The sequence below is a fragment of the Lactuca virosa genome, chromosome 4 (genome assembly GCF_052849685.1).
Source record: "Lactuca virosa cultivar CGN04683 chromosome 4, Lactuca_virosa_CGN04683_v6, whole genome shotgun sequence".
In the NCBI taxonomy this organism is placed as follows: Eukaryota; Viridiplantae; Streptophyta; class Magnoliopsida; order Asterales; family Asteraceae; genus Lactuca; species Lactuca virosa.
This window is the reverse complement of record NC_136429.1, coordinates 234,982,690-235,054,778: the sequence shown is the minus strand read 5'-3', so window position 1 is coordinate 235,054,778 and position 72,089 is coordinate 234,982,690. Positions and strand designations below refer to the sequence as shown.

The 72,089-nt window shown below is 35.0% G+C and overlaps 2 protein-coding genes and 1 long non-coding RNA gene across 7 annotated transcripts; 2 read left to right on the top strand and 1 right to left on the bottom strand.

Annotated features, from left to right (window-relative positions):
* Positions 1-4,386: 4,386 nt before the first annotated feature.
* On the bottom strand, positions 4,387-6,417 carry LOC145168762 (uncharacterized). 4 transcript variants are annotated; one of them, XR_013742067.1, is made up of 6 exons: positions 6,327-6,417; positions 5,846-5,928; positions 5,676-5,747; positions 5,369-5,534; positions 5,065-5,135; positions 4,387-4,967 (listed from the first exon to the last, which is right to left on the bottom strand). It is a non-coding gene; the product is annotated as an uncharacterized LOC145168762 (long non-coding RNA). The 4 variants fall into 4 exon arrangements; XR_013742070.1 differs by having other exon boundaries at positions 5,846-5,917; XR_013742069.1 differs by lacking the exon at positions 6,327-6,417 and adding an exon at positions 6,009-6,295 and having other exon boundaries at positions 5,672-5,747.
* Positions 6,418-28,746: 22,329 nt separating this feature from the next.
* On the top strand, positions 28,747-30,637 carry LOC145168761 (conserved oligomeric Golgi complex subunit 2-like). 2 transcript variants are annotated; one of them, XR_013742066.1, is made up of 5 exons: positions 28,747-29,022; positions 29,473-29,643; positions 29,771-29,932; positions 30,080-30,171; positions 30,270-30,637. XR_013742066.1 is itself a non-coding variant. In XM_079087471.1 (4 exons), exons 1-3 carry the CDS (start codon positions 29,328-29,330, stop codon positions 30,103-30,105), a joined length of 504 nt encoding a protein of 167 aa, XP_078943597.1. In that variant the 5' UTR covers positions 29,045-29,327; the 3' UTR covers positions 30,106-30,171; positions 30,270-30,637. The 2 variants fall into 2 exon arrangements, 1 of the variants encoding a protein (XP_078943597.1); XM_079087471.1 differs by lacking the exon at positions 28,747-29,022 and having other exon boundaries at positions 29,045-29,643.
* A 10,024-nt stretch (positions 30,638-40,661) lies between these two features.
* Positions 40,662-47,928, top strand: AAE13 (AMP-dependent synthetase and ligase family protein). The gene is made up of 17 exons (XM_079045069.1): positions 40,662-40,885; positions 40,975-41,109; positions 41,698-41,852; positions 41,958-42,122; positions 42,271-42,442; positions 42,515-42,603; positions 42,720-42,791; positions 42,888-42,938; positions 43,099-43,206; positions 43,459-43,557; positions 43,667-43,759; positions 44,284-44,361; positions 44,473-44,659; positions 44,770-44,843; positions 45,850-46,029; positions 47,376-47,429; positions 47,527-47,928. The coding sequence occupies exons 1-17, from the start codon at positions 40,858-40,860 to the stop codon at positions 47,572-47,574; spliced, it is 1,788 nt and encodes a 595-aa protein (XP_078901195.1). The 5' UTR covers positions 40,662-40,857; the 3' UTR covers positions 47,575-47,928.
* Positions 47,929-72,089: the final 24,161 nt, after the last annotated feature.

The window sequence follows — 72,089 nt, the reverse complement described above, 5'->3', positions numbered from 1 at the left end:
CATTCTCACTAATTAAATCATCTGTAAAGTTATTATAGATTTTTTATTATTATTCTCATTCTGTCATAATGTTTATTGAGTCGTATTCTGTCAGAATGAAAGTGAGTGAAAAACGATGTGTGAGAAAAATATGAATAAGAATTAGTGAGTATGCATGAAAATGATGATATTTATGTATGGTTGAACGTATTCGCATTACTAAACAACTTATTCTCTTAGTAATTATCATAGAATAGTACTGTCCTCACGTCCGCACAATAATTGTCCATCCACATTATAACGTAGCCCTATATATATATATATATATATATATATATATATATATATATATATATATGTATTCTTAATTCCAAGTAAATGTGTAATTTAATACTACAGGGGTAATATTTATCCAATTATAATTGGCTTAGTAATTCATAAATTATGCAACCGAAAAAGATATATGACACCATACATCTAAATGTATCATTTTACATTTGATACATTAGTTTATCAACTACTTTTACTAAACATACTCTATGAGATACCAACTAACTTATCACACAAAAACTAAATTTTAAGCTAAAAAAATTAACTTTTTCTATCAGCTACCAGCTAACTTATCAAACAAAAGCTAAATTTTCAGCTAAAAAAGTTAACTTTCAGCTGCTCAGCCAACCACATCCTTAGAGTTTCTCCTTAGAGTTAGAAACACTCTATTTTGTTTAGCTAAACATATCCTTCTACTAATAGGCCTATCCAACTCTATCTTTGAATTCTTCAACAATGGAGTTTTAACAATCGGATTAATTCTCAAAATCGATCAACGGAATATTGATCAAGGTTAAAATCCGTATAACCGTTTCTTTGAGTCTTATTTTTGTTGTGATCCATTTTATCGTCTGTAAATTCCATCCTTGTAGCTTCTATTGTTTTGGATCCAGAATTCTGTAAATTCGGATCACACATATTATTACTTCATAAACAAGGCACTTGGTACATGTTAGCATGTGTAGTTGGTTATAGGTGTTCACATATATGATCCAACGCACTTGGAACTGGACCACATCCTTAGAGTTTCTCCTTAGAGTTAGAAACACTCTATTTTGTTTAGCTAAACATATCCTTTTACTAATAGGCCTATCCAACTCTATCTTTGAATTCTTCAACAATGGAGTTTTAACAATCGGATTAATTCTCAAAATCGATCAACGAAATATTGATCAAGGTTAAAATTCGTATAACCGTTTCTTTGATTCTTATTTTTGTTGTGATCCATTTTTATCGTCTCTAAATTCCATCCCTGTAGCTTCTGTTGTTTTGGATCCAGAATTCTGTAAATTCGGATCACACATATTATTACTTCATAAACAAGGCACTTGGTACATGTTAGCATGTGTAGTTGGTTATAGGTGTTCACATATATGATCCAACGCACTTGGACCTGGACCAGAACCAGACCAGGTTTCAGGTTTAGTAATAATGTCCGGTTACCAGTTCTCCACTTTTATAAAAATTGGTTACAGTTCTAACACTGGTTTGGTTCTAAAAAACTTAAACCGAACGAAAATTTGTCCTGCTTATTGAAATGCACATAACTCACTCATATGAAGTCAGAATTACTTGATTTTTTTTCAACATGTAAGTTGGTGTTTGTACTTCACTTTAGATTGTAGAAATACATATTTTGGTTAGATATTGAATCAAATATAAGCCCCGAAAAACAGCATACCAATGTTGTGATTTTTCCGTTTCAGCAGTTTGTTTTTTTTAGAATTTGTCCGGCTTTTTAAAAAACGCATAACTCACTCATATGAAATCAGAATTACTTGATTTTTTTCTAGCATGTAATTTGGTATTTGTACTTCATTTTAGACTGTAGAAATACATATTTTGGCTAGATATCGAATAAACTATAGGCCCCGGAAAATAACATATCAATGTTGTGATTTTTCCGTTTCAGCATTTTGTTTTTTTAGAATCTGTCCGGCTTTTTAAAAAACGCATAACTCACTCATATGAAGTCGGAATTACTTGATTTTTTTTCTAGCATGTAATTTGGTGTTTGTACTTCATTTTAGACTGTAGAAATACATATTTTGGTTAGATATTGAATAACCTATAGGCCCCGGAAAACAACATATCAATGCTGTGATTTTTCCGTTTCAGCATTTTGTTTTTTTTAGAATCTGTCCGGCTTTTTAAAAAACGCATAACTCACTCATATGAAGTCGGAATTACTTGATTTTTTTTCTATCATGTAATTTGGTGTTTGTACTTCATTTTAGAATGTAGAAATACATATTTTGGTTAGATATTGAATCAACTATAGGCCCCAGAAAACAGCATATCATTGTTGTGATTTTTCCGTTTCAGCATTTTGTTTTCTTGGAATATGTCCCGCTTTTAGAATATGTCACTCATATGAAGTCGGAATTACTTGATTTTTTTTTCTAGCATTTAATTTGGTATTTGTACTTCATTTTAGACTGTAGAAGTACATATTTTAGTTAGATATTGAATTAACTATAGGCCCCGGAAGACAACATATCAATACTGTGATTTTTCCGTTTTAGCACTTTGTTTTTTTTAACATGTTTGCTTTTGTGCATAACTCACTCATATGAAGTCGGAATTACTTGATTTTTATCCTAACATGTAATTTGGTGTTTGTACTTCATTTTAGACTGTAGAAATACATATTTTGGTTAGATATTGAATTAACTATAGGCCCCGGAAGACAGCATATCACTGCTGTGATTTTTCCATTTCAGCATTTTGTTTTTTTTATGTCGCGCTTTTTAAAATATGCATAACTCACTCATATGAAGTAGGAATTACTTGATTTTTTTCCAACATGTAATTTAGTGTTTGTACATCATTTTAGAATGTACAAACATATTTTCATTAAATATTGGATCATATACATGTCTCGGAAGACATCATATCATCTACAACATATCAACCGATTCTAGTTTGAAAAGTAACCAAAAAACCGGGACCGGAATCGAAACCGGCATGGCACCTGCGGTCCGGTTCCCGGTTCCTATAATATAGCAAATCTGGTTTCGATTCCGAACCGGTCCGTTTCTAAAGTTCATCCCTAGTTTACATATGTTTTACACCAAAAATGGCGTTTACAACAGAGCGGTGTTGGATTGGAGATGCCCTCGGTGGCAATAAAGTCGAAAAATACAAAAAAAAGACATGTTTTATACCAAAAATGTTGTTCACAAAAAAAAGTTTGTTTGTTTGCTGAAAACTTTTGATTAAAACAAATAATTGAAAAGAGGAAGACATAAGAAAAGAAATTAATTCTTTTGTTTTTGCATTAAAAGACAACAAACACACGGAGAAAAAAGAGTTTATTGTAATGGAGTCATTGTAAGACCCACTAAAATAGCTTTTCAAAAAGCTATATGAAATAGCATATCGATAAGTTCATTAGACTTTTTCCACAAATTTTCCAAATACACTCTTCAAATTAAACCAATTGTTTTTCTTTAACATTTGAGTTTTTAAGGGCGATTCTAAGGGCGTGTTTGGCACGGAGCTTTTGGAAGCGTTTGAGAGCTTTTGGGAGCGTTTGGGAGCTTCTAGCTTTTAGTTTTTGACAAAACGCTCTAGTTTAAACAAAAAGCTTCGTTTGGCAGTACGAGTGTTTAGCTTTTAGTTTAAACAAAACGCTTCAATTCTAAAAGCTACTTCATGTAGGGCGTGTTCGGCACGATGCGTTTGGGAGCGTTTGAAAGCTTCTAGCTTCTAGCGTTTGACAAAACGCTCTGTTTTTAACAAAAAGTCTTGTTTGACACTACAAGCTTGTAGCGTTTAGTTTAAAAAAAACGCTCCAAATCCAAATGCTATTTCATGTAGCGTTAACAAAACGCTACAAGCTACAAGCTACCCGCTAACAGCTAATTTTGCCGAACACGCCTGTAGTGTTTAACAAAACACTACTGAGCTTTTGAAATCAATTTCCATAATTACTCTTAAAAATATATTTATATATTTATTTATTTTTAATCAATTGTCCTTTTATGTAATTTTATATTTTTCAAAAGCTTCCAACTACTTTTGTCAAACATTCATATAACAAATAAAAGCTACAACTTCCCGCTACCAGCTACCCGCTACACGCAACAGCTACCCGCTACCCGCTACCAGCTAACCGTTACCCGCTTCCAGCTAACAGCTACTTTTGCCAAACACGCCCTAAATATTTTTCATATTAAAGTCCAATAGCTTTGGATTCATTTTTCTATCATATTACCAAAAAGAAAAAAGATATGGTTGCATTATTTTCTTAATTCCATGTAAATATGTATTTTAATACTACAAGATGCAATTTTTGTATTGAATAACGAGGTAATAATTACACAATTATAATTGGCTCAATAATTCATAACATTATGCAAAAAAGGACATATGGCACAATATATTTAAATGTCCTGTTATATCATTTTACCTTTGACATAATAGTTTATCAGCTACTTTTACTAAACATTAACTAGCTTATCAGACAAAACCTAACTTTTGAGAAAAAAATTAACTTTCCAACCACATCCGCAAAGTTGAAAACACTCTGTTTCGTTTAGCTAAACATATCTTTTTACTAATAGGCCTATCCAACTCTATCTTTGAATTCTTCAACAATGGAGTTTTAACAATCGGATTAATCCGTCAAAATCTATCAATGAAATATTGGTTAAGGTTAAAATCCGTATAACCGTTTTCTTGAGTCTTATTTTTGTTATCATCCGTAAATTCCATCTCCTTAGCTTCTGTTGTTTTGGATCCGGAATACTGTCAGTCTGGATCACACATATTACTCCTTTATAAACAACCCACTTGGTGCATGTTAGCATGTGTAGTTAGTTATAGGTGTTCTCATGTATGATCCTAGCTGTCGTTATCTGATTGGTGATTCCTTGATACATAATCATCTGATTCCAGGAATTGTTCCAGTTGTATTACAGATACTCAACATCCTGCAATGTCCATGAAAGATCTTGAAGATAAAAGAACAAATCTTGAAATTTAAAGAATTTTTAAGTAGTATTTTAAATCCTAAATTTAATAACTTACAATTTTCCTCATCTGTCATGCTACTTAGGTTTGGAAACTGTGATCCGTTTCCACATAAATCACTGATTATTCTGCATATAGATTGTATAAAAATATTTAAAAGGATGTAGTTTTTGCAAATTGTTTAAGAGGGATAGACATAATATGCAATCTCATCGAGTTATTCTTCATAAATACAGATCAAGAAACTCATGATTTTGAGAAAGGAAAACAGAAGAAACATAGAAGTTGTTAATTATACATCCAAATTCAATACTTTTATGTACTTCCATGTTCATATTATCAAGATTGAAGTAGCACTTACACAAATATGACCAATGTTTTTAAGAATTCAGATTATTCATGTAGGTGTGATGAAACCTACAATCTGAAGCCCTGTTCCTCATTGAAATTGGAACTCAATCTTTTGTTCATCTTGAAGAAGGGTTCCAGTTTGTATATCATCTTCCAAATTGTTGACACTATGTTCTCTGTGAATGTGAATATAGAAAGAGAAAGAATATATATCAGGATAAATAAAGAACCACTAAAGATGCACATAAAGAAATGCTATATAGCCTAAAATAGGGTTCAATCAGTGAAGAAATGGAAGAGGAAGAACTATTACATACAGATGCCTCAATTTGGATATTTGTGATATAAAATCTGGAATTGTCCCAGTTGTATTACAGCTACTCAACAGCCTGCAATACCCATGAAAGATCTTGAAGATAAAAGAACCAATCTTGAAATTTAAAGAAGTTTTTTAGTAGTTTTTTAAATTCCAAAATTAATGACTTACAATTTTTCTTTGTTTGTCATGCTGCTTAGATTCGAAAACTGTGATCCGTTTCCATATAAATCACTGATTATTCTGCATAGAGACTGTATAAAAAATTTAGATTAGTACATAATTGTATGGATAAACACAAATGAATTTTCTAAAAGGGAAGTATCAAGCTTACAATTCTTCCAAAAGTTGCTGATTTTACATCCAAATTCAATACTTGTATATACTCCCATGCTCATATTATCAACAATTGTTTTCTCTGAAGTATCTGGTATTCAAACAGAAGGTGGAACACTTCTTCAAGATGAAGGCTATTCTTTTGATCTATGATAGAACAAAAGAATTGCCTTCATCTTGAAGAAAGGTTCCAGCTTGTGTTTGAATGCTAGCTACTTCAGAAAAAACAAGTGTAGAGACATGGGAGTAAACAAAAGTATTGGATTTGGATGAAAATCAGCAACATTCAATCTGATGTATTTATAATGTGATTTACCTTTGCTTGTTTCATTCACTGTGACATATCAGAGCGAAACTAGACAAGTCCACAGAATGGGAAACAGGAAAACGACGACTCGAGAGCTTATTCTAGCAACATAAAAAAACCTAACGAACGAGATATTGCAATGAAGATACGTGGAGATCATTAAATATAGATGATGTGACATACCGATAAAGCATGATGTGTGCGATCTCCCATGCCATTAAAAGATCATTCCATTTAATATATCATGCTTTGAGGGAAACAAGAGAAGAGGGTAGTAGGTAATAGGTAGTAATGTTTACAATGTGATTCCATGAAATCGAGTAAATGCGAAGTATGGACAAAGGTTGCGGCAGTTGAAAACCGATGAACAAGAAATTTCTGTGAAGATGCTTGGATAAACGAGGACAATGTCCTTTTCCTTTGCATTGTGCAATGTTTCGTTTTCCAGCCCATACTTCAAGGTTCTTTTTTTACTTTAATGCATATATATATATATATATATATATATATATATATATATATATATATATATATATATATATATATATATATATATATATGTTAGGGCCAGCCATATACATAAAAGAGGATAATACATTTTGGGCTTTTAGAAAAAAAATTTAAATAAATAAAAAACTTCATCTGATATTTTTTTGACAATTAGATTATTTTTTATACATCTTACTTTTTAAATTTGGATAATTTATAAAAGGTTCTTAAACTTCAAGTATGTTTTTCTCGTTCCTCCTATTTTTTTTTTCTTTTTTGTGATCTAAACTCTATATCTTAAGTTTTTTTTTAAATAAAAAAATCATATTTACCATAACATCATTTTTTGATACTTAAAAATGGAACTTTGCAAGTTTTTATTTTTATTTTTTCCCTTGTTATTTGTTATTATATGTTTTTAGATTAACATTAAATAAATTTTGCAAACAAAAAAACCTTATGTTTATAAATCTTTTATATTTTCACCGTAATATATAATTTTTGTTTTTTTTTCTATATTATATCTATTAATATAGTAAAACATATTTATACATGAAAAATGTTTAATTAAACATTGTACTTCAATTTTTTTAAATCTATTTTTTCGGGTTTTTTCTACCTACTTATATGGTTAAAAATGAATATATATATATATATATATATATATATATATATATATATATATATATATATATATATAGAGAGAGAGAGAGAGAGAGAAAGAGAGAGAGGAGTATAAATATGCTTTTTAGAATTAAGAATATGTTTTTTTTATGTATATAGAAATATAGATATATTTTCAAAGGTATAGATATATTTGTAATATATTAGTATGTTTTTAGAAGTATAAATATATGTATCTACGCATTTATTGTTATATCAAACAAAAGTGTGTTTACATGAAAAATATATATTTAATAAATGTATGTTTTTATATTTTAGATACGTAAAATATAGATGTAAACTTCTTAAACGTGTATTTTTAAAATATGTATTTACACTTTAAAAAAAATGTAATCATACTTCTAAAAAACATAAAAACAAGTTTTTATACTTCTAAATTAAATATGTATATATATTTCTAAAAATATATTTATATTTTTTAAAATATAAAGTACATATTTATACTTTCAGGAAACGTAATAATATTTCAAAATATGTATTTATACATCTTGATGTTCCTTCATGCTAGATCTAGTTATCCCTTGAGTTTTACGCATTTTGTCCCATAACCTTGGTCTTAATGGGCATGAGCTACTCCAGACCTTGTGAGTATCATTTTTAAACGTTTATGAGCTTGTGAAATCATAAAAATGGAGTTTGGTCACTCTCATCCATCCATGCATGAGTTCTTGAGCATTAGAATGTTTTATGGACTTAGGGTTTGGCCTTGTGCTCTTTTTAGCCATGCAAAGGTATAAAGTCAGAGACTTTACCCCTTACGATGTTCATTAGATTCAGATATGAGGATTGGATGTTTGGTCTTTGTGTATTAAAAAGCTTATTAATAAGTTTTGGTAAATTAGTGTATTACGTTGGGCGTAATCTTAGCTACGCTTAGCATAGCCTGAAATTCCCCTGTATTTCCATATGAGGCTCTACATTGAGCGTAGAGCATGGTGTTACGTTGGTCGTAGCACTAGAAGGTTGATTTTTTTTTACAAAATGGATTATTGGTCAAGTGGAGTGGGTTCTAGTCTTGGAAGCGTAAAATGATCTTTTATCCCAATGAGAGTAGCTATGAACCAAGACCCTTGAGTATCGATTATTACATTAATTTCTGATTAAGGTTTTATTATGTATATGATTAGTGTGAGGAGTTCTAGTATCAGCAGCTCAGGTGTGAGATTTGCCTGTCTTCAGATTGAAGAGAGTCTTCTCACTATACTGTTAGAATGATAGTTGTCTTTGTGGCTCTTGCATATATATGTTAGGTTGTGCCCATTTGTATGTTGGGTTGGGCCTATTAGTATGTATGTTGGGCTGATCCCATTTGCATGTTGGGCCCCTTATTTGTATATTGGGTTAGGCCCATTAGTATGTATGTTGGGTTAGGAGCATTTATATGGTTGGACCGGGCCTATTAGTATGTATGTTGGGTTGAGCCCATTTGCATGTTTGGTTGGCCCTTTTTGTATGTATGTTGGATTGGGCTCATTTGTATGTTGGTTGGGCCCATTTGTATGGTATGTGGTATTTTGCGGAACTCACTAAGAGGTCATTTGATAGTTACTAACTGGGTTAGAACTGACCGGGTTAGAAGCTGACTGAGTTACAAGTTTTGACTGAGTAAATTTCTTACTAAAAACTTGTTGTTTAATTTTGCATCTGACTGATAGTGCAAAATGACTATATTACCCTCAGATAATATCTTTTACAATAATTCCTTTGCATCAGCACATAAAGAAAACTACATATTTTTATTTATTTCTCTAATATCATTGTACTTTGAAATTTAATGGTAACATTCATAAAGTTCTTGAAAATTTAAACTTTTTAAAACAAACCACAACCACCATTGTTTACAAATTGTTTTCAAAATAAGTTCCATATCAGAAAAATCCCAAAATCGTAAAGAAAAACATGAGGAGGTGCACGATCACGCATTCGCCTTCCTGCGATCCTCTGAAGTACCTGAAACATAATCCAAAACTGTAAGCTCAAAGCTTAGCGAGTTTCCCCCAAAATACCAATACATAGCAAGTAGCATAGATATAATAACAGCATACTATGGGCCCAATCAACCATCGGGTTGGAATGCCAATATACTATGGGTCCGATCAACCATCAGGTTGGAATACCCCAGGCCCTCAACCATCGGATTGGAATGCCAACATATTATGGGTCCAATCATCCTCGGGATGGAATACCCCAGGCCCTCAACCATCCGGTTGGAATGCCGCAGCCTGTTGGCTTACGCACAAAGCAGTGAAGCCTCATCCACCAGCTAATCATGTGCACATAATACATATAACCATACTATTAACCAGCTAGCAAACAAATAAAACATATCTTACATATCACAAAGCATAGCATCATCCTAACTATCAGGATACTGATGTACCAGACCACTATAGCATAACATGCAAAACATGATTTCAATCCAAGGGACGACATTGGTGCCTACGACCCTCAAGTACAGTGAGAAAACTCACCTCACAAGCAGCTGAACTGATAATGCTCTAACTCCGGAACTCAGCTTCCGACCCGAATGCCTACAACCATCATGTGACCAATTCCATCAAAATCCTAAAATACCAAAAATGCCCTCAAAAGTAAAACTTCGTTAACCATGGTCAAAGTCAAAGGTCAAAGTTCAAGGTCAACAATCCATGTTGACCCAACTCGTCGAGTGCACCCACCAACTCGTCGAGTTCCTTCAGTACTCGGAAAGTCGGGAAAATCCTAGCCAACTCGCCGAGTTCCCCCCCCCCCTACTTAACACATTCGGATGATTCTTCGATTACAGGGACTCTAAGGCTCAGATCTGAACTCCAAATGTGTCTAAAAGGATAAAGTTTCCAACTTTATCCTTTGGAACCACCCCAAATGCTCAAAGGCTCTTATCCAAGGCTTGATCAAATGCTTAACCATTAAGCCCAAAACCCTAGAGATCTGGAACCCAAACTTTCCAGATGATATTCTAACCTCAAAAACGTCCCACAGGTTAATGCTTTATAGACATGCATGTCCAATGCATGTCTTGAAGCCAAAAAGGGCCAAAAAGAGGAAATATGCCCAAAAATCCATGCATGGCATCAAAGCTTGACAAAAATCTAGATCTAACCCACTATGAGGCCATCTTGCCCCGGAGATTCATAAAGTTTCAAACTATATGAACTTCATCCTTGCAACAACCAAGAATAAGGAGGAAAAAGGGGCAAAACTCAAGATCTAGCTACATATATAGATAAAAAACGGATCTTGAATACTTACAACAGTCCACAAGAATGCCAAAATGAATACTAAAGGCTTTGGTTTCTAGTTCCTTGCCTCCTTCTCACAATCTTCTCCTTCTTTTGCTCCAAAATGCCACGCTAACTCACAATATGAGAGGAAATGAAGATTAGGGCTCACAAGGTCGATATTAGGGTTTGGAGGCTGATAAAAGATCAGCCTCAAAGATTTAAGGAGGTTATATAGGGTGCAAACCCTAAAATTTAGGGCTTCTCATCCAGCCGCCAACTCGTCGAGTTTTTCCTTACCAACTCGTCGAGTTGGTCCAAAAAGATGTGCGACCAAAAACTTTCAAACACGTTGAGTTGAGGCCATCAAGTCGACGAGCTCCAAGGGGAAACTTGCCTCTTAAGGAATAAATTTCATACCTGGAAATCGGGATGTTACAACTCTCCCCCACTTGAACTAGACTTCGTCCTCGAAGCCTGTTGTTGTGAACAAATCTAGATAATGCTCCTGCATCTCAACCTCCGGGTCCCAGGTCCACTTAGATCCCCTCCGATGTTGCCATTGTACCTTTACCAAAGGTACTTCCTTACTACGCAGAACCTTTACCTTCCTTTCCAAAATAGATATCGACCTCTCGACATAGTTTAGGTGCTCATCAACCTGAATGTCATCCAATGCTACCACTGCATCCTCGCACAATACGCACTTCCACAACTGTGAAACGTGGAAAGTGCTATGAATCTGTCTGAGCTTCTCCGGAAGATCCAATCTATAGGTAATCTTGCCAACCCTGGAAACAATCCTGAATGGTCCGATATATCGGGGGGCCAACTTCGCCCTCTTCCTGAAGCGAATCACACCTTTCCAGATGGAGACCTTCAGCAACACCATGTCAAAGACCTGAAACTCCAACTCAGATCGTCGCCGGTCGGCATATCTCTTCTGCCGACTCTGAGCAGTATGCAACCTCTGTCTGATCTACTGAATCATCTCTGTAGTTTGCAGAACCACTTCAGTCCAACCCATGACCCTGTTACCAACCTCGCCCAACAGACTGGGGTACGCCACCTCCGCCCATACAACAGCTCAAAAGGCGGAACACCAATACTAGAGTGAAAACTGTTGTTGTAGGAGAACTGTGCAAGAGGTAGGTAGGAGTCCCAACTCCCACCAAAATCAATAACGCATGCTCGTAACAAATCCTCAGGAGTCTGAATGGTCCGCTCACTCTGGTTGTCGGTCTGCGGATGATAAGTTGTGCTAAAATGCAGCCTCGTGCCCAGTTCCTCATGGAACTTCTGCCAGAAACGGAAGGTGAACCGAGCATCACGGTCTGAGACAATAGAGACCGGAACCCCATGGCGAGCAACGATCTCGCGAATATACACATCGGCCAATTTCTCGGCCGACGAGCTCTCCCGAATTGCCAGAAAATGGGTACTCTTGGTCAATCAATGCACAATGACCCAAATAGCATCAAAACCCTTCGCCGTCATCGGCAACTTGGTGATGAAATCCATCTAAATCTGGTACCATTTCCACATGGGAACCTACAGAGGCTGCAACTTTCCATGCGACCTCTGATGCTAGGCTTTGACCATCCTGCAGGTCAAACACCTCTCGACGTACCAGACGATCTCCCTCTTCATGCTCGGCCACCAATAACTCAACCTCAGATCCCGATACATCTTGGTGGCCCCCGTATGGATAGAAAAACGAGACTTATGAGCCTCCTCCAGCACAATATGTCTGACCCCCACCAAATATAGGGACACAAACCCGACCACAACGGGTCAACAAACCACGACTGTCCGGAACAAATCTGGCAATCTCACCCCTGATCCTCTCAATCTTCCAATTCTCCTCTCGAACACCCTCAGCCTGAGCATCCCTAATCAAACCCACAAGTGGAGAATCCACAGATATCCTCATACATGTCACCAGAACAGAAGATCCAGCCAATTTGCGGCTCAGGGCATCCGCCACTACATTCGCTTTACCTGAATGGTAAAAGATCTCGCAGTCATAATCCTTGACTATGTCCAGCCACTTGTGTTGCCTCATGTTCAGGTTCGGATGATCCATAATATGCCTCAAACTCTTGTGATCCGTGTAGATGGTACAACGGACCCCATAAAGGTAATGCCTCAAAATCTTGAGGGCAAAAACCACCGCCCCCAACTCAAGATCATGTGTAGGATACCTCGCCTCATGCGGCTTCAGCTTCTGCGAATCATAAACTATCACTCGTCTTCTCTGCATGAAGACTGCCCCTAACCCGGTGATAGATGCATCAAAGAAAACCACAAAATCCTCGACTCCCTCAGGGAGGGTCAAAACTGGGGCCTCACAAAGTCTCTGCCGAAGGGTCAAAACTGGGGCCTTGCAAAGTCCCCACCGGAAATCTACCCCCTTCCTCGTTAGAGGAGTGAGGGGTACTGAAATCTTGGAGAAATCCTGAATAAATATCCGGTAGTACCCTGCCAAACCCAGAAAACTCCTCATATCCGAGGGAGATTTCAGAACCTACCAATGCATAACTACCTCAATCTTGGCCGGATCGACCAAAATCCCATCCTGGTTAATGAGGTATCCAAGGAACTGGACCTCTCGTAACCAAAACTCGCACTTCGAGAACTTGGCATAAATCCGTTCTCGCCTCAAAACCCCCAGAAGCTCTCGAAGAAGCTCTTCGTATTTCTCTCTGTTCTTGGAATACACCAAGATATCATCAATGAACACAATAACTCAGCGGTTGAGCATCGACCTGCATACAAGATTCATTATATCCATAGATATCATAGGCGTATTGGTGAGCCCGAATGGCATCACCGCAAACTCGTAATGCCCATAACGAGTACGAAACGCGATCTTCTCCACGTCCTCCTCCCTCACCTTGACATGATGGTACCCCGACCTCAGATCAATCTTGGAGAACCAAGATGTTCCCTGCAATTGATCAAAGAGATCATCAATCTGCGGAAGGGATAACGGTTCTTCACCGTTAACTTGTTTAGCTCCCTATAATCGATGCACATTCGGTGCGAACCATCATTCTTCCTGAAAAATAGAATCGGTGCTCCCCAGGGAGAACTGCTCCAACGGATGAACTGCTTGCCTAGCAACTCCTGCAGCTGAGATGACAGCTCCTGCATCTCAGGTGGTGCCAACCGGTACGAAGCCTTAGCAATAGGGGCCCCGCATGGCAAAAGGTCGATCCTGAACTCGACCTGCCTCTCAGGAGGCACAACGGGTAACTCCTCTGGGAACACATCAACAAACTCCCTAACAACCGGAATATCAGCAACTGACACCTGATTCCCAACCTACATATCCACTACATACGCCAAATAACCTGTACACCCGTGCTGAATATACTGTCAAGCCCTGCTTGCCGAATGAAATATTGAACCCAACCTGGTGCTCTCTCCATAAATAACTAGTTCTCCCCCACTTGGGGTTCGAACTACCACGCGCTAACCCTCGCAGTCGATCATGGCACCGAAACGGCTCAGCCAATCCATCCCCAGCAGAAATCCCCCATGGGGATAGGAATCAAGTCGATCGGAAAGGATACCCCGAAAATCTCCAAAACACAACCCTAATAAATCGAAGAAGCAGAAATCCCATGTTCATTGGCGATAGAAACTCGCAACGAACACTCCAAGTCCCCTAGAGGCAAAGCAAACTCCCTACTGAAAGATCAAGAAACAAAGGACCGACTCGCACCTGAGTCGAACAACACAAGAGCAGGCAAGGAGTTCACTAAGAACGTACCTAACAGAGGTACAAACATATAAGCATAAAACAAACACAATCAATAAGATAAGGGATAGAAACATACCAGTCACAGCATCTGGTGCTGTCCTGGCCTCCTCGGCAGTGAGCTGGAAAGCGCGACCTCGAGCCCTTGGGGGCTCCACCCTGCCCTGACTCCCGTCAGTGATCCTCAAAGTAGTCGGCGTTGGAGCCTGCGCCGGCTTGGCGACTAACAAGGGACAATGGGCCTTCATATGGCCCACTTGATCACAATGGTAACATAGTCTAATGCCCGAAGCTGGAGTCTGCTGCCCACAATCCCTCGTGGTCTGTTCGATTTTCAGCGGTTTGAGGTGAGTTTTCTCATTGTGCTTGGCGGGTCGAAGGCACTAATGTCGGCCTATGGTTTATTTGATTAGGATGCTAGTTTTATGTGTGACTCTTTCATGTATGTAATGAGATATGTATACCGGGTGGGGTCTGATGCCAGGTCGGGCCTGATGAGTGTATTTTATGCTAGTTATCTTAGTGATTCTTGCATGTGTTTTATGTTTATGTATGAATGTCAGGCGAGGCGTGATGAATGTGATGAGGCGGGGCCCATCTCATATTATTGACAGATCTGTTTCGAGCGGGGCTCGATGCCGGGCGAGGCTTGATAATTGTTGGGCATGGCCCATTATATGTTCGTTATGTATGGTATGGGGAATTTTGGGGAACTCACTAAGCTTCGTGCTTACGGTTTTCAGTTTATGTTTCAGGTACTTCCGGATCGAAGGGGTAGAGGTTGGGATGATCGCATCGCACACACCATATTGTTCCGCGTTTTATTTGACTCTTATGTATTTGGATGATTATTTATATACTCTGATTTCATTATGGTTTTATGAAAACGATTTGGATGATGGTTTTATTATTATAAAAATGAAATTTTTGGTCTTAAACTTTGGGATGTTTCTACCCGCTAGGCCAGACACCCTTTGTTCATTAACCCTAATTGTTGTGTATTTGCCTCATGTAACCAAGGGAGAATGAGACAAAGGGTAAGTCCACATATGTATATTCTTCATCACAATAACTCCTTCTCATCTTCATCATAGAAATCAACCCTAAACAATTTTGTCAAAGTATTGTTCCATCTAAACTTAGTTCCGTTTGGTTGGATAGAATGGAATGATTAGAGAATGAAATTAATCAATGTAACAACCCAAAAATCATAGAAATTTAAAATTTTTAAAAACAACCCATTTCATCCATAAAGTGTTTACAAAACCATTGTTTCAAAAGTATTATTCAAAATCAGAGTATCCCAAGATCCAATGTTATAAAAACAGGAAGATGTGCATGCTCATGCCTTTGCTTTCCCACGATCCTCTGAAGTACCTGAAACAATGAACTAAAATTGTAAGCCAAAGCTTAGTGGGTTTCTCCCAAAATACTACCACACAACATAACAAACAAAAGCATACAAACATGAGCCTTCAGCTTGACTGGATCGCCTCGCAGGGCCTACAGCCTATCTGGACCGCTCTACGGGCCTTCGGCCCGACTGGACCCCTTGCAGGGCCTACAGCCTATCCGGACCGCCCCAGGTGTCTTGGCCTTCTACACAAAGCAGTACCGCCTTAACCCAAACACAATATATCGACATATGTAACAGATAAACATAAACACATATCCAACAAATACAGATAATCATACGAATATACTAATCAACCATATACTAGCATATCACTATCCTATAACCAGGATACATAATCTACTAGGCCGGCATTGGTGCCTTCGACCCACGGGTACACTAAGGAAAACTCACCTCTCAATCAGAATAAATAGCTAAATAGGTCTCTGCTCCGAATATCAAATCTACCCGTCACCTATTTATCAAATAGTGACCAATCTCAAATAAAACTCAAAATGCCCAAAATACCCTTAGGGTAAACTTGGTCAAATTATGGTCAAATTCAAAAAGTCAAAAAATCAAACTTGGTTAACAGAGCTGAGTACGCCCATCATAATCAGCTGGTATGCATAGCGTACACGAGGCTTGACCAAAACGGGTTGGGTTGACCGCGTACGCCCAATATACCTGGGTTACGCCCATCGTACGTGATGGGGTCTTTTTTGTTCTTACTTAATCCATTAAGTCCAAGTTTCCAATCTTTAGATCTGAATCAAAATGATGTTTATATGGATAAAGTTCCCAGCTTTATCCATAATAAGGTCACACACTTTTAAGATCTGAACTTTATGCACTAAAGTGACCAAAAGCTCAAAACATCCAAACCTAGCTATATCTAACAAATACATCATAAAGATTCAAACTTTATACCTCTAGGAGAAAGATCAATGTGAACAAAGTCTGGATATACAAGCTCCAATGCAACCAACACTTCTCCAATTAGATCCTTCTTCTCCAAGATGCACCAAGAACACCCCAAAGCATTCAATAACACATTCTTTTTGCTCACAAGGCTCAAACTAGGGTTAGGGTTTTAAGGGAGGGTGTTGGAGAGGTGGAGGCTGAGACTGGAATGGGTTTGGGGAAGTTAAGGAGCTTAAATAGGGCTCAAACCACGAAAATAGGGTTTGGGCACTGAGCGCGTACGCCGAGCGTACTCCTGGTACGCCCAGCGTACTCAGGGATGCCCTCGTATGCCCATTGTACTTCCCAGTACGTTCAACGTACGCGGCTTAACCCAAAACTGTCCTAACTTCAAAGGGTCATAAATTCTTCATTCCAACTCTGTTTTCGACGATCTTTATATCCATAGAAAGGTATTGAAGAGCCCCATAATATTATCAAGATATCTTGAACTAAAAACTTCCCGAAAAAATCTATATTTCATGCAAGAAGTCTGAAACATCACTTTTCCCGTTTTTCCCCTTTGACTCCAACACAAACCAAGGGCTTCGATCGCATAACCAAAATTATTAACATCCAGTAGGGTCTAAACCTTATTCCCTTGAAGCCCAAATCCTTTATTTGATCCATTTATATCCCACAATCCCAAAATAACAAACTTCTTGAAACAGGATGTTACAACTCTCCCCCACTTAAACTAGATTTTGTCCTCGAAATCTGTCTCGGTTACGATTTCTAAAACAACACCAACATATTTCATAAACTCCTTCTAACCATTTCGAAATCAAGGCATCTTATAAATAAAAGTTGAGATACCACTCGGAAACCCCCAACTGCCAAAAAGCAATCCAATAACTTGAAAATGCTCAATCACAACAATTTTATTTCTCTCCCTAACTGTATGACCCAACATCCAGAGAAAACCACACAAACCGGGAACTCTCAAAACTAGAACCACAAACCAACTTCGTCACTATACTCCCCAAAACCGGAAACCCGTCAGTTTATACTTCAGAAACCTTACCCTAAGACTGATGATCATCCATTCGTCAAACCTACCCCTAGTCCCTGACTAGGGACACCACTAAAACGTGCTGAAAGGATACTCAAAACATACCGAACATGAATTCTGCCCAATCCCAAATCCGAAAATTATGCCCAAAACCTTACTCACTTGTCTTCCTGACAAGTCATCACCAACCCACTGCTCCCATAAGCATAATTATGGTAGGTCCATAGACTTCGCATTGCATCCATTTCCTTGATCAACTTAGGTGTACCTCCACCTGAAAAATCACTCGAGACATTCACAACGAACTTCTTGACTCAAGATTCCATAACCAATATCCAACCTTTGTAACCAAAATCCTAATAAACATCCCGCAAGAAATTTGGTTTCATAATGCAAACACTTCGCAAGGGACTTCTGACGCACAACTATTACTCCCAACAACCCTTAACTGCCAACATGATCTAAATCAGTTGGTCAGTGAGTCTCCCGACTCCAACAGTGCACTAAGACCTAAAGTACCACACGCGAAAAAAATAAACAATCATGATCACTGGGACCATAGCCTATGTCAGGAATACCCCTACAAGATCCTCAACATAAGTCTGGATTACCACCATGCACACCGATAAAGAAACTCATAACCAACCATGGATCTATTGCGTTCCATTTTTCTCACAACCTTACCCAAAGGTAGAGTACTAGTAGATCTAATAAAATGACGACCTCAATCATAAACATAAACATCCTCATGAACGACCGAAACATATCCCATCAATACGTAACTACTTGATAAAACTTTTAAAGTTAACCAGAAATATTTCTAAAACCATGGTCGGATCCATCTAATTATCAACCCTGCTAGCATGACATGCCAAAATTAGATTCTACGCAAATCTAATGTCCCGCCTGGAAAGTTGAACAACACTGTCCCAAATTCTAGTCTCCCAATAACCAAGGACATCTTCCAAACTCGAGCCAAACTTGACGACAGGCTGATGAATCCATTGAACTTCAACTGATACAGTTCAAAACTTCTGAAGAATCTCCGCTTTGATGATGAACGAAATGACCAATTATCGAGAATTCATTGACACCTAATCCAACAGACCAATACACTACTGAACCAAAACCCACGCGGAGCTGAAAATACCCATCTCTGAAACTGATTTACCGATCGAGAACTGCCCAATCCAGACTATAAATAGCAATACCTACAACGAGCTGAAAAATACCTCAACAAGCGATTCTCAACCTGGGCGAACCTAGCGCCTTCTGATGTATTCATTGGCATCTCGAAAGGAACCAATGGCTGCAACGAACTCCTAGGCCAACAACTTCCCGTCGCGAGACGACTCACGTATTTTCTGAGCACATACATTAATAATGACCTGCTCTACACCCCTAACTTGACCAAATCTTGAAACAAGGTCTCGCATACCCGAACCGCAGGTCCCTATGTACCATTCATCTGACACCATAGAGTCGAATAGATCAATGAACCTCCAAGAAGAATACCCAGTCCTCCCCCACTTAGGGTTCGAATTACCACCCACTGGTGTTGCAACCAAACCATATCTCAAACCGGATCAACCAGGTACAAAACATCTCTGACTCTTGGAATGTATAACATACACAAGATGATCTTCCAGATAAGGACCAAGCAAACCCTAAGAGATTCTGAATCTCAGATGAAGACCTTAGAAATTTCCAATCATAACCGCTTCTAAAATTGAGAACCCTACGCAGATGCGCAACCAATAATTCTGACAATCCATTCATAATAGCAACTCCATATCTAGAACAAACGGACTACCACACTCCTCGTATGCAAACGCCCAACCGTCAGATCATCGCGATAATCTTTCACAAATACAAAAGGCATTATCCTCATAGTCGGGATACATCAATGACAACAAAAGTTATCTCTCCCAATTCGCCCGAAATCATCAGCTAGCACCTGACCTGCCTATATCCCAAGAATCAGACCCTTGGTCTCATCTCAAGGCATCCATACCACAAAATCCTCTTGTGCATTCCCACACTGCCGTTCTACCACTCACTCAGCTTCTAGCTACAATCCTCGATTCGATCAAAACAATCGCTTCTTTATTGAGTCCTGCGACTCAACTGGCACTACCATCGAGCAAGGCCCTCGAGATCTCAAATCAAATAACTCACCTAGGTCTGTACCATTCAAATCCAAACTGACATTGCTACTAAGGCCCAAACAACCACCAGACCCATCTTCAGTCTAAACGCCTATAACCAAAAGATCGACAAATATCAAAATACTTGCCCTGGATCATGGAATCAAACCATGCTATCTTCCCTGACGAACTCCTTAGAATCCCTGGAATTTCCTCGATTCAAGTACGGATCCTGTGCTTCCAGTAGTATGGGCCCAATACTACCTTCCACACATATCCATACTTTCCTCAAGAATCATCCCGAGTCCTCTAAGTCATCTACTCATAATAATATCACCAAAACCCACTAAACAACACACCATGCATACTACAACACTTCCTAGGCTATCCTAGGATCCCCACCTCATCCTGCCATCAGCTGCTAGAAAACCCCTATTAATGTTAGCTAACCATTTCATGAATACAATTACATGCAACAAAACTTAAATAATCTTTCAACTAAAAGACCCAACCCTACAGCGGTTAGACTCAGACAAGAGCTGCGCAATAGGGTCGAATCAATCATTCTAAAATCATTTAACCTTTGCATCATGTAGCTTAACATATTCATTTAATAGTTAACTCACATCAATATGAGCTCTACAAAGCACAAAGCAAGCAACATTCGAGCAGTGAAACTGAGTGGCACTAAGACATAAAAAAATCAGGCATATCCTTACACAAAATTCCTGACTACTAGGCACAAGCATCTAGGATGCACATACATCCTATATCTACTCTCTCAATAGCGGCTAATCACTCTTCAACAGGCCCACTAAACGCATACTCACTAATGAAACTCCCACAAACCCTGCAACCACTCGTGCATGTTAATCATACATAACGTTGGATCATATAGACAGTCGAATACTTGACTACACCATAAGCCCTTAATTAGTCAAGAACGGGAAATAAGGCTAAATCAAACATACTCAGGCTATAAAATATTTGTTATGTACAATTATGATGTACACACTAAGCAACTACAATAATGATGTTAATTTTATCTACCATACAAGAAATTCTCCTAGCCTATCAGACATCATACATCAGGCAATTCTAGCATGCAATTCCTGAAGATCCCTAGCCTAATACTAGCATGCAGTTCTATCATAATCATCATAAGTAAATAACAGTGTAGGTATCTAGGGGTACACTTTCTTACTTCGGCCGATTATACACCTCTCATCCTTCTTTGGTTACCTTCATAAATAATTTGGAACACAATTTTGAAAACAATTTCGAAAACCTTTATATATCCTTAGCTTGAGATTGGATTCACACGAATGCTCATCCAATTCACTCAAACCAGGGCTTTGATACCAACTTGTAACAACCCAAAAATCATAGAAATTTAAAATTTTCAAAAACAACCCATTTCATCCACAAAGTGTTTACAAAACCATTGTTTCAAAAGTATCATTCAAAATCAGAGTATCCAAAGATCCAATGTTATAAAAATAGGAAGATATGCACGATCATGCATTCGCTTTTCCATAATCCTCTGAAGCACCTGAAACAATGAACTAAAACAGTAAGCCAAAGCTTAGTGAGTTTCGCCCAAAGTACCACCACACAATCTTTTACGGGCCTTCGACCTAACTGGACCACCTCGCAGGGCCTACAGCCTATCCGGACCGCCCCGGATGTCTTAGCCTTCAACACAAAGCAGGACTGCCTCAACCCAAACATAATATGTCGAGATATGTAACAGATAAACATAAACACAAATCCAACAAATACAGATAATCATACAGATCTACTAATCAACCATATACTAGCATATCACTATCCTATAACCAGGATACATAATCTAGTGGGCTGTTATTGGTATCTTCGACCCACGTATATAGTGAGGAAAACTCACCTTTCAGTCCGAACAAATAGTTGAATAGGTCGCTGCTCCGAGTATCAGCTCTACCCGTCACCTATTTATCAAATAGTAACCAATCTCAAATACAACTCAAAATACCCAAAATACCCTTAGGTCAAACTTGGTCAAATTCAAAAAGTCAAAAAGTCAAACTTGGTCAACAGAGCTGAGTACGTCCATCATACTCAGCTGGTATGCATACCGTACACGAGGCTTGACCAAAACGGGTTGGTTTGACCTCGTACGCCCAACGTACCTGGGTTACGCCCAACGTACGTGATGGGGTCTTTTTCTTCTTATTAAGAGCTTAATCCTTAAGCTCTTTTGCCCATATTCCAGATCTAGTCTTAAAATAACGTCCTTAGCCATAAAGTTTCCAACTTTATGGCCTTGTATGGCTATTAAGTTCCCAAACACAAAAACTCTAACTACTTAACCCATTAAGACAACCTAGATCATGCATGGAAGGAAACTAACACTCAAGACTACATTTTTATGCTTCCTAATAGCTCCATAAGGATAAAGTTTCCAACTTTATCCATTAGAATTGTCCAAACGACTAAGATCTAGTCTTTTAAGTTTCAAAGGGACCAAAAGTGCATCCTTCTTACTTAATCCATTAAGTTCAAGTTTCCAACCTTTAGATTTGAATCAAAATAATGTTTAGATGGATAAAGTTTCCAACTTTATCCATAACAAGGTCACAAATTTTCAAGATCTAAACTTTATGCACTAAAGTGAACAAAATCTCAAAACATCCAAAACTAGATAGATCTAACAAATACATTATCAAGATTCAAACTTTATACCTCTAGAAGAAAGATCAATGTGAGACTTAACAAAGTCTGGATCTACAAGCTCCAATGCAACTAACATTTCTCCAATGAGATCCTTCTTCTCCAAGATGCACCAAGAACACCCCAAAGCATTCAATAACACCTTCTTTTTGCTCACAAGGCTCAAACTAGGGTTAGGGTTTCAAGGGAGGGTGTTGGAGAGGTGGAGGCTGAGACTGGAATGAGTTTGGGGAAGTTAAGGAGCTTAAATATAGCTCAAACAACGGAAATAGGGTTTGGGCACTGATCGGCGTACGCCTAGTACGCCCAGCATACTCATGGGTGCCCCAGTACGCCCATCGTACTTCCCAATACGTTCAACGTACGCGGCTTAACCCAAAACCGTCCTAACTTCAAACGGTCATAACTTCTTCGTTCCAACTCCGTTTTCGACGAACTTTATATCCACGAAAAGGTATTGAAGAGCCCCACAATATTATCAAGATATATTGGACTAAAAACTTCCTAAACTAAAATCCATATTTCATGCAAAAAGTCTGAAACATCACTTTTCCCGTTTTGCCCCTTTCACTCCAACACATACCAAGGGCTTGGATCACATAACCAAAATTATCGACATCCAATAGGGTCTAAACCCTATTCTCTTGAAGTCCAAATCCTTTACTTGATCCATTTATTGTCCACAATCCCGAAATAAGAAACTTTTCAAAACAGGATGTTGCAATCAAGCAATGGAATGAACAAGGTAATAGAATGATCCATTATCATGTTTGGTTACTCTATTAGAATGTAATGAGTTATTAATCTAGATTGTTTGGTAGGTATGCAATAACAATGAATGAAATAAAATTAACTGGTAATGACAAAGATACCCTCCTAACACAAAATACATATATTTTATATTTTTTTACACGTTAGCAATCATAGTATATATTTTATGTCATATTAAATTGATATCGAATGAAAACAAAATTACATCGCATTAATATATATATATATATATATATATATATATATATATATATATCACTGTTGTAAAAATCTCGACAAGGTCCTGATTAATCTCCGATTAATCCCTAGGCGCTACTCGGCCGATTAGAGGGCGCCTAGCGATTAGTCCCTACATACATAATGACCGAAATAGTATAAAACGATGAAATTGTAACATTTTGAAGAAGTTTATCTCAATGGAAACTATTTGAGGCATGATTAGTGTTGTATTAATCATATTAACTTATTTTGTTATGATATTAGTGGTATTTATGAACTTTGATATGATATTAGTCATATTTAATTTTTTAAAATTCAGCAAATTAGCAATTAATGATTCCCGATTAATCCCCAGATTAATCTCCGCCTAGCCGATTAATCGCTTAACCCTAGTCCACCGACTAGCTAACGTCGAACGTTTTTTACAACCATGATATATATATATATATATATATATATATATATATATATATATATATATATATATATAAAAGCTATACAAAGATCAACCTTTTTAAAACAAACAATTCAACAATTTATCTTATATATATATATATATATATATATATATATATATGAGTAGGATCAAATGAGAACACTAAAAACCAAAAAGGTTGAGAACGCGAGAACAAAGTATATTCATTTGTGATTCTATGTATTCATTTGTGGAGAAATAATAAGTTTTTAATTGGGATAAAATTGTATTGCTTTTTCTCTTCAATTGAAATTAAAGGCGTAAAAATTTATCATTTCTCCACAAATGAATACATGGATACAAATGAATATACGTTGTTCTCGCGTTCTCAACCTTTTAGGTGTTCTCATTTGATATTTTCCATATATATATATATATATATATATATATATATATATATATATATATATATATATATATATATATATATATATATATATATATATATATATATATATAGTGGCGAAAGTATGTGATGGCTAGGGGGGGCCATGCCCCCCAGCTTTTTCCAAATATTACTAATGCCTCACCTCTACTAGTATTGAAATAAAACTAAACCTTTCCTACTTTTCAGTGCTAAAATGACAATTCTATCTTCATTGCCTTTCATATACACCTTAACTGTCATTTTATTTTTAGATTTATGATATCAGGTACAATTAAATATATGGATTAATAAATTATTTTGTCTTAATTTAAATTATAACTTATTAGTACGTCTCTATCTATCTTCTTAATTGGTCTTAAAGGTCATATTTTACAAGTATATTTCTATCTTTCTTATTTATTAAGTTTAAACTCATATTTTGATTTTTTTTAAATGAGATTTAAAGTATATTGTTATTTTTATATTAAAGTAACAAAAACATATCATCAAAAATAAAAGTGTTCAAATATTTTTTTCATTCAAAATAAAAAAAAATTATTGAAAGTGAAATAAAACCGAAATGTGTTGTTATTCAAACGAACTTCTTTGAAACATGAAATATAAAATTATACATTAGCATAATAAACTCTCATACAACGGAATTATTTGTTTCATTACTTGGTTGGATTCATTTATCAATTTTTTACCTCCAACTAAACAGACATTTAGTTTAGGAACAATTGTGCAAGTTAAAAAAATGTAAACTATCGAAAAGTGTCACTTTGACGAGCTATATAGAAATATGTAATATTAGAATTTTTGAAATTTTAGTTTCGGCCCCCCTAATTATCACACTTGTGTCCCCCCTATATATATATATATATATATATATATATATATATATATATATATATATATATATATATATATATATATATTGTGTCTTAATAAGAAAACAAAACATCCTTTAAATCATAATGTTTACAACTTAAAAAGATGTAGAATGAGGAAAAATTATCATGTCGAGTATGGAGCAAAGATAAATGGAAATGTTTTCATATTCCTACTTCTCTAATTATATCTTGAGACTGTGAACTGTGAAGCACTTTAATTATAACTGCCATTCCACAAACATGAGCCCTATGAGCATAGTATAATCTCTTTGCGTTACGAGGATCACTAAAGCTAAGCTTTCTTACCCATGCATGTGTGTGTCTGATCTACATCTTGAGTCTTGAGTACATACATAACCACAGTATCAGTGTTAGAAACATCATTAACCTTTTAGTTGTATCTTCAACCAATATAGATTTCCGTATACATAAAAGATGGGGGCAACGGTTGTTAATTTTTCTAACCAATTGGTATCATCAACCAAAAGAGATTTCCATAACAAGATGTTTCAAGACATGTGTATTAATACTAATTTTCCATTCTATTATATATGAAACACATCTACTTCTAAAAGCACACACAAAAGCATTCATTGGTTGTTCATTTTCCGAAACAATTTATTATTTTTTCAAGCATAAAAGGACTAAATCAATCAAACATTGAGTAGAACTATACATCATCCTTCAATCCCAAAAGGAATTCATAGTGGCATTTCATCAAACACCTAATAGGCTGTAAAACTCCCTATCAGAAACAGATCAGGGGCCAATTTAAAATAGTCAATTGTATGCAAAACAAACTCAAATTTATATATTGGAATGTGATGTACAGATAGAAGACAGACAGGAAGAAAAAAATACACTGTGATGCCAATCGGAAGTGTTAAACCATGAAGAGCGTATCAATAGGAAATTAAAAATAATGAAATCGATTCAGATGCTTTGGTTACTTTGCTTCTATTATTCAACACACTCTCCTTTATTGAACTTGATTATGCTGTAGCGATTTGAATTAATCGAATGGTTTGGTTTGGATCTCGTTATACTGATGATGTTATTGCGATTATTATGAAATGAAAATGCAATTGATGGAGGGCAAAATCGGTACTTATCATTTCGTGGAAATAGTTCTTCCTTTTGTTTTTTACGCAAAAAAAATACATTCACAGTATAAAATATACTTCTTAACTTATAATAACACCAAACTGGCAATATTTTTCTTTTTCTTTTTTTGTTATTTACCTGTTTCTAACAGTTTTTACAACGTTGCTAATGGCTATAAAACAGTAGAATTTACACAAATATGACCGATGTTTTTTTAAAATCACATATCAAATCTCTTTAATATTTTTTTCTGAACACTTGAGACCCGAACTCACCATGATATGTCCACTACATCAAACTCAATCTTTTGTTCATTTTGAAGAAGTGTTCCAGTTTGTGTTTGAATGCCAGATACTTCAGAGAAAACAAGTGTAGACAAAATGCACACAAAGAAATTCTCCATGTCTGTCATGTTGCTTAGGTCTGGAAACTGTGATCCGTTTCCATATAAATCACTGATTATTCTGCATACAAGACTGTATAAAAACATTTACATTAGAACATATTGTTAAGAGGGATGGACATAAAATGCAATCTCATTTCATCAAAAATAGAGATCCAATCACTCACAATTTTGGCAAAGGAAGAGAGAAGAAACACAGAAGTTGCTGATTTTACATCCAAATTCAATACTTGTATATACTCCCATGCTCATATTATCAACAATTGTTTTCTCTGAAGTATCTGGTATTCAAACAGAAGGTGGAACACTTCTTCAAGATGAAGGCTATTCTTTTGATCTATGATAGAACAAAAGAATTGCCTTCATCTTGAAGAAAGGTTCCAGCTTGTGTTTGAATGCTAGCTACTTCAGAAAAAACAAGTGTAGAGACATAGGAGTAAACAAAAGTATTGGATTTGGATGAAAATCAGCAACATTCAATCTTTGTATTTATAATGTGATTTACCTTTGCTTGTTTCATTCACTGTGAGATATCATCAAACATGGTGTGGGCAAACTTCCTTCCAACTAATGCATCATTAATTATGATTGAGCGAAACTAGACAAGGTGTCAGTAAATTCAAATCCAAAGTATGGAAAAGGATGACAGCGAATTTATTGTAGCAATATCATCAAACCTAAAGAACGAGAAATTTCAATGAAGATACGTGGAGATCATTAAACACACATGGTGTGACATATCATAAAGCATGGTTGTGCCATCTTCCACTCCATTAATGTATCATGCTTTGAAGGAAACAAGACAGACGGGTACTGTGTAGTGATGCTTACACCTTCATACTGCTATTCCATGAAATCAAGTAAATACGAAGTATGGGCAAAGGTTGCGGCAGTTGAAAACCGATGAACAAGAAATTTATGTAAAGTATGGGCAAAGGTTTTGGCCAAATTTTGTGTGTGGATTAAACTCTATATTTGGCAATAACATTCTCTCTTAAGCCAAAAATCAAACTTCGTATTAATTACTGTAACTTGGTTGACCATAGTTGCAAAAGTGTCATATAGTTGTCAAAAATCATTGTATCACTCTCACCCTTGACCAATCCATTTTTGATCTTGCATGATCCATTTTTCATACGGGGTATTTTTACAATGTTTTTAAATTGGGGTGTGGAAACTTTATCATCAAGGAGAGTTCATTATATTTTTGTGACTTCAATGTAGTTCTAGAGGAGGTTAAAGGTATGGTACAAATTTTTGTAGTCATGCAGCGGCTGAAAGGTATGGTACAAATTTTTGCGGAAGATTTTAATAATATAATTTTAGATATCAATACTAGTTTATAACCTAGTTTATAACCCGTGAGAACTATGGTTATAAAATCAAGTAAACTTTCATATTAAAAAATAAAAATTATTAATCAATTATTTTAAATAAATTATAATTAAGAGATATTTTTTTAATTATATAAAATTATAATCATTGATTTAAATAAATACATGAAATTATATCACCTTATAATCTATATTTATTTTATTTTATTTTATTTTTTGGGAAAATTTCGTGTATGCCCTTATTAAGCTGTAAAATATCATATTTACCCGACATTAAATCTAAATATCATATATACCATTCTTAACATTTAAAATATCATATTTGTCCAAATTTATTTTTTAACTTTAAAATGTTTTTAATCGGTTTTTATATTTTATAATCATTTTAATTTAAAAACATAATGTCAGTTGACTAATTTGCCCTTCAATACTTAAAACCCTTTTGCCTTAACTTGGATCGACCATAATTGACCCAACTATCCTAACCCTTTTGCTGATCACGTACCTGGAAGTATACGAAATTCATTGCTCATTGCGCTAACACGTACCTGGAAGGATACGAAGTTTATTGCTCATTGCGCTAACTGCCTGCATACACATGGCGCAGACGTTCACAAGGGATTATCTATCGATCACAACTTCATTGTGTTGTCGCATCTTCCTTCCGTAATCGCATCTTCCTTCCGACCGCAACACACAACATCCCCCCCCCCCCCCCCCCCTCCCGTTGTCGCACACTCACATCATCACATCAGGTAAAATCGACTTCAACCTATTCCTAATTTCCATCTCTTCAATTTTGATTTTAGGGTTCCTACTTTCAAATGTTCAAATTCTTTTTACAATCAGCTTAGTTATGTTGTATTTGATAGCCTTGTTGTGTTGGATTTGAGCTACAATCCGGTTTTCAGTGAACTTCGAACTTTTAATTTCGCCTATGATCTTCAACCCCAGTGAAATGAATAGGCTAAAGTTCTACTTTGCTCATGCCAATGTCTTTCCACTACATCCTTATTATACACACAAAAATTGAGTACATAACCTGCCTTTTATTGTGATCATGGAAAAGAGGATACAAAATGCCAGCTTATTGCTGGACACAAGTTTAGGACACTGTTTTGTAGATGGATTGATACACAAAGATGAAAATACAGTATACAATTGCTTACGTGCTTATGCTTCTGTGGACTATACCCAAAATGCAGAAGAGATATTCAGATCAACAGTGGTGGCACCATTAGTTCAGAAAGTGATTCCTTACACTTCATCTGGAGTGGTTGGTGGGTCCACTGGTGATGAGCTTGAAGAAGACTACAAACAAAACAAGAATCTCATTGCTCAAGATTGTACATTTTTGTTGGAGATTTCTTCTATAGGTATATGCTCATTCTTTATTCCTGTTTTCTATACCATCAACAATATAAGGAGATTTTTACTGCATGATTTGGGTATTATTGTTGTGTTTGAACTTTGATGGTATGTAATTGTCCCTTGCTATTGCAGAAAATTCGGGTTTGCATGTATTTAGCTTTCTTGCGAATTCATTTATTACGGAGGTTCTTTGGGCAATTCAGCAGGGAAAGCCAGGGGCTTTTTCTCTTGGAAGACCTACTGATTTCTTGAAAAACTACAAGTCAAGTCTTGGTTTTTTGGCTGATTTAGAAGGTAGTAGAATAAAATTCTTATTTCATGTATTGGAATGTAATAACTCATTCCATTACCTTGCTTATTCCATCCCATTCCATTCTTTTGTCATTCAATTCCATCCAACCAAACACACCTAATTCAAGTGCATCTGCATTTTACTTGTAGGTTTCAGGAAACCGCAGGTTCATTAAATTCTGCATTTGTTGGTTCCAGTCCAACTCCAATTCCGAAGTTGTTTGTTATGTACAGTTAGAAAAGTAAATGAATTTAAATTGGTAGATAGAGAAAAAAATTATTATTTTATAAAATTAAACTTTATTCAGCTAATAACTTATTGTTTTGTTGTGTTTTGCAGATAATTCATGATTTAGATCATCTAACGACAGATTAATAAGAAAGAAATGAGAAATGTGGTGATTAATAAGAAAGTGGACAGGTTTTTGTAGAGGATTTGCACAAGCAGACGAAGTCTTTTTGCATCTAGTCCCTCTTTCCAAATCGACCAAGTGAATGTATTCGTATAGAGGATGCCCTTTATGTTAATATAGCCTTTTTAGTAGTTTGATGTAACTTGTTAGGAGCATGTAATGTAATGTATGAAATACATCTCTGATATTATAATAGATGATGTGTAAGTACGATGCTGTTAATTACAATAGCCCATGTTTTAACTCTGTACTATTTAATAACAATACTTACATGTTTGGTCCCTGTTGTTTTAAATTTGGCATTAATTACAATTTGGTCCTGTTGTTTTTAGTTTTGCAATAATTACAGTTTGTTCCTTGTCGATTTTAATTTTGCAATACTTACAGTTTGGTCCATGTTGTTTTAAATTTTTCATTAATTACATTTTGGTGCATGTTGTTTTTAGTTTAGCAATAATTACAGTATAGTCCCTGTTTTTTTAAATTTTGCTTTAGTTACATTTTGGTCCCTGTTGTTTTAAATTTCAGCAACATACTTTCTAGACAAATCTTTTTAGCAACATAGTTCGTAAACATACATATTTGTAGCAACATACTTTCTAGACAAATCTTTTTAGCAACATAGTTTGTAAACATACATATTTGTAGCAACATACTTTGTAGAAAAACCATTTTACCATCATACTTTCTAAACAAACTATTTCTAGCAACATACTTTTTAGAAAAACCTATTTAGCAACATCTTACAACTTGTAATCAATAAAAATAAGAAAATTGTCAAAAGGACCAACTATTGTCATCAATTTTTTTCACATGAACCCTGAAACTCCCAAGCTACCGCCAGATTTGGTTTTCTTTCTACGTTTCCTAAAATAAATAAAAACAATACTAGCATTGTATGTGTTTTGATATCTATTTATAAAATAAGACAAAATAAATGTAATTTTGAGCAACCTTGTAGACGTGGATGTTTCACTTTGATCGATACTTTGAGATGAGGGATTTTTGCAAGTTTTTTCACGGTGTCCATACTCACCACATCGCGAACACTTGTGCCTTCTTTTAGGCTCATCCGAGGGTTTAATTCTATTTTTTTTTTGGGTCTTCCAGGCGGTCTTTTCATGAGAGGTGGGTAAATTTTATCCCCATCTTTTTTAATCCATTGATCTTTTTCGGGCATCGGAGTAATTTTGAAAGCATATGCTTCTTTAAATTTCTCTATACTAAAATATTGATCAACATATTGGTCCCAATTAGCATCCCTTGTAAAAGCAATAAAAGCCGCTGCATGCACACATGGAAGGCCCGTAACTTGCCACACTCGACAACCACATTTTCTTTTGTCTAGGTTGACTTCCCAGCGCGTTCCCTTGAACTTCACATCAGCTTGATTATCACCGCTTCTACATACTTCATATTCACCCAAGTTCTACATGAAAGATAAAAAAAACATATATTATTGAGATCTATATGCATCATCTAAGTTTAAAATAATATGTAATTGAACTATAATTTAACATACTTACCTTAGAGATGTCGTTGAGACGAATCTTAGCATTAGGAACCAATACGCCATTCCATCTTTTCACTAACATCCTCTTCTTGTCAAACCATTTCATAAGCTTTTCTCTAATTGCATCAAGAAGATCAAGAACAGGTTGATAATGTGTCGCACCAATCCAAGAGTTAAACGATTCCGAAATATTATTAGTGATGTAATCACACTTGGAAGTTGTGCCAAACTTGCTTCTACTCCATATCTTTTTATGGTTGTTATTTAGATATGTAATGCCATCTTGACTTACATCGGCAACGTCCTTCAATAATCTGTCATGCTTGGTAGGACGATAGGTTTTTGCAGCACCCCAAAGTTTCTTGTTGAAGAATTCACCACGAAATTGTTTCTTGAAATTGCTATATTAGTGTCGTACACATTCTCTATGCTCAACATTAGGATAAATGTGCATAACAACTACTTCTAACCCTTTTTGCATGTCTGATGAGATCACAAGACCATCTGGCATCCCGATTTCTTTTTAAGTGATTCAAGAAACCATGTCCATGATTGTGTACTCTTTGATTCAAGCACAGAATAAGCTATTGGAAAGATGGAATTGTTACCGTCAATACCCGTTGCAGCAGCTAGTACACCAGTGAACTTTCCTTTTAAATGGCAAGCATCAAGAGCAATATAAGGACGACAACCAGCAAGAAACCCTTTAGAACAAGCTGCTAGACAAATAAAAAACCTTTTGAATCGTTTCTTGTCTCCATCAATATCAAAGTCAATTTCCACAATGCTTCCTTCATTCCTATTTAATAGTTCTTCCTAAATTCATCCAACTTCATGAATGATTCTTCCCACTTACCATACATATCAGTATAAGCTTGCTCTTTACCTCTAAATACTTTTAGATATGGTAATTCAACATTGTAAGTTTTCGTAATCCACTTTCTAAGCTCCATAGGAGAGACATCCCCATCAGATTTCAATTTTTCAGTAACTATATTTGCAATCCATCCTTGAGTAGCACGCTTATTACCACCCTTGTTACTTTGAGTACATGTATGTCCTTCCACCATTTTCTTAACCTGTAAAAAAATTACATAAACATAAATGTATTTCTAATGGAAAACATGTTATATATAAGTTAGGCTATATACTTACTTCAAATGTAATTCCATCTTGCATGATAGAAGCATGAATTCTCCACGCACAATCTATTTTTTCACACCTTGCTGTGAATCGTGTCGGGTCACTTTTCTAGATGAAATACTCGAACTCATTCGTGATTGCATAATGGTTCAAAGCTCTCTTAAAACTAATCGCATTTTCATATTTTGAGCCCACCTTCATGCTTTAACTGTTCTTGCTAAACGAGTCAACCTCATCATCATCCGTCATCGGCTCATATTCTTTATCAGAACTAAGACGGCTATAATAACTTGCTACACTGGGATAATAGTCTGAATCATCTTCATACTGTATTTCATCTCTGTTAACGCATAACTGATTACTAACATTAAGGTTATTTGAGTCAAGGTTATTTTCTGTTGTCACATAAATGGTTACTTCTTTCTCATTTTTATACATGGTAAGCATAGCTATGAACTTCTCCTCAGAATCTAGCTGGATATATAATCGGTCTGATGTAAACTTGTCAACATACCAAATTGAAAAATCTGGATTGTTCTTTGATTAATAACGTTTTGTGACTTCATCATTTAGTTGAGCAAAGTTATATGACCATGTCTCTATGTAGATGCATTTTTGAAAGCCAAAATAATATATTTTCTTACTAGTGTTCTTTGCTAGTCGAAAAATACCCCCATATTTCAATTTTATCTTGTACTTGGAAGCTGGTATACTCGTAGAAACATAATCAATCATTGGAGACTCTACCATGTTCTCCCATATCGATTTTGAGATGCCATCATCCGTGTCTATGTGTGACTGTTACATGTTTATATAACAATTAAGCTTTTAACTCGTTAAACTACATGAAAGAAGCTTGAGAGTAAATAACTTTACCTGTTCAATGAAATCGTCCATGTTTTTGTCCGTTGATTTTTTGCCATTCAAGATTTCATCTATTGATTTTTTGCAATTCAAATCGTCTATTAATTTGTTGTCAATCAAGAAATTGTTAGTTGCATGGAAGAGTATGTATAGGTTGTAATTAAAGATGAAAAACATTGATCGACTTAATTACCAGGTGAGTAATCAAAAGGCAAAATAAGCAATAAAATTTTGATAATAAGAAATTGCGATTTAAAGGATACGAATCAGAATTGTGTAATAAAAAATCAGAATCGGCAATCATAGTCTATACTCCACATTGTATTACCTGATACGACTTCAGTTGCCATCTTCTCGGAATTGATTCTTCGTCAACAGGTGCTGCTCCGCTGCTGAAGATGACATTGAATGAAGAGAATACTTCTTTGAAGTGTGCGCCGTATGTATGCAGTTAGTTAGCGCAATGAATTTTGTATACTTCTAGGTACGTGATCAACAAAAGGGTTAGGATAGTTGGGTCAATTATGGTCGATCCAAGTTAAGGCAAAAGGGTTTTAAGTATTGAAGGGCAAATTAGTCAATTGACATTATGTTTTTAAATTAAAATGCTTATAAAATATAAAAAATGATTAAAAACATTTTAAAAATGGTTAAAAAATAAATTTGGGCAAATATGATATTTTAAATGTTAAGAAGAGTATATATGATATTTAGATTTAATGTCGGGTAAATATGATATTTTACAGCTTAATAAGGGCATACACTAAATTTTCCCTTATTTTTTAATCTAATGTTATTAATTTAATATAATTAGAGTGAAAAAAATTTAAAATGGAGAATCAATTATTAATTTAATGTAATTAGAATGAGAAATTTAAAATTTGAAATTGATAATTAATAGGTTGACAAGTGGCATAATAATTGACATATAATATTAATGAGGAGTTATAATAGTATGGCACTTGTCAATAGAAAAATAAACTTATTCATTTATTAGAATAGGGAGATTTCTTATGTTCCTATGTACGGAACGCGTTTTACCCAAGTGAATATACATTACATTAAAATGACCAAATTAGATCATTTTTTGGTCGCAAATGGTATGGTGGATAAGTATACATGTAACATCCATAAAAATCATGCCAAATTTGAACCTTTTAAAACATTTAAAAATCATTAAGTTATTACAATTTGTTTTCAAAATAGTTTAAACATCAGAGTATCCCAAGAATCAAATCATGAAAATATAAGGAGGCGCACGATCACGCCTTCGCCTTCCCACGATCATTAGAAGTACCTCGAAACATAATCAACAAATGTAAGCCCGAAGCTTAGTGAGTTCCCTCAAAATACCAACACCATACAGATATAACCATATCATATAAACAAATACAACATGCATAATGAGCCATCAGCCTAACTGGACCGCCCGTATCGGGCCTAAAGTCTATCTGGACCACTCTCCGAGCCATCAGTACGTTTGGACCGCCTCTCAGGGCCTTCAGCCTATCCGGACCGCTCATCGGGCCTTCGGTCTGACTAGTATGCCCTAACCGGGTCAGCAGTCTATCCGGTCCGCCATGGGTATCTTGGCCTACAGCACAAAGCAGGACCTGCCTCAACCTAATCCCCCAAACCAACAAACATGTGCACATACATATCATACACAAGCATATATAACAGTCATACAGATCTAACACATCACTAATCATGGCAACCATCTTATAGCCAGGATACCGATCTAACCGATCACTAACATAACAACCATCCTATAACCAGGATACTGATCTAACCGATCACTAGCATAACAACCATCCTATACCCAGGATACCGATCTAACAGATCACTAACATGGCAACCATCCTATAACCAGGATACAAATCATAAAGCATATAATGCAATAAACCCGAATACAAATTCAAAAAGGGTCGACATTGGTGCCTCAGACCCTGTTGATATATGTAACACCCGCGGATTCAGGTTAGTCATTTTAGAGACAATAAGTGTCGAAAACGACTTTTCAAAAAAAAGATTATTTAGAATAAATAATCTTAACCAAGTTGTAGAATATGTCACAAGGTTTCCGTACATATAAAGAACGCCGAAATCCGAGTTATAACGAAGAAGTTATGGCCCGTCGAAGTTTTGCGGCAAAACCGGCACGACACTGCATGACGTAAATAGTGAATTTACGATAAAGGACTTTTTAGCCTTAGTGATATAAACAAAAGTCGTATTATATGTTAAACTGAGAGCGTGCATAAAAAGAACACCCAAATCTGACTTTGTATGAGGAAGTTAGGATTTTTCTAAGATTTGGCATAGCAGTGCACAACCCGGAATTCGAATTTTAGATCGAGCGGTTTTTGGCCAACGCAACCTAAATGAGAATTGAATATCTCATTAACAGGAGCTCAACGATAAAAAGACAGACGAAAACGGAGTCCGTATGTAGAAGTTATGAATTTTACGCAATCATTTAACATTATAATTTTCTTGTACTGTTAAATTTAAAAGCAGTCGAGAATTAGCCGACGGAGTCTAAACGAAAGTTGTAGATTATGTCTCAACCTACGCGTGGATACAAATAACATCGAAAACGGAGCTTGTATGCGAAAGTTACGGGGTTTAGAAGTTGGATGGGTGCTGCTGCGAAGGGGGTGGTGTGGTTGAATATGTGTCATTGCTTTCTCCCCAAGTCTTGCCACCAGATGCTGACATGTGGCACCAAGTTGAGCCATATTTCACCCTATAAATAGAACCCCTTCCACCCTCATTTCTTCACACCTCCACCCTTCTCTTTCTCTCTCTAACTTCTCTCTAAACCTCCCACAACCCCCCTAAAGCCCTAGGAAACTCCCCTAGCGCTAGAAGAAAGCTCCGGAACGCCCGACGGCTTCGAGAAAAAGAGCTTTTCGGCTCAGAAGTTCTGCTCCAGTAGAGCTCGGTTTTTAGCAAAACCCGCTGTAAGTGAGATACGCCTACCATACTTTAAATATAGCTTATATTTAAATATAATATCGTTATTATGAACCTACAAATAAGATTTATCAGTGATTTAAAGTCGTTATACTGATTGATCTACTTACGAGAATGATGTCTAGGCTGTGATTTAGTGAGGTGTTTAAAGTGGGATTTCCAAACAGTATACTTCGTATACCAAACGGACCCTACCTCCGATATGATCCTACCTGGTTGTTCCTTACTTGATAGATCATGAAGTAGACTTTGATTTAATGATGAATCTAGACTAATAATTAATCGCAATAAAGATTAGACTAAAACTTAGCGATAATAATGCTAGGTTTCGTCGAAGGAAAATAGAATCGTTAGAAGCGAAGCGTTGCCTGAGTTTGGAATCATCACTTTAACAAGTGAGTGCATAGTCCCTTTCATGAACATGAATTTTAATACAAGTATTGATTGAAGTATTAGATATATGTTTTTGTGCGAGTTATTTGATGTTGCCTGAAATACGTTTTAAAGAACATACCTGATTATATATGATGATTTAGGATAAAGAGTAAACCTAAATTAATTATGAGGAATATTGGGTAGTATCTTCTTACGAGTACGAGTGAGTTATACTCAGAGAATAGAACTTTAATATATGTCATTGATCCGGGAGCATGGATTAGACATAGTCATTGTCCCTAGTCCGAGAGTATAGATTGGAAATAGTCAAATGTCATTAATCCGGGAGTATGGATTAAGACATAGTCAGTTGTCCTTAGTCCGGGAGTATGGACAAGACATAGTTATCCGTCATTAATCCGGGAGTATGGATTTAGACGTAGACACTTGTCCCTAATGCAAGAGTATGGAATGGGCACAATTATTGATCCGAGAACATGGATTAGATCTGGGAGTAAGAGGTAAAATTTAAGGTCCGAGAGTATGGATAGTCTCATTGTGAGGATTGACGGGGTGGGGTAAGAGTTGATTATAAATATGGGGAAATTGTATATTTTGTGAGTTCTAAATTATATATATGATATAACATTGTGGGATTAAAACCCCTATGTACTCACCAAGTTTCCCAACCTGACTCACTCAAGTTTATTTGTATTACAGGTGTCGATATGAAGTTACATTACACTGAGAGATTAAAGAGATGTAGATTACTAGTGTAAATAAATGTAAGTTCTGTTTATGCTTATGTTTCTGTATTGACGATGACATCCTAAATGTTTTAAAATGAATAAAATACATTTCTTCGGAAATGCTTTGATAACGTATTTATCATGTTTTTCTGGGAACAAATTCCGCAACACTTTTATTAAAAGAGGAACTATGATTTTTATAAAGCATAAACAAAATCGGTCTTTTCTGGCCGTGAAAATGGGGATATCACAATATAGTGAGGACAACTCACATCACGAGTAGTTCGAAGTGACAAAGTCAAACTCCACCAATTGCAACTCCAAGTCCAACACCTACATCCACCAATGGTCCACTTCCATAAATTCCCAAATTACCAAAATACCCCCAGAAGTCAAACTAGTCAACCTTTGGTCGAAGTCAAAGTCAACGGTCAAAGTCAACAGTCCATGTTGACCCGACTCGTCGAGTGCAACTAGCAACTCGTCGAGTTCCTCAAGAACTCAGGAAGTCATAAAACCCTAACTGACTCGCCGAGTTTCCAACCAACTCGTCTAGTCCATACGTGTCCAGATGTCGGGGAAAACCCTAATTGACTCGTCGAGTCTTCTTACTGACTCGCCGAATTCATGCAGAATCAGGCACGGGTAACCTTCATCCGACTCGCCGAGTCGGCTAAGCGACTCGTCGAGTTCATGCAGTCCATTTCTTGTACAAATGTTTTTAAGCCACCCCAAAGCTCCATATTTCAGATCCAACCTCCTAGGACATGGTTTGCACGTAAAGTTGCAAACTTTACGTACATGCATGGTCCTAAATGCCAAAACTAGACTAAGGGAAAGGTTAATTTAAAGGGAAGGGCCCAAGCTTGCCAAATCTCATAACTTTATGGCTTTAAGGACCAAGGGGAGTCCAGATCTGAAGTTACAACTTCAGATCTTGCACCAATACCCGAAATGACTCCCAAATATCTTAAAGATGGCACTAAGCTTAAGCATGAAGATATCTAATTAAAGATAAGCCAAGGTAACGACTTGTTACCTTCAAAATGATACCAAGATGAAGTAGAGTCAGATCCACAAGCTTCTCTTTGCTCCAAGCTTCTTATACTTCACACCTTCTTCACAAAATGCACAAAAATCATTCTTTAAGCCTCATAAACACTCAAGAACAAGGTCAATGGCGATTAGGGTTTCATCTGGCCGTCAAGAGGTGGTAAGGGACCGGAGGTAAATACTTAAGGTCCTTTAAATAGGGTGCAAACCCTAAAATTTAGGGTTTCATCTCCCAGCTCCTACTCGTCGAGTCCGGTCCTCCGACTCGTCGAGTAGATCCAATAATCCACACGGGCAAACCCATTCCTACTCGACGAGTCGGGGCATCCAACTCGTCGAGTAGACCTTCCAAAATGAAAATAAAACTGTAAAGTTTATACCTGGGAGTCGGAGTGTTACAATACAAGTATGGAAGTGATGATTCTCACAAGGGTTTGGTCGACTATAGTCCAATAGTTTTCTAAAAAGAATAAGTGAATAACTTTTGACTATGGCCCAATTCCTTTTCACATTTTCGACTTGTGGTTTATTTGGAGGGTTTTGACAATATTGTGGTTTCTATTTGGGATGAACTTGAAGGTGATACTATGTTCATTACGTTTTAAAATTAAACTTAAATGTGTGAAAGAGAGATTGAAGAATTGGCATAAGGAAGTGGTTATTCATAAGGAATGAAAAAATATTTCATAAAAGATATAAAGGGTATTGATGTGTCTCTTACTGATGGGGGCGGTGACCGAAATTAGTTTCAAAGAGATTAACATCCTTAAAATTATAGCTAGTTGTGATAAAATAGATATAATGGACTTTCGTAAAAAAATCAAGTGAGCGATAGATGGTGATGAAAACACAAACACTTTTCACTCATGCTTAAGAGGAAGAGAAGTTGTTTGGCAGGTGTTTTAGTGAAAACCCTAATTCCAGACTTTGGATCCTATATAAGAACATTAAGGCTAGGGTTTCAACATCCATCTTCCTCCCAACCTCAGAAACCCTAACCTAGCATTCATTGAAGTTGTGAACTCATTCTTAGTGCTTCTTGGTGACTTTTAAAGAAGAACGAAGCTCTTGGCGAGTTGGTTGCTTGGCAAGCATTTCTTCAGCTAACATATCTCCTGGACCTTGGTGAGTGTCCAAGATTAAACCTTTTTCTTACCATGTTGCTATATCTTTGGATTTTGTCCTTTTTCCCATGTTTTGATGGATTTTAGTAATGGGATCTCATAAAGTTTGCAACTTTATGAATCTTCGAGTCTTATAGAGCATTTAATGTATTGGAACTCAATTATCATCGAGTTTTGATGACTTGCATGGAGACTTGGTCATTAAACTCTAGCTTTGACCTAATATAGAAAGGGCTTGTTTTGGACATGCAAGACCATAAAATCCAACTTGAACTAATGACTTGAGGCTAATCCTACGAAAAAATATTTTTAGGTGTTTTTGAATTTCTAATAGGTGTAACATTAAAATTTTTTCTGCAAACATAAATTTGGCTTTTACTTATAGTCCCTTACTAGTTTATAATTCAAAACCAAAAAAAAAAAAAAAAAAGGTGAGTTGAGGTTTTCAATTTTCATTGCGTAACGCTCCTTCATTTGACCCTACCTCGAACTAATTCCCTCCATCTTTGCTAATCTTGCTAAAACCCTATGATGTTAGAAGTTCAAAATCCATACAGATGTGTTCACTAAATTAAAGTGAAGGGCGAGGCAAAAGGCTAAGATGAGTGATCAGATGCCCTTCGCGCTCGAAATTAGCGTATGCTCCTACGTAATCTATTTTATCTAATCTTCCCTTCAACACGAAACTTTTGTCTCTTCCCTGTGATGTCGATGAATGAAAGAAACGTGGACAAACATCTTTGGTAATTCAATAATTATTTATTGATTTTCACGACTTTTTGCCAGTTGGGTGTACGCCATAAATATATATAGTTCACTTCACCGAAAATAGCGATGAACAGATGCTCTCCATTTATTACCAGTCTTCATAATAACTTCAACAAGAAAGTCTTCTTCTTCAACTACTTCCTTACCAACTACAATCCTCCTTTCATTTCTAGCTTCCATCAGTCTCGTCGATTTTCTGGTAAGTTGATCGACACTTTTCCAACTTGATTTTTCAATGATAGCTTGTATTGTCATCCCTTTTCCCCCCTTTCCGTTTCTTACATAATTCTCTGATTCTTGTACGTGTAATCACTTCAAGTTTTAGGCTTTTTTGGAATCGGTAAATGTTACGTTTGTAATTGTACTCCAACTGTTCGTCAAAATGCTTGGTTCTATGGAATTCAATTATGCATCTCTATGTACATGCATTCCGATAGTTACGGCTACTGAATTGAATGTCATTAGGGATCATCCTAATTGTTCAATTTTTGACAACTAATTGATATGCGATTATGTGAATGATCGTTTTTGCCGTGCTTGTTTGAATGATCTCATTAATGGAGTCTTATAGATACAATCCGAGCTTACAATCATCCCCTCTTGGAAAAACTACAATTTAGAGTAGTAGAATTCAAAATTGACATGTCTAACATGACCAAATAAAGGAAGTGGTTTTCAATCATTGCATTGGCAAATATAGTACAGATTAACGCCCTTTCTTTGAGTATAATGTAAAATGATCACGATGATGACATTTTTTTATTAATCTTTGTGAAATTACATATAGCTTCAGGTTGTAGAACATCCATGGAGGTTGTGAAAGAGATTGCTAATCATGGAAGTATTGCTCTGAAAGCCGATGACAAGAGTTATGCTTACCACCATTTAATTTCTTCTGCTTCAAAAATATCCCTTTTGTTATCCAATCATGACCAAAAACTCGTGAGTATAAAATACTAAAATAGTATTACAATTTGCAGTATATAATTAATATCTCATGTTACATGAAAATGACCAAAAACTTTTATCTTGAAATCACTTTTGCAGGATAATAATAATAAGAGTCTAAATGGTGCTAGAATAGGTGTTGTGGCTAAACCTTGTGCTGAGTTTGTTGCTGGAGTACTTGCAATATGGTTAAATGGAGGTGTAGCTGTTCCACTTGCACTCAGCTACCCTGAAGCTGAGTTGTTACATGTCATGACTGACTCGGTTTACTCTCAAAACAACCTTAAACTTTTCTACTTTCCTATCTTTTATTTGCAAGAAATTGCTTTGTATTTGAATGATATTGCTAAAATTGCTTTAATAGGAAGAAATGAAATTCAATAATACAATATTGTTTATTTGACTTTTGAAGGATGTGTCCATGATTTTGAGTACTGAAGATCACAGTGAGCTTATGCAAAAAGTTGCAGCTAAAACTGCTGCTCAATTTTCTCTAATACCAAATGTTCCTACTATGACTTCACAAGCAGTAGATAATGGTGTTGTACATCAAAAAGAGATTGTATTTGCAAATAACATAAAAGGTATATATCCATCTTCTTTAATATATATAATTTCATATACAATAATAATATAAAATTATTTTATTCATACAGATGATGATCCAGCATTGATTTTGTATACTAGTGGAACAACTGGGAAACCTAAAGGAGTTGTTCATACACACAGTAGCATTTTAGCACAGGTAATTTAATGTTTTAAAAAAAATATATTTAAAAAACCAAACTTGTGAAAGATTCGTATATTTTTGAAAAAAAAAAAAAACATATTTATGATCTTCTAATTGATGCATAATTTCAGGTGAAAACATTATCAACAGCTTGGGAATACACATCAAGTGATCGATTTCTACATTGTCTTCCATTACACCATATCCTTAAATAAACATTAAAATTATGATTTTCAATTCCTTTTTTCTTCCAAAAATGTTTCACATTTTTTTGTTGATTCTTAATTTAATCTGTACATGTTCATGGGCTCTTCAATGCACTATTTGCTCCTCTTTATGTGGGGTCCATGGTAATCAAACACTTTTATGTTATTTGCAATTAAGTAAAATAAATTCTTTATCATCACGAGTTGTACGTTTATATATATATATATATATATATATATATATATATATATATATATATATATATATATATATATATATATATATATATTTGTGTTGTTTTAGGTTGAATTTATGCCAAAATTTAGTGTGAGTGGTATTTGGAAAAGATGGCGTGAATCTTACCCAAAAGATGGGACTAAGCTTGATGATGCAATTACTGTATTTACAGGGGTATGCTATTTCTTTTTTTAATATTTAAAATAATGTGGAAAAAATGTTTTTTTTATTTTCTTCCTCTTTTATCTTTCTCAACTATGTTGCATATACAAAGTATATTCCGGGTATGCAAGTTATAATAAAGAAAACCAAAAAAAAAAAAAAAATGCTGTTTAACTTTCGTATCAAATGGCTAAAATTATTTACCATTTATGTTCTTGTCCTTATAATATCTGATTTTTTTTTCTTTATATATTTTTATTTTAGGTTCCAACCATGTATACTAGGCTGATACAAGGCTATGATGCAATGGATCCAGACTTACAAGCTGCTTCTGCAACAGCTGGAAGCCAACTGCGTCTAATGGTGATTATATTTTTTCAAAAACATAAAGATATAATAATATAACCTTTTTTTTAATTAATTAGATTTTGATATTAAAAACTATAAATTAATTAACATTTTTAATTTCCAGATGTGTGGCTCCTCAGCTCTACCCCTACCCGTAATGCAAAGGTGGGAGACCATCACAGGACATCGATTATTAGAAAGATATGGCATGACAGAGGTATTATTATTTATTTATTTATTTATTTATTTATTTATTTATTTATTACAAGTCACCTCAAAAATAGATTCTGTTTTTGGATAATTACAAAAATAGCCATCGTATGATGTGGCATTTAACCAATTGACCACTTTTTATTACGAATAGCAAAAGTGATGCTACAAATTGAGATATATCGCTTTATAAATCGCCCCCACCAATTTCACAAATTTTCGGAATTTCACAAAATAAAAGTTTTTATAAGCCTTTTTTACATCTTTTTGCTCACTCCAATTGCAAAATTGTTAAACGAATTGCAAAATATGAACAGTCTCACAATTTTTTTTACAATTTTGTTACCTTTTTTTTTTCAGCTTTTTGTTAGTAAAAAGTAATTTTGCATTTCTTTGGAATTTCGCAACTGGCCAATTGCAAAATTGATGGTCATTTTATTTTATTGGTAAAAAAGGTAGTAAATTTGTTAAGGGTAATTTCTATAATTATCCATTCTTTTTTCTAATAATTCTGCGTTGTTGCCCTTTTAGTTTGTGATGGCACTTTCAAATCCGTTAAAAGGAATACGAAAAGGAGGCACTGTAGGCAAACCCTTTCCAGGAGTCGAGGTTAGCAAAATTAACAAAAATCTAGAACTATATGTTATTCGTTATACAAATTAAATTAAATTAAAAAAATACAAATTCATAATACGGGATTATAATTGTTGTAATTAATAGGTCAAGATTCTTACAGAAGATAATGTTAATGATGGGGTTGGTGAGCTTTGTGTGAAAAGCCCTTCTTTGTTTAAGGAATACTGGAAACGTCCGGAAGTAACTAAGGAATCGTTTATAGAAAGTGGCTTTTTTAAAACTGGTGATGCTGTTAGAGTTGATGAAGATGGATATTATGTCATTTTGGGACGTAAGCTTTTTTTTTTTTTTTTTTTTTTTTTTAAATATTTTCCATTTTCATTTCCATTTGTTATCAGCGTGTATTTTGAGTTTTTGGCACTTTTTATATCCTCAAATTAGGTACTAATGCTGATATAATGAAGGTTGGTGGATACAAGTTGTCAGCATTAGAAATCGAGGCAATTCTTTTAGAAGTAAGTTTTCTCCAAGTGCTGTTTTTTTTTTTTTTTTTTTACTTAATGGACTAATAAACCTTCTAAACGAGACTAAATGACCATTTTACCCTTATATTAGAAAAAAATTTATTATATATATATATATATATATATATATATATATATTAGAGGCAATTGACCTTAGGAATAGTATAGTCTTTGGGTTTCAGACTTTGGACACAAGACTTTCCTATGTTGGCAGGTTTGGTCCATGTGTAGAAAATAAATTACAAAAACTGTCCCTGTAATTTACAGAAAAGGTCCGTGTGCAGTTTTTTTAACAGAAATAGTCCATGTGTTTAAATACTTTCCTATGTCGGCAGTTTTGGTCCTTGTGTAGAAAATAAATTAAAAAAACTATCCCTATAATTTACAAAAAAACTTCATGTGCAGTTTTTTTAACAGAAATGGTCCCTGTGTTCAAAAAAATTACAGTATACTCTTTGGGCTTGAGACTTTGGCCATAGAATTTTGTATGTTTCCAGGTTTGGTCTCTATGTAGAAAATAAATTACAAAAAATGTCCATGTAATTTACAGAAAAAAGGTCCCTATGCAGTTTTTTTTTACAGAAACAGTCCATGTGTTTAAAAAATTACAAAAATGGTCCCTGCCTAATAGAAAGTTTACAGATTACGTGGGAGTAATATCTAGTTTCATAATATTCATCAATCTTAACATGAGAGGAGTTGAGAATAAAAAAGAAGGGAAAATAGGTAAAGAGTTAGTGTCTTAATACATTAAGCTAGGTTTTTTAGCTCAACCCATTAAGCCATTCAGTTCAGATTCAGCTTAAGAAGAAACAACAATGTATAACTTTCCAGATTAAGTGCTTAACCTATTAAGTAAAAAAGAAACAACCCTTTAATCTAGCAAGCTATATATGTGGATGTTTTCTTTTGACTTAGTGTAGAAAAAAACAACTTAATACAGGAAATCATGTAAATTTACGAATTTGCCCTCATTTAATTTGACTTGATTGTACAGCATCCAGCTATTTCAGAATGTTGCGTGTTGGGGTTACCAGATAATACTTATGGAGAAGCAGTAACTGCAATAATTGTGCCAGATATGGAGATAAAGAAAGCCCGTGAAAAAGACTTAAAGCCTGTAATATCTTTGGATGAACTCTCTTCATGGGCTAAACAGAAGCTTGCTCCATACAAGGTATACCTCCAATTATCATGGCTTATATATATATATATATATATATATATATATATATATATATATATATATATTATAAGCCATTATTTGTATATTATAGCATAATATTTTCATTATATATATATATATATATATATATATATATATATATATATATAAATGAAAATATTATGCTATAATATACAAATAATGGCTAAATGCAAGAAATAGCAATGTACTTTCATTTATTTGTATATTATAGCATAATATTTTCATTTTTTTCTATTACAATTTCTTTTTTTCTTATTAAGACTAAGGGTGTTCATTTGATGGATCGACCTGATTTGATGTGATCAAGTGAATCCAAATTAACTTTGGTTTTCAAAATATGGATCTGAAAATTCTCAACTAAATCAAAATCCGATCTTAACCAACTGGATTACAATTCAGTTGGATCGGTTTTCACAATTTGAATATATATATATATATATATATATATATATATATATATATATATATATATATATATATAGGGCTAAGTTATAATGTGGATGGACATATATATATATATATATATATATATATATATATATATATATATATATATATATATATATATATATATAAGGGAAAACTCCATAAAAGTCCTTATATTTTAGCCTTATAATCGATTTAGTCCTTATATGTTTTTTTATTCAATCATCCCCAAAACCGGTAATTGTATTCCTTTTGATCCTTTTACCCGGTCAACAGGTCATCCCACTTTTAAAAATTCCACTTTTTCCGCTAGATTTTAAATGTTTTTACAAATTTGGTCAAAAATTTACACTTTTGGCCCAGATTTCAGAACTTTATTACGAATTCATCCTAAATTTAGTTTTTCTACATATATTTTTTTTCAAAATTTTGTTTCGAATATGTTTCTTTTTGCTATATAAAAGCATATTTATACAAAAAAACATATTTTTACATAAAAAACCTTATTTTTTCTATATAAAAACCTTTTTTTAAAAATATTTTTGTATGCAAAACACCTATATAAAAACATTTTTTTCTAGATGTTAATCATAACACTGTACTTTCTATTTCTTTTCCTAGTAGGAAATTACACTTTGAAAAATCTACCAAGTTATAGCAGTGAAAATTGTTATGAATTTAATTGACATTTCTCTAATTTTGTAAAGTTTTTAAATTATTATTTTGTAATAGACAAATCAATGAAGTACTCTGTTATTTCTTGCTAAAAAATGTGAAACCTGATTGCTTAAATTGGTTAAAAAAAATGTAACTTCATTGCAATAATAAATTATTAACCCAACTATAAAAAAATTACTGTTTACTGATATTGTGTTCCCATCTATCTCCAGCTACCAACCCGATTATTCTTATGGGAATCACTGCCTCGTAATGCCATGGGGAAGGTAAAATGCTAAGACCATATTTTTTGCTCTATCTGCTTTTGCATTTATAATAAGATTTAAATCTTAAAACTTGAATCATTGTGTGTAATTTTTTTAGGTGAACAAAAAGGAATTGAAGAAGACACTTGCTGCTGAAGAACAATAAACCAGTTTCACCATATGCAACATATGCAATGTAATGTTTGTAGTCTTATGTTGTTGCTTGCAAATTTGGTGATTTTGTTCGTGGTAGAATATTTAACTTCTATATAGATAACTTTATTGCTAGTTGTAACAAGTCTTTTAGGAGTAATGTGGTTTTTATGTTGGAAATGGCATTAGTATTTTGGTTTATGAAAATGAGGTTGTATTCTTGTAGAGAACTTTTGAGGATAAATTAGGTAGAGATTATCGAGTGTTTTGCGTGGTTGCATTGTTTATGGACCTTTTGGTGTAGGCCTCATGGTAAGAGTGCCTCAAGCCATTTAATGTTTGAATGCATGTTGGTTGATTGTTCCAAGTCTTGATTTACATATTTGTGAGGCTCTAACAAATGGTTAGCATTAATATTTCGTTGGTGACGAATTGGCGAAATGGAAATGGATTAACACTCCAAAAGAGCTTTTTTTTTTTCCTTCTTATATGCTTCAACTGTTGGGATGAACAGAGATAGCAACATGACTTACAATCCCCAAATTCTTGCCCCTATCCCCTACAAGTGGATTTGTTATTGTTAGAATAGTCATATTTATTTGTCATAATTTATGAAAAACTCCAAACTTTTATTTTTTGAATAGTGCATCTACTAAATTACCATTTTATTAAATTAATTGTGAATTAATTTTGAGTGTGCAGTGTTGGTGATTTTAATATTATCAACATGTTTTAGTAATTTATGAAAAACTCCAAACTTTTATTTTTTGAATAGTGCATCTACTAAATTTCCATTTTATTAAATTAATTGTGAATTAATTTTGAGTGAGCGATGTTGGTGATTTTAATGGTATCAACATGTTTTAGTGTAGTTGTTATTAATATTGAGATAGACTGAGTTCAAATTTCACTCATTGAGGTTGGAGGTACGGGGTGCACACTCGGAGCGATTAATATGAGCTCGAGATATGGGGGTCTGGGGACAGAGTCCCATGGTGGGGTCTAGGGGCAGCGCCCCTAGCAAGGTCCAATGGGCAGAGCCTCTGGCTCGGGGTAGCTCCCCGAAACATAAACATGATTTTTATATCAGGCATGACTCCAGCCAAGCATATTTCCGCCAAAACTCACTTGATGATATCATGATGATGTAGGTGTTGGTTATGTCTAATACCTACCTGTTTTGGCGCCAAATCTGCATGCAACCACCAATAACTATCTTTCCCTCTTGTATAAAAACATGTTTTTGTTCTAGAAAAGGGTTACAAACATATACTCGAAATATGTTCATTAAGGATTTCTCTATCTCTCAAGAACACATCAAGCAAGATACTATATGTTTAACAATCCGAATTAGGCATGTAATTCAGATTGGTTCATTCTTGGATTATCCTACTTCTGAATTCATGTACCCCGGACAAATAGGACGGATTATATATTTCGGAAAGTGTTTGATAACACGATCATTGAATCTATCCAAGTTTGTATTTATTGTTATTTCTGATTCCTTAAAATTTAATATTTGAAATCTGTAATTTCCGTAAAGGAATAATAATGGCAGAATTTGTCAGGGATATAAGTTCCAAGTTTGGAAAACTTGATAAGTTTGAATGAAACGAATTTTGTCGTTGGCAGAAAAAGATGCACTTTCTTCTTACCACTTTGAAGGTTGTACATGTTTTGAGTACTCCTACACCAGAAGCCCAAGAGAATGAAACGCTGGAACACACCAAAAAACACTACAAATGGGAAAATGATGATTACATCTGTTGTGGGCACATTCTGAATAGTATGACCGACTCTCTCTTTGACATCTATCAAAATCATGAATCTTCAAAGGATCTGTGGGATGCACTTGAATCCAAATACATGGCTGGGGATGCTTCAAGTAAGAAGTTCCTTGTTAGTAATTTCAACAATTACAAAATGGTGAATTCAAGGCATGTAATGGAACAATACAACAAACTCATAAGGATTCTGGGACAATTTGAACAACACAAGATGCAAATGGATTAATCCATTTTTGTTTATAGTGCCAATGACAAATTGCCCCCATAATGGAAAGACTTTAAGCACACTTTGAAACACCAAAAGGAAGAGTTGTCTTTGGTACAACTTGGCAGTCACTTTAGAATTGAAGAGGGTCTTTAGGTTCAAGAAAGTGGAAAGGGAAAAGAAAAGAAAGTTCCTGGATCTTTAGTGAATATGGTGGAAAATGACAAACATCAGAAAAATAACAAAGAAAAAAGGAAGAAGAAAGATGATCGTCACAAAGGTTCAAACAAGAAAGCAAAACTTGTGTGTTGGTATTGCAACAAACCTGGTCACATGAAACGAGATTGTCGTTTGAAGAAGAACAAAAATGGTGCAAGCACTTCTGGACAATGATCTAATGATCAAGGTCCAAAACCAGAAGGTCAGAATTTTATTTCCGAAATTACTACTATTGTTGTTATCTATCATGTAACACTTATTCCTGAATCATTCTATGTTCATGATGATGATCATGCATGGTGGATAGACTCGGGGGCGACGAGTCATGTGTGTAAAGATCGCTCTTGGTTCAAGGATTATGAAGTAGTTAATGATGGATCGGTGCTGTACATAGGGGACCATAATAAAGCACCTATTGTGGGTCGTGGTTATGTGTCTTTATGTTTTAGTTTTGAAAAAAGTCTTTTTCTTAAGAATGTTATTCATGTTCCTAAGATTAGAAAGAACTTGGTTTATGGTGGTGTAATTAATAGATGTGGATACAAACAAGTCTATGAATCTTATAAGTTTGTATTAACTAAATGTGGTACATTTGTTGGGTTTGGTTATTATTGTAATGGAATGTTTATGTTGAATGTAAACAATAAAGTTGCAGATTCTATATACATGACTTGTTCTAGTATTGATTCTTCTTCTTTATGGCATGCTTGTTTAGGACATGTATATTATAACAGAATGCTTAAAATGTCCAAAATTGGATTAATACCATTTTGATGTTAACATAGAAAAATATAAAACTTGCATGTTAACTAAGATAACTAGGCAACCTTTTCCTAATGTTAAAAGGCATTTTGTTATACTTGAATTAATTTATAGTGAACTATATGATTTGCATTCAACTCCATCCTTAGGAAATAAGAAATACATAGTTACTTTTATAGATTATTATTCTCATTTGTTCGATGTATATTTTTTACATTCCAAAAGGACAAAGCTCTTGATGAATTCAAAATTTATAAAAATGAAGTTGAATGCAACAAAATGATTTAATCAAAAGATTTCACACAAATCGAGGTGGAGAGTATTATGATCCTAGTTAATTCCAATCTGTTGAAATTATACATGAAATAACTGCTCCATATACGCCTCAACAAAATGGGATTTCTGAAAGGAAAAATAGATTTCTAAAGGAAATGGTGAACTCTATATTGTCTTACTCAGGTTTGAGTGATGGTTTCTTGGGAGAAGCTGTAATGCCCGCGTTTCTCGCTTGGCATTAATAAGATGATGTAATAGTTAGGGTCAACAATTGTAACTTATTTGATATAATAAAGGGAAATTATTTGAGTATTATGTGATTATTTGTAGTATACGTGCTTACGACAATTCAATAAAATAAGAATAAAATACGCGTCTAAAATAGAATAATAATTAGGCCAAATACCCCTGACGAAAGTTGAAGTAGTCATGATAAGTATTCCTAAGATATAAGGAACGCTCAAACCAGACTTATAACGAAGAAGTTATGGTCTGTCAAAGTTTCACGATTCGACCCGATTCGGCAACACACATCGTAAAAAGTAAATTTCTATTAGGTTACTTTTTAGCCTTAGTTATGAAATTTTGAAGTTTGAATTTCTTTGCACGCGTCATCCCCCTGCGTTCACCCTTATAGAAGGCGTCACGTAGCACCAGCCAGATTTCGACACGTGGCAACACACCCGGGCAAGCACATCGACCCTGTACGCGACACACAAGGCCTTTGCACGACACACATGCCCATATCCCAGCCTATAAATAGAAGCCATAAGCTCATTCATTTCCCATAAAATTCTCTCTCTCTCTCTCTCTGTCTCTTGATTACTATCGATTTGGTCCGAAATTTTCCTTAGTAGTTAGGATATTTTGGCAAGTCAGAAGTCCCTAAGAGCCCAGTATCTAGTAGCTGTCAGCCCAAAGTTCCGCCAGTGTAATTTCCAGACTTTTGTCCAAGGAATCTATGTAAGTTAAATTACACTCTATTTTATTCTAGTGTAACTTATGTTTAAAATTCATAATCGTTGTTATGAATTTATAAATAAGATTCTTCAGTAGTTCCAATTTCGAATTATTGATTGATCTACTTACAAGGATTATGTCTAGGCTGGATTTAGTGAGGTGTTTAAAATGAGATTTACAAACAGTATACTATGTATACCAAACGGGCCCTACCTTCGATATGATCCTGTCTGGTTATCCCTTATCAGCTATAGATCAGTAGAATTTGGAATTAATGATGGATCTAGGATATCTTTATTAATAAGGAATATTAGCCTAAGACTTAGTGTTAATTGAACCTATGTCACGTCAAAGGAAAAAAGCCAAGTGCTAAAGTGAAGCACTGTTCGAGTTTCGAGTCGTCACTTTAGAAAGTGAGTGCATAGTTACTTTCATCTTACACATAGATATAAAGTATTTAAGATAATTACATGCTATATGTGCATATTATCTGTGCTCCTGATATCAATGCTAAATGAATAATTTTTATACATGTTTTACTTGATTTAAACTATATACGTATTTTTATACCTATAAATATATTAGGTAAAGATGAATAGATGTAATATGATATAGAGGATGAGAGATGAAAGATGATATATATGATGAGAGGCCTTGAATTTAAAGATGAACTAGTCTTCTATCAGAGTATAGATGACGACCACAAACTATTCTAGACAGCGTAGTGGAACGCTAGCAGGCTCGCAACCTGTAGGTGTTTTTGAACTAAGTGTTCACCGGGTGTACTCCATTCCCCCATGGTTGCCTTATTGATATATATTGCTAAGGAATTCCCTAAGCATTATTGTTTATCCCGAAGATGATTCCTTAGGATAGGTCCCCTGAATGAGATGCTTAGTGATAGAAAGTGAGGATAACGGAAATGTGTAATCGGGTTGAATGTTTTGATGAAATTTATAACTAAAAGAATACAGTTATTGTGGGTTGAAAACCTATGTGCTCACTAGGTCCCCTAGCCTGACCTACTCAGTTTCTTGTATTACAGGTAGTGGCACGATAACACAAGTGTGATGCTATGATGAGCGATTTATGGATGCTTATAGACCAGTAGTTTAGATAAACTAGTTTAAGGCTTGCATTATTTCGTTTATGCTTATGTACTGTATTAACGATGATATCCTAACATTTTTAATATAAATAAAATACATTTCTTCGGAAAATGATATCATTATCATATTTTTGGCAACAAATTCCGCAATATTATTATTATTTAAAAAGGATACTCTGATTTTAAATAAACATAAATAAATCAGTCTTTTCTAGCTGTGAAATTTGGGGATGTCACAGAAGCTATGCTAACTGCATGTCATCTTTTAAATAGAGTTCCAAACAAAAGGAACGAGGTAACTCCTTATGAACTTTGGTACAAAAAGAAACCAAACTTAGGATATCTTAAAGTTTGGGGTTGTCGGGTTGTTGTGAGCTGACTGAACCAAAAATGAATACTTTGGGTGAAAGAGGTATTGATTGTATATTTATTGGATATAATGAGCATTTCTAAGGATTATAGGTTTTATGTTATAGAACCTAATGCTTATGTTTCGGTTAACACTGTTATAGAATCTGGAGATGCAATATTTGATGAAAACCGATTTTCATCCATACCTAGACCAAAGGACTTGGTTTCTAGTTCTAGTGGAACTACCAAGGAAGTTGTACCAATCACCTGAGCTTAGAAGAAGTAAAAGACAAAGGAAAGCTAAATCATTTGGTAATGATTTTCAAGTTTACCTAGTTGAGGGTTCTAGAGATGAAATTACAAATCAATATTCATATTGTTTTAGTGTTGAAGAATATCCTAAACCATTTGATGAAGCAATGAAATATCAAGATGTTTCTTTTTGGAAAGAAGAAATAAATGACGAGATTGATTCTATCATGGGGAATAATACTTGGGTGTTGTTTGATCTTCTTCTTGGATGCAAACCTTTGGGTTGCAAGTGGATATTCAAAAGGAAGATGAAAGTTGATGGATTAATTGACAGGTTTAAGGCTCGATTGTCCTTGCATTGACTATTTTGACACTTATGCTCCAGTTGCTCGTATATCTACCATTAGACTACTGATTTCCTTAACAACAATTCATAAGTTGGTGACTCAACAAATCGATGTTAAAACAACATTCTAAAATGGTGATTTAAAGGAAGAGGTATATATAAAATAACATGCGGGTTTTATTATTCATGGAAAAGAGCATAAGATGTGCAAGTTGGTTAAATCATTGTATGGGCTGGAGCAAGCACCAGAACAATGGAATCAAAAGTTTGATGATGTTGTCTTGTCACATGGTTTCAAGTTGAATCAATCAGACAAGTCTGTGTATATCAAATTTGATGAGTCTGGTAAAGGAGTGTTCATATGCTTGTATGTGAATGGTATATTAATTTTTGGTACTAATCAAAGGCAAGTTGATATGACCAAAGAGTTTTTATCATCTTAGTTCTTCAGAAAGGATATGGGGAGGCATATGTGATTCTTAGAATAAGAATCAATCGTGAACATCAAGGAATCTTAATTTCACAATCTCATTACATTGAGAAAATGATTAACATGTTCAATTGTTCTAATTGTTCTTCTGTGAGTACCCCTTTTGATTCAAGTATGAAACTTATGCCAAATTATGGTGAATCAGTTTCACAACTTGAGTATTCTAAGGTCATTGGTTGTTTGATGTATGATATGACCAACACAAGACCTGATATAACGTTTGTTGTAGGAAAGCTAAGTAGGTTTACTAGCAATCCTAGTACTCATCACTGGCACTCGGTAAGGAGAGTGCTGAAGTATCTTAAGAAAACCATGGACTTTGGTTTGAATTATGTTGGGGTTCCTTTGGTTATTGAAGGATATTCAGATGATAGTTGGATCACTAATGTTGAGGACCACTCTTCTACAACTGGTGAGTGTTTCTTCTTGGTGGAGGTTCCATTTCATGGGCTTCTAAGAAACAAACATGCATCACAAATTCAACTATGGAGTATGAATTTACAGCCCTTGCATCTGATGGAAAAGAAGCAAAATGGTTAAGGAATTTGATCTATGAAATTCCTTTGTGGCCAAAGCCTATATTACCTATTTCTATACACAGTGATAATGCTGCCACCATGGTAAAAACATACAATCAATTTTATAATGGAATGTCGCGACATTTGGGTGTTAGGCACATCATGGTACGTGAGCTCATTACTCAAGGTATCATTCTTGTTGAGTTTGTTCAATCTCAACAGAATTTAGTTGATCACTTGATGAAAGGGTTAGCCAGAGACTTGGTAAAGAAGTATGTTGTGGGGATGGGTTTAAGTCCCACTTGATATCTCTATGAAGGAGATACCCAATTCCCTTATAATATAAGGTTAAAAGTTGAATTCAACATGGAAAGATTGCTTATGGATATTGATGCACATTTATTTTACTACATCCCAAGTTATGTGCTTATAACATGTAGAGTTAAAATACGTTGCTTGAGTTCTTAATAATTCTTTTGAAAAAGTGCATTAACAGGTGTATGATACAGAAGGACTACATATGCGAGTGTGAAGTGTTGCCTCTTCAGAAAGTGTGGGTAGGCTTTTATATACTTATTAATGGGTTGGACACATGGTTGTAATAGTGTCCAGTATGAAACAATAGATATTGTGTTTAACTTATATGTATAGTATCTTCAGTTACTCAAATAATTTGAAGGGTTCAATCCGTAGGACACCCTGATTCTCGAGTACTTGAAATGTGTATTGTACTAATGTGAAAAATCAATCTTCAAGATATTTTCATTTATGCATGAGTTTGTTTTTGTGTTTTTTTAGTTAATTAAGGATTACACTAAAACGAGGGAAGAAATGCTGGTGATTTTAGTGTTATCAATATGTTTTAGTGTAGTTCTGATTAATATTGAGATATGCTGACTTATATTTTCACTCACTGAGGTTGGAGGTGCGGGGTGCACACTTGGAGTTATTAATATGAGCTCGGGATATGGGGCCCAGGGGCAGTGCCCCTAGATACGGGGTTCCAATGGGCAGCGCCCTAGCGGGGTCCAAGGGGTAGATCCCCTGGCTCCAGGCATCGCCCCGAAACTTAAACGGATTTTTATATTGGGTATGACTCCAGCCGTGCATATTCTCTCCAAAACTCACTTGATGACATCATGATGATGCATGTCTTTGTTATGTCTAATACCTACCTGTTTTGGCGCCAAATCTACATGCAACCACCAATAACTACCTTTCCCTCTTGTATAAGAACATGTTTTTTTGTTCCAAAAAAAGGGTTACAAACATATACTCGGAATTTGTTCATGAACGTTTTCTCTATCTCTCTAGAACACATCAAGTAAGGTATTCTGTGTTTCACAATCCGAATTAGGCCTATAATTCAAATTGGTTCATTCTTGGATTATACAACTTTTGAATTCATGTACCCGAGGCAAAAGGGACGAATTTCAGATTTCGAACAGTGTTTGAAAACACGATCCTTGAATCTATCCAAGTTTGTATTTATTGTTATTTTCGATTCCCTGAAACCACCTTTCCCTCTTGTATAAGAACATGTTTTTTGTTCCAGAAAAAGGATTACAAACATATACTCGAAATCTATTCATTAAGGTTTTCTCTATCTTTCAAGAACACATCAAGCAAGGTATTCTGTGTTTCACAATCCGAACACATCAAGTAAGGTTTTCTCTAAAATTTAACATGCGATCAATATAAATTCAATGGACGAGACCGGTTCTGTAGTTCCTTAAAAATTTATCGTCCCATACTAAACTTATATATATATATATATATATATATATATATATATATATATATATATATATATATATATATATATATATAGTATTGGAATCACTTAAATACGCAAAATACTTTAAGAACTGCAAGGGCAAATCTAGATTATATGATTGAACAAATTAATGGCTATAATTCAATTAAAATTTGTCGAATCAAACATAGCTTTAAAGTAGTCAGACATTTGAAAAAACGATCTCCAAAAATCTCGTGGCATATTACGGTATTTTTATAAATTTAAATGATATGGAAATTAGCAGTAAATTGTAATATTGAGGTGACAATTATGCTAATACTATAGAGACACAACGATAGGGCATCCACAATGGAGGTTTAATAGGAGTTGAATGGATGATGATTAAGATTAAATAGATGTTGGTTGAATGAAATTAATCTTTTTCTTTTTCAATTAAATTTCAAACAAAATATATGTAATCATATTTTCATATTAATTTATATTTGATTTTTTTTATTTTTTTAATTAAAACACAAATAAAATTAACCATATTTTTGGATATTATATTATTTTGGTTTCGTGTTTTTAGGTTTCGTGTTTTTTAATTAATATATTTTTATGTATTAAATGTTTTACGTTTCATAATTTTTAAGTAATGTATTTTAAGCAGTATATTTTTTTTAACTATTATATCTTTTATTTTTAAATTTAAAATTATGTTTAAAAATATAATAATGATGTTGTGGAAATCAATTAAACTTTGTTGGGTTTAATGAAGTGTTGATATTAAAGAATAAAGTTGAATAAAAATGAAATATTGATGTGACATCGATGAGACAATCTATTGAACTCTTTAGAGTTTAATAGACTATGGATACCCTTACACATATTGTCATACACGCTCCTACTCTCCACCTCCTAACATTTGGCATTCATCCATTGCTTGAGTTTTTACTTTTTCATCGTTTCGTATTTTATTTGTGAAGAAAAACTAAAATAAAAGACAATTTTTATTTTGTTTCTATAGAGAAAGTATGAACTTGAAAATTTGAAAAAAAATGTTTATTTTTATAAAACCAAGTGAAATATATATATATTTTTTGTCTCCAAATGTCAAGAAGAGTTATGTGATTTTTCCCCTTTACTATATTACTGAGTTTACAAATTTTTTTTTTCAAAAATAAGTTTTTGAAGGATTCATAATCTATATAAAAGAGTACTTGGTTTTTATAAAACATAACAATTTTTTCATCGGAATATTTAAATAAAGTTAAGGGGTTTTTCTGTAACTATTTTAGTAATTTCGAAAAAAGAAATTTTCAAAAATAGTGTTGTCAAGGGTTCACACTTTATTATAAAGGAATCCAAGTTTTTATAAAAACTAAAAAATAAAACTTTTTTTTTTCCATAAATGAAAAAAATTAAAGTTTGTATTCCCTAAATCAAAATTATTTTGCATAAGAAATAAGGATTTTTTAGATATCACACTTTATTTAAAATATTGACAATTTTTATAAAAATAAGGTTGAAAATGATATGATACAATATTGACAATTTTTATAAAAATAAGGTTGAAAATGATATGATACAAAATAATATGACAAAAAAAATTTTGATAAAAAAAATGATACAACCTCAAATGAATGCAAAAATATAACAATTCTAAATATTTATGATTGTTAATTTGTTATAATCCAAAAAATTTTGAATCATAATATTTATATATAATAACATATTAATGATAAAACATTTATGAATCATAATAATTTGAATCTAAATTTGTTTGGATCATAACATTACAAAATAACCAACCACATTTAATAAAATTTTACATATACTTAGCGGCTAAAATATTTTAATCAATAAATAAACAATCAAGTTACTTAGTATTGATAACTTGGGATTTGTTCAATCAATAAATAAACAATCAAGTTACTTAGTATTGATAACTTGGGATTTGACGAGTCCAAAGTGGGCAGTCTCATGTTCAAATCTCATAAGAGTTCAAACATCTGGGAGGCATGTCTCTAAAATAAATGGATTAAAAAACAAAACGCAAAAAAAAAGTAATAAGAATACGAAAAAAATAAAAGTAAATAAAAATTAAAAATTAAAAAACCGATGTTTTCATTATGATATACAAAAGTATGCATTTCGATCTTTGGACATGCATAACTTATGATCGCGTCACATCCGATGATTGCGTTTTATATATTTATTCTTAATGAAAATGATTGGTTGAGAATTTTTCACATAAATCTTACGATATATATATATATATATATATATATATATATATATATATATATATATATATATATATATATATATATATATATATATATATATATATATATCATAACTGCTTTTTACTATACAGATCACCAAAGTTAGAGCATAATCATATCCAATAAAAACCGGTCACCAATGTTGTTGATGTAGCTTTCATGTCATGTGCTTAGCTTTTCTTTTAATTAAAAATGGGGCCATCCACTTTCTTTCCCTTTCTCCTTCCTACCCACTGTACTAGAAAGCCTATCCTCTTCTTCTGGGCAACTACTACATTTCTTTGTTATTCTCAAATCCATATCAAGACATAAATAAACACTCCACACACACAAACTAGTCGGGGCATTGAACTAGAATGGTGAAACAAAGTAAATATTAAAATATATATAATATAAAACGGAAAATAATGAAGGAAACCATTAATCTGAGCTCACGAACACCAGCTGTCGGAATCTTAGGAGTCACTTTTTTCACGGTAACTTTGATATGCCCGTGTCTACCTTTTACTTTATTAGATGCTTTGTATATGGTATAAATGGAAGCAAGCTTTGGTTTCAAACGTTGATAATGGCTGTGGGGTGATTGAAGGGCCACCATGAAAGGAGGAGAAATGGATAAGGGGTAATGAAAAGATGACATTCTTATCATGTTCGCCGGAAAAAAAGGGGGGGAAAGGTTACTGGTAAAGTGGAGAAGAACGTAGTTAGTAGGTCCCTTTTAGATAACAATTACCAAATTGATGACCAATGGACGCCGCATTTAGCCAGTGTCAGGGGACCGTCACAAAACATGGATGATTCGCAAAATGCAAATGCTTTACCACATCACTTTTGTCCTTAAACGTGTTGCGATGATTTTGTAAGTTTCAAGATAGCAAATAATTTCTGTACCAAAATAATAAATGTGTAATTAGAGTGAAAATGATTTGCTAAGGTAATTAACTTTATGGTATGTTTACATCTAGGTAAGTATCTTTTTTTATTATACACATCTAGGTAACAAACTTGTTGGAAGTGTTCACATATGACCATTATAACCGGCTGTAGCAGGTTACATCCTAGATGTGAACACTTTCAACAAGTTCGTTACCTAGATATGTATAAAAAAATAGTTACCCAAATATGAACAAACGAAAACTAAGCGTTAAATTACACGAATGGTCTCTGTGGGGTCTATTAATTTTTTTAAATATATGTGGGGTCTATTAATTTTTTTAAAAATATAAAAAATAAATACATAAATAAAAAAATTAATTAAAAAATAAATTAATAAGGGCACAATAATTGTCACACCCTAAAACCGGAACGGCGGAAACGTTCGGGGCGGAGGACGTCATGTTTAGTATCACAAGACATGCATCATAGTAATCAAAGTAACAAACAACCATATCATTAGAAAGAAAGTGTTTACAAAGTATGTGGTTCACATAACATAGACTACAAAGTAAATAACAAAACAAGACATGAAGCTATTATGCTCCATCTTCTGAATCCCATTGCGCGTACCTGTCTACTGGTTTCCTGAGAATACAAGTTATTTTGAAAGAGTAGATCAATATTTAAGTTGGTGAGTTCATAAGATTTTAGTGATGTAAGTAAGTTGTAAGTTCTTTTTAGAAAAGTTCCCCTGTTCCTCCAGAAAATTCTTTATTTCCTGCTTTGATGAAAGATAAGTAAAAATGACTCTACATTCCTTTCTATGAGTACTAAATAGATACAAGTTATATAAAACCCAGAGTAAACAAACAATCGGTTGTGTGTATCTGCCCTAAGCCCACAACCAAACAAGGAACATGAAATGAGGCGGAAGACACACATCCCATTGTTTGTTAGATCGTCATTGTATATAACTCTGGCGTATTCACTTGGTACTCACGGAGTTAACTATAATAGTTCCTTTATAATTGATGAAAACATTCTTTAAAAAAACCCTTATTTCTTTTAGTAAAAATGGTAACCACAATAGTTCCTTCTATAATCACTTAGTTTATACTAGCTATATATAATCTAATATCGAACAGATAGTTAATTGTGTGAATCTGCCCTAAGCCCACAACCAAACAAGGAGCAGGAAATGAGGCGGAAATCACACATCCAACTATATATCGAATATTAATTATATATAACCCTGATGTATAAACTAAGTTATTATAGGATTAACCACTAAAGGTCCTTTAAGCTATAATGGTTTAATAAAATGGATTTAACCTTTTTCTGGTAAGTTTCTAGTTCTGTCTACCAAATGTTCTATTTGAAAAGTATATTTTGTACTAGAAAACGGTGTATTGAATTAGTGTACTATGACCTGACCCATACCTGGTACTCCTTATGATTTCTTGGTGTATACGGAATATACATATAGCTAAGATCGAATAGATAGTAGGCTGGGTGAATCTGCTCTAAGCCCACAACCAAACAAGGAACATGAAATGAAGCGGAAAGCACACATCCTACTACCTGTCGGATCCGATTAATATATATTCCTGATGTATAAACTAAGGAATCATAAAGTTAGCATTATAGGCCCCTTCCTACTGAATGTACTAGACTCGACTGTTCTGTTTGTCGCTTGTAATGATGTAAGTTTTCCCTAGTTTATAACTATCTTAACTCGAAAATAGTTTGCATTATCTTTCAAGTGAGAATTTCACAATATGAAAGTAATGGGAAAAATGTAAGTACACAGTAGTCTTTTAAATTGACATACTGAAGTACTGACTGCCTTAAAACCAGTTTGTTTTATTAAGGTCATAATGCGATGTGGTTGGAACCATACTATACGCTCTCCCTGCAAGAGACTCTGGTTACAAAACGCGACTTCAGCAAACGAATTGCTAAGCCGTGAAATAGTCTCACATTAAAGTTATCTTGATCTTGTATACCACTTTTATTATCACCTTTTGTTTAGAACAATGAGTTAGTGATCATTGGTATAATTTAGTATGTTCTTCTGTTATAATGTATAGTATTGTCACACCCTAAAACCGGAACGGCGGAAACGTTCTGGGGCGGAGGACGTCATGTACAGTAGCATAACAATGCAAAGTAGTAAATAAGCAACAACATCATCCATTGCATTAATAGTATAATTTCATACAAGTGTGTTCTTTAATAGTAATAAGACACCCAAAATGAATAATCAAAATAAAAGACGAGTCTTGAAGTTGCTCCGTCTTCTCAAAACCTGGCATCGGTACCTGTCTACTGACGACCTGAGAATACAAGTTATTTTGAAAGCGTAGATCAGCATTTAAGCTGGTGAGTTCATAAGTATTTAATGTCAATGTTTGTATAAGTTTGAATGTAAATGTTTGTAAAAGTTCAATGTAAATGTTTGTATATGTTTAAAAACCCCTAGAAAATCCCATATTTCCTACTAGTATAAAAAGTAGTCTTCTGCCAAGACCCGACTGTTTTGAATGTTTGTTTCTCTATAAAAGTGGATGTTTTTCCCCTAGTTTATAATTATCTTAACTCGAAAATAGCTTGCTTTGACTTTCAAGTAGAACTGTCACTATATAAAAGTAATGGGAAAAGTAAGTACTCAGGGGTCTTCAGAATTGACAACCTGCAATACTAATTACCTGAAAACATATTTGTTTTATTAAGGTCATAATGTGATGAGTAGTTCCCATACTAAACGTTCTCCCTACAAGAGATTCTGGGAAACAAGGGTGACTTCCGCAACGAATTGCTAGGTCGTAATATCCACATTAAAGTTATATGATCATGTATACCCAATTTATTATCACCTTTTGTTTAGAACAATGCGTTAGTGATCATTGGTATAGTTAGATCCTGTAGTTGTTACTGTTGGATTAGTGTCTAAGTCCGTAACTATATTTGGTATGTACTTGACCCGAGTGTGCATGGTCCTTTTGGGTTGCCTTCACCAAAGCAACTTGACAAGGTAATTTGATATGAGAGAGAAGATATTATGGTTTATTAATATATTATAAGAATAATATATTAAAGGAGAAATCATATTTATTTAATTAGTATTAGTCATAAATTAATTAGGAATTAATTTGGTGACTAAAAGAGATTAATTAAATAAAGGGGTATAAACTGTCAAATGTGTGATAGTTGGTTTTTGGGCTGGGAAACCTAATGGACTAAGGGGGAACGAAATTATGATGAGGGATCATCATATTTTCGTCCAAGGGCCTCATTCCAGAAGGTTCCTTGGGCTGCTTGGTGGCTAAGCTATCCATTAGGGTTTAGACTGAAACCCTAGCACCCTACAGTATAAATAGATGCCCTATGCTTCAATTTTAGACCACTTGATTCCAAGGGAAACTCTAGGGCCGAAATTAGCATCCTTCCCCTCTCTCTCTTAATTGCCTTCTTGCTTCAAGGTGTTTGTAAGCCATTAGAGGCACTACAATTGTGGTGCTTGCTTTCAAGAGTTCAAGAGATCAAGGAAACTAGTTGTTATTCCAATATAACAACAAAGGTATGTCTACTACACTTCTATATGTTTTTTCGAAAATAATAGAAGCATGCCAAGGTTTATTTTGTGTTCATGTAGTTGTATGTCTTATAGTGAAAACATAGATCCAATTAGGGTTGTATGCACACATAGGATTGTTTGTATAAAAACTATCAGTGGTATCAGAGCCTTTGGTTTTTGTTTTCAATTTGATTTGATACATATTATGAATTTGACAAATTAGGGTTTATGGCAAGTAAACCCTAAGGCTTGGTGTTTTTCGAAAATAGGGTTAAGAAACCCTAGTTGGCGATTTTTTGTAGGGTTCTTAAACCCTTTTTGACTAGCCTCCAAATTTCAAAATTAGGGTTATGAAACCCTAGGGATTTCGAAAATCCCTTGCCCCCCAAGACAAGATCCCAAAATTTTAGGGATTTGGATAATGCCATCTTTGTGATTATCAACTTAATTGTTTAAACTAGATAATTGAAGATCTTGAATTATCCTTTCCATAAATTTCGAAATCTAGGGGATAAAAAGGATTAGGATAAATTAATTGTTTAATTTTATGATAGTCCTTCATGATTTAATAATTTAAATTAATTGTTTAATTTTGATAATTATTAAATCAAAGATTTTTGGTGTTTAAAATTTTAAATTAAATTGTCTAATTGTCGAAAATTTTAAACGCAACAAAGACACTAGTATTTTAAAATGTTTTAAAATACACCCTTATACAATTATGATATTATAAGATTAATTATTATATATATGTATAAGAATAAGCTAGTCTTATCGCTAGTAGGCCTCATTCACGAAGCCAGTCTATAAGGTGGGTATAAGGTTGCTGCCTATAAAATGGCGCTTAATGGATGTACACTCACATCTACCGCTTGCTTGACTGGTGGAGGGTCGTTAGCCGAACGGATAGGATAGGGCACTTAATTCCTCATTATAAGTATAATGGAAATATTAAAGTAGCTACATTGTTTTACAAATTCCCACTCTTAGTTACTTTAGGGTAAAATGTGAAAATGATGCTATTCCATGGAATTACACTTTGTACCCCTGTCAAACGTTAGTGGAGCGTGCGTGGTTAACCAGCACACTAATTTGGGATTGACATGGGTGACAAAGGGTGGCTCGATGTCTTATCATAGATCAATGGAGTGTGCGTGGCTAACCAGCACATTGATTAGGTGATGAAGACATTGAGTGCACCATGATGATTCGCATGGTTATTCACAAACTTGTTTGCGATCCTCGGCATCCCAGTCGCAAATTTGAAGTGCATATCGAGATTTAAACATGCCATTGAAATGTTCAATGAATCTCAAAAGAAATCTAGGAATTTTCAAATACATTTAAAACTTAACCTCTTTCGTTTTTCATGGTGAAAATTAGTGAATCGTCATTCACTTACCTTCAAATTATTTACTTTTAGATTACGACATCCCTTTTCTAAGTTGTAAATAATGTTGTTGGATCCTAGCCCTAATTTCTCATGTGGGTGTTTAATTAGGGATTCATTCTAATCAAACTTTATTCCTTTCTATTTCAGATGTCAAACGCAAACGCAAACAACAACACTTCTGGGTCATTCTCGTTGATGAACCTGTGTCAAAAAGTGACATTTGATGGCTCGAACTTCAACGAGTGGATGAGATATATTTGCATGATAACTCGTTATGAGGACAAAGAATATGTCCTAGACGAGAAGCTTGAAAGGATCAACCCAGAAGAAGCTACTCCTGAAGAGATGGCCGCCTTTGAGGCCCACGAGCGTGATGCAACGAAAGTTCATTGCATCATGTTGGCCACCATGAACCTCGAACTCCAAAAGTCCTATGAGGACATGTATCCATATGAGATGCATCAAGATTTGCTGGACAGGTACCACCAGAGCGCGAGGCAAGAGCGCTATGAGATCATCACCAACATGATCACCGCTAAGATGGGGAGTGGAGAATCCCTAACTGCTCATTTGCAAAGAATGCAAAGATATGTTGATCGTCTTCTCAAACTTAATGTTAAGTTTGATGAGGATTTGGCTATCGACATCATCCTCCACTCCTTGCCTTCCTGCTACAGCCAGTTCAGAATGACCTACCACATGAATAAGGAAGAGGTCACCCTAAGTAAGCTTCAAGGGCTCCTGAGGACAACTGAGAGCAACCTCAAGGACAAATCTGTTGCATCATCCTCTACTGTAGCTGCTCCTGTGTTGGCAATTGGCCAAGGAAAGGGAAAGAAGAGGAAGGCTCCTTACAAGAGCCACCATAAGGGTAAGACCCAAGATGGTTCTTCTTCTAGTGGGACCAAAGCAGGTTCTGTTAAGCCCTCTTCTGACCCCAAGGAAGCAGAGTGCTTCTATTGCCACCAAAAGGGCCACTGGAAACGAAGTTGCCCTAAATATCTGCAAGATATTAAGGATGGGAAGATAAAACCCACCTTCGCAGGTATGTATTTAATTAAATCTAATAACTCATCATTTGCTACTTCATGGGTTCTTGATACAGGGTGTGGTTACCACATTTGTTCTGATATGCAGGGCCTAAAAAGAAGTAGGGAAGTGGAGCATGGAAGGATAAGCTTGATCGTGGGAAACAGGAAGTCTTCACCAGTAACCAAGATCGGAGTTTATTCCTTAGTGTTGAGTAATGGGTTAGGGCTAGATTTAAATAATTGTTGCTATTCGCCAGATATGGAAAGAAACATCATTTCTTTTCATGGTTTGTTTAGACAAGGTTTCAGATATTCATTTGATAATAGTAATGGTTCTATTAATGCTTATTTGAATGGTGTCTTTTATTTCAATGCATTACCTTGTAATGGGATTTATGAATCTGTGTTAGTTATTGATAATTTAGGAAATGATGTTTTGAATATTGATTCGTCCACAAGTTTGGACAAAGCATGCTTGTGGCATTGTCGCCTTGGCCATGTGAACAAGAAACGCATAGCCCAACTCCAAAAGGATGGAGTCTTGGAGTCTTTCGACCTTAGGGACGATGACGTGTGTGAGTCTTGTTTACTTGGGAAGATGACCAAGTCACCCTTTACTGGCACATGTGAAAGGGGTGAGGGTGTATTGGATCTCATACACACAGATGTATATGGACCCTTTAGATCCACCACAAGGGACGCTTGTCGCTTCTACGTGACTTTTACAGACGATTATAGCAGATATGGATATATCTACTTAATCAAGCAAAAGTCAGAAACTTTTGAAAAGTTCAAAGAGTTCAAGAATGAAGTGGAGAATCAGTTGGGCAGGAAAATCAAGATGCTTCGATCTGATCGAGGGGGAGAGTACCTAAGTCTTGAGTTTCACGACTATCTGAAAGAGTGTGGAATAGTTTCACAATTGACGCCTCCTAGAACGCCACAATTAAATGGTGTGGCTGAGAGACGTAATCGAACCTTGTTGGACATGGTTCGCTCTATGATGAGTCGTGCTTCGTTACCAATCTCATTCTGGGGGTATGCCTTGGAGACTGCCGCCCATATCCTTAACTTAGTTCCCACCAAGAAGGTTACCAAAACGCCTCACGAGATGTGGACAGGGAAAGCTCCCTCGTTAGCACATATCAAGGTTTGGGGTTGTGAAGCTTTCGTAAGACGAGAGACTCACGACAAGCTAGAACCTCGTAGTGAGAAGTGTTATTTCATCGGCTATCCACAGAAGTCTTTTGGTTATCTCTTCTATAGACCAAATGACAATGTTGTCTTTGTTGCTAGGAGAGGGGTTTTCAGAGAAAGAGAACTCATAAGCCAAGGAGACAGTGGGAGTCAGATTGACCTTGAAGAGCTTCAAGAGTCAGGAGAAGAAGGAACCTCTGACACTGACATGCAACCTGAGGAGGAAACTCCTGTTGAACCTATTGACCAGTCCTTACCTCTTAGACGTTCAAGTAGAGTTGTTGTTCCACCCCAGTTTTATGGTTTCCATATTACTACTGACGGGGATACGTTTATTAGTGATAGTACACTAGTAAATCTGGACGAACCTAACAGCTACAAGGAAGCCATGGCAGGCCCAGAGTCTGTTAAATGGAAAGAGGCAATGGATAGCGAGATTCAGTCCATGTATGACAACCAAGTTTGGAATTTGGTTGACAATGTGCCAGGTCGTAAGACGGTCGGGTGCAAGTGGATCTTCAAGAAGAAGACAGACATGGATGGGAAAGTGCACACTTATAAAGCGCGATTGGTCGCGAAGGGCTTTACTCAAACTCCTGGAGTTGACTATGATGAGACCTTCTCACCAGTTGCGAAAATAAAGTCTATTAGGGTAATGCTTGCGATAGCTGCGTTTCATGATTATGAAATTTGGCAGATGGACGTAAAAACCGCTTTCCTAAATGGGAAGTTGGCTGAGGATGTTTACATGAATCAGCCAGAGGGTTTTGTCGATGCAAAGCATCCAAATAGAGTGTGCAAGCTTGAGAAATCCATTTATGGATTAAAGCAAGCGTCTCGCAGATGGAATCTTTGTTTTGACGAGAAGGTCAAAGAGTTTGGCTTTCTGCGAAATGAAGATGAGTCATGTGTATATGTCAAGGCCAGTGGGAGTATAGTGAGCTTCCTCGTATTGTATGTCGATGACATACTACTCATAGGAAACGACATCCCAACATTGCAGGAGGTCAAGTCCTGGCTTGGGAAGTGTTTCGCTATGAAGGACCTCGGAGAGGCTGCATGTATTCTAGGAATAAGGATAGTGAGAGACAGAAGTAAGAGACTGATAGGACTCAGTCAGGATACATACTTGGAAAGGGTACTAAAACGTTTTAGTATGGAAAATTCCAAGAAAGGGGAGTTACCAATCCAATGCAATACCAAACTGAGTAAGACTCAGAGCCCGAGTACAGAGGCAGAAATAGCTGATATGAGCCGAGTACCTTACGCTTCCGCAGTTGGCTCAATTATGTACGCTATGACCTGTACTCGCCCTGATGTGGCTTTCGCTTTGAGCATGGTCAGCAGATATCAAGGGAATCCTGGTAGGGCACATTGGATTGCTGTCAAGAATATTCTTAAGTACCTACGAAGGACTAAGGAATGGTTTCTAGTCCTGGGTGGGAGTGATGACTTAAGGGTGCGAGGGTACAGTGACGCTAGTTTCCAGACAGATCGGGATAATTACCGATCGCAGTCGGGCTGGGTCTTTACCTTGAATGGAGGAGCAGTGACTTGGAAAAGTTCCAAGCAAGAAACCTTAGCTGATTCAACGTGCGAATCAGAGTACATTGCGGCGAGCGAGGCGTCAAAGGAGGCTATATGGTTGAAGAACTTCATTGGAGACCTTGGAGTTGTGCCATCCATAAAAGAGCCCATGGAAATTTTCTGTGATAATGAAGGAGCGGTTGCCTTAACCAAGGAACCAAGGGATCATGGCAGATCTCGTCATATCGACAGGAAATACCATTTTATTAGACATCGAGTAGAAAAGGGACTCCTCGTTGTGAAGAGGGTATCGTCAGAAGATAACCCAGCAGATCCCCTCACGAAGGGACTGAGTAGGGTTAAGCATTTGCAGCACGCTAGGAGCGTAGGGCTGAAGGACGATATTAGGTTAGATTAGATAGGTAGGAAACTTGTAATGGATGATCATGTATTCAACATTTGATGATTAAATAAAGGTGTGTTATTTATAAGAAAGCTTCTATCTTGTGTTGATTATTTATCTATTGTTTCAATTTTGCATGTTTTGACTTCCTGAATAATAAGATTATTCGAACAGTCCACAATCGTTCATATGTTGGAAGTAGATATGAAGGAAGATTGTCATAAATTTTTTTGTAGATTGTCTGAAAAGTTTTAGACATAGCAAAGGTTTGCTGCAAAGTTTATGAGTGCTTATGAAATTTGTATTGAGCATTGGAATAGACCCACACTTGCTGGTATCACTTCATGAATGTTATCACAAGTGATCGCAAGATGATAATATCATATAATCTTTAAACCTAGAGATATGGTTATTGTTTGCTGGTTGATTATACATTGATAATGCGAAAACGCATCAGTAACTTGATGTTATAAAACGCATTATTGTGTGTGGTTTAACTAGTAAATGATAAAGGCATATTAGTCGACGTTTTTCTGTTCCTTTTATTCTATGAGAATAAAAGCGATATCTTGGCCACTTGATGATTTGGTTTGACTTATGTGCCGGGCCCGGTCAGGATGAAGTTGATGTGTTCAACTAAGTTCTATGTCGAACAAATCAGAGATCAAGAAATAAAATGCTAAACAATAAGTATTGTTAGCATGATATCTAGAACAGAGGATTATACGATCCCTTATCTGAAGGACAGATTATTGGTCAGAGTTGACAGCGGCTATTGAAAGCTACGATTGCTAATCGGATACGGAAGTCATATGTGAGATGTAGTTACTAGACTTATCCAAGTGGGAGACTGTTGGATTAGTGTCTAAGTCCGTAACTATATTTGGTATGTACTTGACCCGAGTGTGCATGGTCCTTTTGGGTTGCCTTCACCAAAGCAACTTGACAAGGTAATTTGATATGAGAGAGAAGATATTATGGTTTATTAATATATTATAAGAATAATATATTAAAGGAGAAATCATATTTATTTAATTAGTATTAGTCATAAATTAATTAGGAATTAATTTGGTGACTAAAAGAGATTAATTAAATAAAGGGGTATAAACTGTCAAATGTGTGATAGTTGGTTTTTGGGCTGGGAAACCTAATGGACTAAGGGGGAACGAAATTATGATGAGGGATCATCATATTTTCGTCCAAGGGCCTCATTCCAAAAGGCTCCTTGGGCTGCTTGGTGGCTAAGCTATCCATTAGGGTTTAGACTGAAACCCTAGCACCCTACAGTATAAATAGATGCCCTATGCTTCAATTTTAGACCACTTGATTCCAAGGGAAACTCTAGGGCCGAAATTAGCATCCTTCCCCTCTCTTTCTTAATTGCCTTCTTGCTTCAAGGTGTTTGTAAGCCATTAGAGGCACTACAATTGTGGTGCTTGCTTTCAAGAGTTCAAGAGATCAAGGAAACTAGTTGTTATTCCAATATAACAACAAAGGTATGTCTACTACACTTCTATATGTTTTTTCGAAAATAATAGAAGCATGCCAGGGTTTATTTTGTGTTCATGTAGTTGTATGTCTTATAGTGAAAACATAGATCCAATTAGGGTTGTATGCACACATAGGATTGTTTGTATAAAAACTATCAGTTACATGCTATAGCATCTTAGTATGTTCGTTCTGTTATAGTATCTTAGTATGTACTTGTATATGATAGTATTCTCTGTGTGTACTTGTATATGATAGTATTCTCCGTGTGTACTTGTATATGATAGTATTCTCTGTGTGTACTTGTATATGATAGTATTCTCTGTGTAATATTTGTTTATGATAGTATTCTCCTAAACTATACCTATAATAGCTTACTAGTAATTTCTGTTATAGTATTCTTCTTTGTAGTATTTGAATGATTGACTGGTACTTTTATATCTACATATGTATACATCATATATAACTAATGTTTAGACGACCTTCGGACAACTAACCGATTACTCTAAGTACACATTCAAACAAGAAAAAGGAAATAAAGTGGGTTAGCAGTTCTAAGTCCTTTAAACATTACTTACATAACTATACATATATATGCATGCATTTGACGATATATAAGTTAAAAAGGAAGTTTTGTAAAACCTTTTGAAGAGTTTAATAATAAATATTGATGACTTGATGTCAATTTATAAAATGATTTAAAAGTAGTTTGTTTGATAACACAGTTTGAAGTATATGAAATCCTATTGTTTGAAACACAGTTTGAAGTATATGAAATCCTATTGTTTGAAACACAGTTATAAATCACATATGATTGATTAAATAACAACAAGTATAGCAAAAGATTGATGTTTTTCACACGAGGATAATCGTGTGCTTACTTGTATTCCCCCCCTTAAAAGTGTATAAAAGCATTTACAAAGTATTTGAAAACATAGTTGTAGGGGTATGAACTCACTTGATAGATTGAAGAATGTGAGACAAAAACTGAGCAGAACTTCGACTTGATGAGGTTAATTTCTCGAGATTCTCGGGAATGTAAAACCTTCCTTCGGAAACTTGGATGTGAAGACCGGGCTTTTGGGATGACTTTGAGGGTTTAAACGCAGAGCTTCGACACGGGAAAGAAGAGAATTGAGCAATGAAACCCGAAACCCTTTGAGCTCTATTTATTGCTCAATTTTTGGGTCCGACGTCATGGTCATAAGGTTGCCACATCGTGGAGTCAATCTTATCTTCTTCCACGGACGAGACGTCTGCTGACAAGCCTGAAAAACCCATCAGTCAGTGTGCCACGTCGTGGCCAGCCTAACAGCCTCGAATTTTGTGTCTCGAACTTGTAAAATCCGTAACTTCTGCGTACGAGCTCTGTTTTCGACGTTCTTTATATACACGCGTAGGTGAGATTATGCTCTACAACTTTTGTTTAGACTCCGTCGGCTAATTTTGACTTTGTTTTTAATATTATATTTTTAACGGGCCAGGACTGGAAAAGTCCGTTAAAAATCCATAACTTCTTCATTCGACGTCCGTTTTCGCCAGACTTTTCACCGTTGCACTACTATTGTTGAGATCTTCGATTCTCATTTAGGTTGTTTCGGCCAAAAGTCTCTCGATCTCTATTTCGAGTTTTTAGCTGTCTACTGCTATATCCGGAACTTGGAAAAATCATAACTTCCTCATACGAAGTCAGATTTGGACGTTCTTTTCACGTACTTTTACGGTTTAATGAAATC

What these genes read in the sequence shown, in the direction of transcription:
- AAE13 (XM_079045069.1), top strand. Translation starts at nt 40,858, where the DNA reads ATGAAAGAAACGTGGACAAACATCTTTG. An exon ending in CCAATCATGACCAAAAACTC is followed by an intron (nt 41,853 to 41,957) that starts GTGAGTATAAAA and finishes TCACTTTTGCAG; the next exon opens with GATAATAATAATAAGAGTCT. An exon ending in AAAGATATGGCATGACAGAG is followed by an intron (nt 43,760 to 44,283) that starts GTATTATTATTT and finishes TTGCCCTTTTAG; the next exon opens with TTTGTGATGGCACTTTCAAA.
- LOC145168761 (XM_079087471.1), top strand. Translation starts at nt 29,328, where the DNA reads ATGGAAAAGAGGATACAAAATGCCAGCTTATTGCTGGACACAAGTTTA. An exon ending in GTTGGAGATTTCTTCTATAG is followed by an intron (nt 29,644 to 29,770) that starts GTATATGCTCAT and finishes TTGCTATTGCAG; the next exon opens with AAAATTCGGGTTTGCATGTA. An exon ending in TTTTTTGGCTGATTTAGAAG is followed by an intron (nt 29,933 to 30,079) that starts GTAGTAGAATAA and finishes TTTTACTTGTAG; the next exon opens with GTTTCAGGAAACCGCAGGTT.